This window comes from Sceloporus occidentalis, unplaced genomic scaffold, assembly GCF_023333645.1.
Source record: "Sceloporus occidentalis isolate IW3139 unplaced genomic scaffold, rSceOcc1.0.p SCAF_174, whole genome shotgun sequence".
NCBI lineage: Eukaryota > Metazoa > Chordata > Lepidosauria > Squamata > Phrynosomatidae > Sceloporus > Sceloporus occidentalis.
The window spans coordinates 1,189,141-1,261,229 of NW_028317154.1; the positions used below are offsets into that span (position 1 = coordinate 1,189,141).

Sequence of the window (72,089 nt, forward strand, 5' to 3'; positions counted from 1 at the left end):
TACGGACTTTCCCTTTTAAGTGGCAATCATCTGCCTTTAAGTATCTTGGGATTTGGATTTCTGCTGACCTTTCGTTACTCCGCCAACTTAATTATATGGCTCTGCTCTCCTCGGTGACAGACGACCTCCGTAGATGGGCCGCTCCCCATATCTCCTGGTTTGGACGTCTTGGGGTCATTAAGATGAGTATACTCCCGAAGTTTCTATACCTTTTCCAGTGTCTACCGATTTCTTTGCCCAGATCCTATTTCAGGGCCTGTCATAGGGTCTTTCTGAAATATGTGTGGGGGGGTAGTAGGTCACGGCTATCGTTTGCCCATTTAACTAGACCTAAATCTAAGGGGGGCTTAGGCTTCCCGAATATTGAATGGTATTGGATGGCTGCCCACCTGCGGCGAGTGGTGGAGTGGTCTATAGAGGCGCCCAAGTTGTGGGTTGCGCTGGAGAACTCTTTTCTTCTTCATCGCATCTCTGCTGTACCGTGGCTTACTGTGAGCTCACACCCGACCGTCTCAGCGACTCTAAGGATCCTCAGACGTATTGCTACTACGAGTCTTACCTCCATACCCGGCCCTTTACTTTCACTAACTCACAATCCTGATCTCTCTGGCTCTTCCACCAACAAACTTATTGCTACTCTGACGCCGCTACATGACACGGCGCTTAGGACTTGTCACATCCTCCTGCCGGACGGCTTTCGTTCTCTCCAGGACTTGATTTGCCAGCCTGCGCCGCCTTTCCATTTGCTTTTCCTGTACCACAGCCTTAAACATTATGTTTCTGCCTTCCTCCCGAATCCCCATCTTTCCAGACCCTTAACGGGTTTCGAACAGCTGTGCATTCTCCGCCCTGAACCTTCCCATTTACTGTCTAGGCTCTATGCTCTTTTGCTTGATGGATATGGGACCGCTAAACCTTATTTTATGAGCCTCTGGGAGAGAGACCTCTGCTGTGACTTCACTGACGATGACTGGGACAACATATTGTCTGCCACTCACAAAGGAGCGATCTCGAGCTCGATCCAGGAATGTAATTATAAATTACTATGTAGATGGTATAAAGTCCCTGCGGATCTTCATCGTTACATTCCTCAGGTCTCCCCGCTTTGCTGGCGCTGTGGGCTGGAAGAGGGTTCCTATGTTCACCTCTGGTGGTCTTGCCCAGATATACAGGTCTTTTGGCGTTCGGTGGTTGGGGTAATTGCTGAGATCGCGGATCCGTCCTTTGTGGCGACCCCTGAGTCATTGCTTTTGCACCATTCCCGACGCTCGTTCGGTTCTTATAAGAAGTCATTGATTATACACTTAATCCATGCAGCTAAGTCCATTATACCTCGATACTGGAGGACTCCTGGTCCCCCACCTGTTGACGTATGGTTTGCTAGGGTTAACTTCATATGCCGCATGGAGGATCTGATAGCTGCGGCGCACGGTCGTGAATATGCCAATGACATTAAATGGTTACCTTGGACTACTTTCGTAGCCTCTGAACGGTTACTAGACCTGTTGTCACGCTCTTGCTGACTTCTCCGTTTTTTTTTTTTGTTTTTGTTTTTTTTGGGGGGGGCATACTCACACCTTCACACCGTCCCCTGCGTCCTCTTTACTTTTCATGACACCCTCTGCATGTTACATGTTTTATTTTTTCTTACCTTAGCTGAACACCCACGACACACACTCGGAGCATTGTTTATTATGTTGAATTTAATTATGTTTTTCTTTATGTTACCTTATGGTACCTACTTTGTCACTGGATCTCCCCCCTCCAATGTATTTTCTTTTTCTGGCATGGTCCATGTATTTGGCGTCCTCCCTACACTGGCTCTGGATTGCCGTTCCAAGCGTTCATATTCGCCGTCATTGTGTTACGCATACTTTGTTTATATTTGCATATCTAAGTTTTTTTTTGTGGCGTATGTCTCTTCATGCACACTGTCAGTGTATGCTAATGACTGTGCTGAATGTACTCTGTCATGACTTGCCAATAAACGGAGATTTGAAATAAATACTCTATCCTAACCCTGTGTTTTTAAAATGATACAGTATGTATCAAAAGCCTTTGAAAAGTCCAGGGATCCATATACACTGTATTCCATGGTTCAAATTTTATGGCAAGACAGGAGGCTTCATATTTGCATAACTTCTTTACTACAAAACCTCCAGCAGCAAAGAAACAGTTAAAAAAAACACACAACAAAAGGACCAATCAGAACATAATAGAGTCCATAAATAACAGTCCGAAACCTCCAACTTCCTCTTCTTTGCTGCTGGCCTCCAGGTGAGCACCCTCCATTCTAGTGTGCTACACAGTTTTCATTGTCCTTTTACAATATTAATTATTTTCATTATTTTGCCTTTATTAATTTTCTATAGTAAGTTAGCCTTGCTATACAGTGTGTTCTGTATTTTTTGGTCTACAGGGATTGCCTTTTAGGTTTCTCTCCTTCCCCTGTTTCCTCCTATTTCTTCTACGTCTGGCCTATCTGCTTCTCGGCCTTTTTTCTTTGCTCCTCTACTCGACTTTTCCTTCCATCCTCCGCGCCGCGCCGCCCGCGCCGCGGCCTACCTTGTATTTTTCGACCCCTCTCACCCGCGCTTCTCGCGGCATCAGTGGGCCTCCGCTTTTCCCCGACTTCGGGGGGCCTTTTCTGTTACCGGTGCGGCTATTCTGCTGTTGCCCGGCTCCCCGAGCCCATCCCCAAGCGTAGGACTTACCTTTCCTCCGTTCCCGCGTTTCGGCTACACGTTGCCGTTCCGAACTGGATGAGGGTGACCCCCTCTGCTGGTGAGAAGGCCTAGTCACCACATGCGCTGCGGCCGCCGCGCCGTGCAGCCAGGACCACTTACCGTGCTTACTCATTGTAGACGGTCATTAAAGTTCATAAAAAAAACAAAAACAAAATATTCATTGAATCATACACGTTGGCTCATATATTTGATTGCTGTCTGTTCATGCAGCACCACCCTGTGGCTCACCTTGTTGATGCAGTGCTTTCAAGGGATGCTTTGGTCCTGTGTTCTAGTCCAGGCAGTGACATATGTGTATTGAGGTCTTAAATAAACTATAAATAAAAAAAAAATAAAAAAATAATAAGGCACTGTTACACAGTTTGTGTACCCTTGAGGTTGGATTATACTTATGTGCCGCTGAATCTGTCACTGGCTGACAACATATATAGGAGCTGTTGCTCCAGCCTTGTGCGGTGCCTGGTCACTGCTTGATGTAAGGGAACACCCTTATTATAAGGGACAGGCTCTGCCCTGACTCCCAGCCCTTTGAGTAACCCTCTTTGGTGCCAGCGGATGACCCCCGCCACTGTGTCTGGTCTCACTGATCTATTTTCTATACGATTGCAGATACGGGATAAAACGATCCATCATGTCTGAGGCAGATCTTCCCATGCCATCGGCCCTCCAAGCATGGCTGAAGGCTGCATTACAGGAATCCCTTCCAACAGCCCTGGCTGCCTTGGATCGTACAAACCCTTCCCAGGCAGCGCCGCCTTCCATCAGTCGGCCTTCAAGAGAAGGGATGTCGGACTCTGAGGAGTCGCAGCCTGCAGCTGAGCCAGTTCACCCACGTAAGCGTCAATGGGCCGAGGGTGAGGTGTCCCACAAGGGCAAGGCCCCCCTGAAGAGGTCTAAAGCCTCGCTTCTTGACCACTCACAACCATCTTCACACCCTGTGGAAGCTGAGGATCTGGCGGGGGATTATGAGATTGTGGACGAGTGTCCGGCTGAGACATCCAGACCGTCTTCCCCAACGGCCGGCCCTTCTTACATCAGGGAAACGGTCACAGATCCCCAGCCCTGTACTTCGGTGGAAGCGGATATCCTGGACGCGGCTGGTCTGCCCATGTTTGATCCTCGCATCCTTAGGCACCCGAGGTCTTCTGAGTGGGCTCCCGCATCACACATTGCGGAGTTCCTCCGTTTTTGGCTTCGACGCCCGTTGGAGAAGGAGGCTCGTCAGAAGCTGCACGCGGAATGCCCTAGGCCTACAGTCCCGGACAAGGTGGCGAACACTCCCGAGTTTGACAGCTCGTTTGTCACTTTCATGACCAGGAACGGGAAGGACCCACGTAAAGGTCTCGAACAGGGTCTTCGTGCTGCGCAGGGCAAACTGTTGGACGTGACAGGCCCCCTCACTCAGGTCCTCTCCATGGCGGATGACGCTTTGACTGATGGCGCCCAGTTGGATCCTTACCTGGTTAGGGAGTGGGCGCAACGCGCCGTATGTCTTCTAGGCGACGCTAATGCTGCCATCTCTGCAGAGAGGAGGAAGGCGGCCCTTTACAAGCTGGACAGTAAGCTGGCGGAGCTGGCTACTAAAGAGCTGGGTCCAGAGGCAAAAGGTCTGCTGTTTGGGGACAAGTTCCTGAAGGAACTCAATCAACACGTTACTATATTCACGTCCCTGAATAAGGCTCAGTCTTCACTGCGCAAAGTGTTCAGCGGCGGGGACCGTTTTTTATCCCGGGCTGGTCGACAGAGGGGCCGAGTCACCAGCAGGGCCGCGTTCCACGGCAACAGGCCCCGGTTTCCGGAAAGTTCGGGGGCACAACGCTATCAATATCGAAACCCGGTCTTCAGAGGCTCGTCCAGAGGCAGAGGGACGTCCTCCTTCAGGGCCAGAAATACGTCAGGTAAGGACTTGTATTTCTCTTCCTTATATTCCTGTAGTGGGCAGACTTGTTCACTTCCTTCATTGTTGGGAAAATTTGACTCAGGATCCTTGGATCCTTCAATGTGTCGCAGGGTTTCGCATAGACTTTGTTTCCCATCCTTATCAGGACAGGCCCCCTCCCCCTATCCGTATGTCACGGGACGCCCAAGCTTTGGTTCATGCAGAGCTTTTTTCCCTTCAGGAGAAACGTGCGATCGAGCGGGCCCCGGGTGTGCCGGTCTTCGTCAGCAACATCTTCCTTGTCAAGAAAAAGACTGGGGACTTCCGTCCGGTGATAAACTTACGGGCGCTGAACGCCCACGTAGCTTATCATCACTTCAAGATGGAAGGGATCCATCTTCTGCGGGATCTACTGAGAGACGGGGATTGGTTCACTCGATTGGACCTGAAGGATGCGTACCTTACGGTCCCGATTCACGCAGAAGACAGACGTTTCCTCCAATTCTGGTGGCAGGACGAACTCTGGCAATTCACCTGCCTTCCCTTTGGCCTCAGTTCGGCTCTGTGGTGTTTCACCAAGCTCCTCAAACCGGTTATGGAGTTTCTGCGCGAACGCGGGGTGAGGTCTATCATCTATCTGGACGACGTGCTCCTGATGGCCCAAGATCGGGAAACCCTGATGCAGGACACCCAACTTACCGTTCATCTGTTCCAGTCCCTGGGATTCATTGTCAACGAGGACAAGTCAGAGCTTTCTCCTGCTCAATCGATCCAGTTCCCTGGATTCCTCGTGGACTCGGTGGAGGCAGTTTTGAAACTCCCAACGTCAAAGATTGTGGCTAACAAAAAGAACATCCGTCGCCTCCTACAGTCCAACTTTGTCTCCCTGAGGGACTTGGCGCGCATGCTGGGGTTGCTGTCGGCATCCATTCAGGCGGTGTTTCCGGGTCCGCTGCACTACCGAGCCATGCAACGTCTCAAGACGTCCTACCTGCGAAGGTCCACTTCTTACGACCAACCCATTCGATTGACCGACGAGGTGCGCGTAGAGCTTCATTGGTGGCTTCAGCACATGGAAGCTTGGAATGGCCGTGCCATATTCAGACAGGCCCCAGATTTCTATCTGGAGTCGGATGCCAGCCTTCTTGGCTGGGGGGCAGCTTGCGGAGACTTAGCCACGGGCGGGCTCTGGACGGAAGAGGAACGGGGTTTCCACATAAATTGTTTGGTACTAATCGCCGGATCCTTCGCCATACGAAGCTTTACCAAGGACGTCACCCACTGTTCCCTGGTCCTGAGGATGGACAATGTGTCCGCCGTTCGATACATCAATCGACTAGGGGGCTCAAGATCCAAGCTTCTATTGGATCTCACCAGAGATCTGTATCAATACTGCCTGGACAACCATCTCTCTATCAGGGCAGAGTACATTCCAGGGAAGGAGAACCTCGTGGCAGCTTGCGGAGACTTAGCCACGGGCGGGCTCTGGACGGAAGAGGAACGGGGTTTCCACATAAATTGTTTGGTACTAATCGCCGGATCCTTCGCCATACGAAGCTTTACCAAGGACGTCACCCACTGTTCCCTGGTCCTGAGGATGGACAATGTGTCCGCCGTTCGATACATCAATCGACTAGGGGGCTCAAGATCCAAGCTTCTATTGGATCTCACCAGAGATCTGTATCAATACTGCCTGGACAACCATCTCTCTATCAGGGCAGAGTACATTCCAGGGAAGGAGAACCTCGTGGCAGCTTGCGGAGACTTAGCCACGGGCGGGCTCTGGACGGAAGAGGAACGGGGTTTCCACATAAATTGTTTGGTACTAATCGCTGGATCCTTCGCCATACGAAGCTTTACCAAGGACGTCACCCACTGTTCCCTGGTCCTGAGGATGGACAATGTGTCCGCCGTTCGATACATCAATCGACTAGGGGGCTCAAGATCCAAGCTTCTATCGGATCTCACCAGAGATCTGTATCAATACTGCCTGGACAACCATCTCTCTATCAGGGCAGAGTACATTCCAGGGAAGGAGAACCTCGTGGCGGACTATTTCTCCAGACATTGGAGGGACGCCAGCGATTGGCGTTTCCTGACGACCGTTTTCAAGGTTCTGGATCAAGCTCGGGGTCCGTTCATCTTGGATCTGTTCGCATCCCGGACGAACCGGCAGACACCGGAGTTCTTCAGCTGGCTTCCGGATCCCCTGTCTCTGGCTGTGGATGCCTTCCTTCAGAGGTGGCCTACGTCGGGGGCGTATGCCTTCCCGCCCTTCTCAATGATTCTCCGGGCGCTCCATCTGGTGAACAGGCAACGGGTCACGATCTTGCTGATCGCCCCATACTGGAAGACACAACCCTGGTTTCCCCTCCTATTTGAATTGTCATGCGACGACCCCATGCTCCTCCCCACATCTCAGGATCTCCTTCTGGATGCGGAGGGCAACCCTCACCCGCTGGTGCTTCTCGGCCAGTTGTCATTGGTGGCCTGGATGATTTCAGGGGATCCTGGAATACGGCGGGTTTATCAGATGAAGCTAGAGATCTCCTCTGGGATTCCTGGGCACCGGGCACCAGACGTTCCTATCTTCAGGCGTGGGGATCCTGGTATAGCTGGTGTGTGGAACAACAGGCAGATCCCTTTACAGCGCCTGTGGTGTTAGTTTTGAATTTCCTCGCTCATCTGTTCGCAACGGGGAAGTCTTATCGGTCGATAAATTTGGTTCGGCCGCTCACGTTCCTGTCGCGGGGGTTAGTATCGGGAAGGATCCGACTGTTTGTCGTCTCCTTCGAGGGATTCGTCTTGCTAGACCCCCTCCTTCCAGATATGTTGTCTTTTGGGATGTCTCCATCGCTCTGCGGTTCCTGGAAGCGTGGCCGGATAACGACGGCCTGTCATTGCGTCAGCTTTCGGCGAAATTGGCCCTGCTCCTGTGTTTGGTGTCTTTCCGGAGGGTTTCCGACATTCGGGCGTTTAATACTGACTCTTTTTCTTTTACCCCAGATGGTGTTTCTGTTTCCATTTCTCATAGGACCAAAGGTTTTTCTTCCTCGGTGTCTTACCCTTATTTTCCTGACCGGCCTAGACTGTGTGTGGCTAGGTGTGTTCGCGTTTATCTGTCTTCCACAGCGTCTCTTAGGGCGGTCTCTTCCGGCCCTCTGTTGATCTCTTACGTCTCTCCCTTTAAACCGGTGTCATCTCCTACAGTTGCCAGATGGATTAAGTGGATTCTGCGGTTAGCAGGAGTGGACGGATCCTTTGGGGCGCACTCGGTTAGGGGTGCAGCTGCTTCCGCTGCTTTTGATTTGGGCGGCTCTCCATCTGACATCCTTTGCGCAGCGGATTGGTCTAGGGAGTCTACCTTTCGTACCTTTTATTATCGTCCCCGTGTTTATCCGTCTCTTGCTGTTGTGGGGACGCTTTAAAATTGCAAATATGAAGCCTCCTGTCTTGCCATAAAATTGGGGATTACTCTAGCCTTGGTGTAGAGCTAATCTAAATTTTATTAAAGACAGGAGGCGAATATTTCCCACCCTGTGTTTCCCTCCCTGGGTTACTGTTTTCTTTTATTGTGTTTTTTTATTAATCAGGGTGTTTATATTATGATTATTATGACTTGTTGTTTGATCATACTACCTGTTTGCTTCTTGTATACTGTGTATACTGTGTACTTTCACATGTTTTTTGTTTCCATTTACAGCTTGATTCCGTTGGGGCTGCTGTTCGGTTGAAGTTCCTGATTTATACCTTTGGCGGTCTACGTGTTTTCCTCTGAAGTAGTTCCGGAGACGTTATTTGGTGCTACCTGTGTTTTTTAGCACATCAAAGAAGAGGAAGTTGGAGGTTTCGGACTGTTATTTATGGACTCTATTATGTTCTGATTGGTCCTTTTGTTGTGTGTTTTTTTAACTGTTTCTTTGCTGCTGGAGGTCTTTAATAAAATTTAGATTAGCTCTACACCAAGGCTAGAGTAATCCCCAATTGTGACTTGAAGTTTCATAAAAATCAGGCAAATAGTTTGACATGACCTAGTACCTCTAAAACCATGCTATTAGTGAATGATACCCTTAAATAGGATTAGAACACTATTTGGGTAAATGTTAGAATGCCACGGTAATCATTAGACTTGTGCATAAGATCCAAAATCATTTTTGTTTTTGTTTTTTCCTCATTTGTTTTCAGGTAACAAATTTTGTTTCCTGCCCTTTCATTTCAGATGACATTTGGGGCCAAAAACACATCTCTCTGTCCCCAGTCCTTTTGACACCATCGCAGCAGTGCAGGAGTTAATATTTGTTCCCACAAGCATGTGGGGACTAAATATCAGTCAATGTTGTGCTCCTATGGAGCATCAGCATTGAAAGAGTTAAATAACAATAATGCAAAAATAATAACAAAAAATAAATAAACAGCACTGACCTGAAAGTCAAGGGTGCTTCCAGGTCAGATGCTGTGAGCAGTTAAAAATTGCTGCAGAACCAATCAAAAGTGGGCTGATGATGATCCTGGCCAAAATTAGTGATCTGATCAATATGGCAGGCCTGGATGACCCTGCCCTAGAAAGAGAGAAGGGTCATCCAAGGTAATAATGAAAAAACATTCACAAATTATTAATGACATTTTTAAGTCACTGGTTATCGATGGGTCACCCTGATCAATGTCAGCGGCCTAAACTTGTCACTTACAAGTGATCTGATAAAAAAATATTTTTTTAAAAAAAGCTGAAAATTTGAAACTGTTTTGACTCTACAATATCTGAGAAACATGACTTATCTATGCATGTGGGGTATTGCTGTACTCGGCGGGTGTTACTGAACACAAATCAAGACCTATTTTGTTCTTTCACACAAAATTTTTTTCTTTTTTTGTTAGACTAACTTTGGAAGGCCCTGGTGTGGGACAGGCCAATATGCCCCTAACTAGATTCCCCGGGTTGTCTAGTATTTGGAAATATGTCATTTTAGGGGGTTAAAATGAAATATGGGACCTCTCCTGTGTCTCAAATGAGACCTGGACCCAGCAAACTGATCTGTCAAAATCCCCTGTTTGAAAACTGTAATCCACATGTTCCAATTTTGAAGCCGCAGTGCCAAGGAGACAAACCCTACCCATGCATATGGGGTATTTCTGTACTTAGGGGTTTTTTCTGAATATACAAGTTATACTTTTGTTTAGCAGTTTTTCTTTACCAGGATACCACATTTAAAAAAAATATTGTTTAGAAACAACGATGCTCATCATTCATATTTAACCCTGTAAGTGCTAAAATAAATAAAAATACCATGCATATGTGGTGTTTCCAAAAACAGGACAAACACCTAAATACACTTTTGGAGGCTTTTTTCTATTTGCACTGGTTATATATAGTTTTTTAGGTGAAACTGTGAAAATATTTCCTTTTTTTAAAAAATTTTTCCCCACAAACTTAGATATTTAGATATAAAAACCCTAGGGCAGCAACTAACGATTATTTTAATAATCGATTAGTTGGCCGATTATTTTTTCGATTAATCGGATAAAAAATGCAATTTTTTTTTAATTTAAAATAATGGAATTAAAAACGTACAATTTACACTTTCACCTTCTTATTTTACTGACATAATAATAAAAGCTACAAGAACCCAAACACAGTGTTTCTCAAACTAGGTTTTAATACAAAGTTATTAGTAAATATTAATTCATATGTTAACTATTTTTTCATATTTAATAAAAACTGAGAAAAAAGCCTTGTTTATATTTTCTTTTATTTACCAAACTGCCCCAGTTATGCACATCTGACCCCCAGCTTGCCACTCTGCCCCATATATGCCTTATACCTCTTATATGCCAGAGATTCCACTGTGCCCCTGATATGCCTTATACTCCTTATATGCCAGTGATATCCAACTGAGCCCCCTTATATACCTTATACCCCCTATATGCCTTATAACTTCCAATATGCCACTCGCCCCATTTATGCCTTATACCTCCCTATATGCCACTGTGCACCCTGATATGCCACTCCGCTCCCCATAAATGCCCTGCACCACCCTGAAATTCTCCCTGATTCACCACTCTGCCTCCCTCAGATATGCCACTCTGAAATTCATTATACCCCCCATACACCACTCTAACTCCCCCAGATACGCCATTCTGCCTCCCTAAAATTCATTATACCTCCCATACACCACTCTGCCTCCTCCCCCTCCCATACACCACTCTGCCTCCTCCCCCCTCCCATACACCACTCTGCCTCCTCCCCCCTCCCATACACCACTCTGCCTCCTCCCCCCTCCCATACACCACTCTGCCTCCTCCCCCCCTCCCATACTCCACTCTGCCTCCTCCCCCCTCCCATACACCACTCTGCCTCCTCCCCCTTCCCATACATCACTCTGGCTCCTCCCCCTCCCATACTCCACTCTGCCTCCTCCCCCCTCCCATACTCCACTCTGCCTCCTGTCAGCAACGGAGGTTCACAAGACACAAGGGAGCCGGGTAGAGAGTCAGAGTGGTGTATGGGAGGGGGAGGAGCCAGAGTGGTGTATGGGAGGGCGGCTCCCATACACCCCTGGTGGGTCAGCCGGTGGGGGTCTGCACGATGCGCACAGACAGCCTCCATTACTCACCTTCACTTACGCTGAGGCTTCTATGAAGCTGCAGTGAAAGTGCCTGTCAGCAATGGAGGTTCACAAAACACCAGAGAGTCGGGAGAGAGGCAGAGCAGTGTATGGGAGGGGGGAGGAGTAAGAGGGGTGTATGGGAGGGGGGAGAGAGACGGAAGTGAGAGACCGGCCGACAGTGAGGGGATCTGGATTCTAGTGTTATAATCCGATCTCTGTTTGAGGTCGGATTATATAAGGATAAAATCGATAAAAATCGATTCAACTAATCGATAATGAAAATCGTTGACAGCGATTTTCATTATCGATTATTATCGATTAGTTGTTTCAGCCCTAATTAGTATCATGCATTGTTAACATTAATAGAAAAATATATTAAAAATAAATTGTTCTGAATAAACAACAATAGCTAATGAAACATTGTATTTACATCTTACCTGTGGATTCCTTGTATTTCTTCTTTTGAGTTGTGATTGTCCTCTTTCACTCTAATTGAAAAAACATAAAGACATTGTTGTTGTCATCTTGCCTGTATGTGGTTAGCAATGCCTTATTTTTAATACATTTAATACAGGCATGTCCAAATTGCGGCCCGCGTTCCGGACTGATAAGGCCCCACAGATAAGCTGCCCAAATATAGATCTGTTTTTTTGATATTAAAGGCAGAGTGATTTACCACCTGTTTAGATTTGCCATCCAAGTCACAAAATGAAAAGTATGCTGTTTTCAATAAACTTTGCATAAAATAGTTAATTTGCATTTAATTTTAATGGTTCAAAGAATGTCAGGCAAAATTGTCGGCCCTCGCACATGTTCACTTCATCAAATCTGGCACTCTTCGAAAAAAGTTAGCTGAGTAGCCCCTTTAAAGGCACAGTTTACCTACACCCTCACTAAAGAGAAATGCAAGCATTATTTTACTTTAAAATTCATAATTCAAAAACCAAAAAATGAAATAAAGGACTTAGTTCAGGTAGCTGCCCTTTGCTTCCATGGTTGTCACTTGCCAATAATTGAAGCAGCCAATCAGTGGCAGGAAAGCACTACCATCGAAATGTGCATGGCCACCATGCACAAAGCAGCACGGGAGCTGACTGGAGGTAAGTATATCGAATAAGCATATTCGACTAAACACATCTCCTGTATGGCATGTACCTAGGGGAGGGAAAAGGGCAAACACATATGGGGGTGATTCTGCACATAACAGCTGGACCGTCCCTTTAAATATTGGTGGCGTCTGCCTTCCAAATGCATTTTTATTTTTGCAGAGTTTTTATGCTTTCCCTTTCTGTTAATGTATTATATATATATATATATTTATTTTTAATATATGTTTTTGAAAATCTTGCCAAGATGCTTGAATTTAACCTAAACTAAAAAAAATCAATTGGGGTTTTAGAAGGCCTTTTTGTCAACTGCAACATAGAAGGGTGCGATCAACACGATAGATAGATAGATAGATGATAGGAGATTGGACATTGGTATGCTTATCTCCTTTCACCACTGTTACAAACAGCCTCGCTTGATCTCGCTAGTATTGGCTGTCAATCGCTGGCAGGAAAGAGCTCTCACAGGGTGTAAGGGTGTATATGGTGACACCCTGGCATCCTATGCATTAAGGAGGGACAAAATGGCACTCCTGTATCGTGGGCCGAGCCGGGCTGCGGATGACTAGTCAGGCTTGGCGCTTTATGGCTGGCAGCCACTAGTGCAGCCAACGGCCACGTTACGTTTTTATGCTCACGCAGCGCACGGCCAGGTACATCCCACATGTAACGGAGCCATGTCAGCCAGCGGCTGCCCAGTGACCAACCCGGGCCTGTTAGGAGAACTCCTATGTAATAAAAACCATACACGGCATTTAATTGCACGCAATCTAAGGTATGCATTAAATAAATACAAGTCTCAGTTAAAATACAAATTCCATTTTGTCAGAAACCTTGAAGGTCATAAAGCTTTAATCGCCTTACATGATGGGGACTAATACTACTCTGCGCCACACAACACCAACTGCTGCTTTATTTTAAGGAAAGGCCTCTTAAATGAGCAAAAAAACTTGAGGTGCGTGTATAAAAAATGATGTTTACTAGATATAGCCATGCCTTTTTTACATGACCATCCCTTAAAATCTAAACGAAAATGTAACGAAAATATAAATACAATTAGCCATTTCAGGGGAAATATTCCCACAAATTCACAAATGTTGGTGATAAGTCAGTGGTGCTTACGGGTCATTAATAGAAACGTATTTTGCGGCCTATCTCCTCCACCATGGGGGGGGGGGTGCATTTGCCCCCTCATGGGCAATTCGCAAATGTGATAATATTCCCCAAGACTGGGCAGATTCTCGGTGTCTATAGAAATAACGGACAAAGCCGCCCTCTAACGGCCCAGCTACCAAACAACAGCAGAAAGAAGGCGGGAAAAAACGTCAGAGACGAGAAACGTCTCGCTGCACCCGCCAAAACAGAGCAAGCAACGCCCCTGACGGCCATGTTTATTACTGGCAAAATGTATTATTCGTCACCTTAATTAAACCTGTCTGCAGACAAGCTTGTCAGAAGGGCAATGTGCTGTGGAATAAAATCTGCCGAAAAATGACTGATTGTCAACCGTTCAAAGAGGAGCATATATTTGTTCTCCACGTTTCACTTTTTGACGCGTAGATATGACGTTTGCGTTCCACCTTAGCTTAATCAGCCCATTTCTGTGACAGTCTAGCCTGATTGGTCATTTTACCTGAGCCTGGAGGAGGTGGGCGGTTACTGCAGCGAAGGGGCGTGCTGGAAATACGTGTGTTTGGGGGCTTGTGAGTTCGAGGCTCCGGCGCGCGGGAGACAAACGGAGAGCGGGAAAGCAGGTGTAGAAGCTCGTGTTGAGCGGTACGGGTGGCGGCAGTCAGCAGACGGACCCGAGGGCACAGTAAACGGGAAAAGGCGGAAAACCGAAAGTGAATTGGGGGATACACAAGATCTCTTTATTAGAACGGTAAGATAAAGTCCAACATATCGTCTGACGGCAGATAAGAACCATTCGACCTTAATCAGTCGTTTGTCTCGCCTTCGATTCAGGAGCCATATTCCTATCACATGTATGTTTACATTCCCTCACTGTATTAGCCTCTACCACTTATGCTGGGAAGCTGTTCTGTTTATCTACCACTCTCTTGGTAAGGTAAAATTCTTGGCCTGGTGTATCTGACTGACCTAGGAACAGACTAGGCTTGGTAGCATCCTAAATAATGTATGTGTATACAGAGGCTGAGGTCACTATATATAAACGTGTGTGGTAATCTCACTGATTTGCCTATAAATGCATAATGTATTACGTGTGTGTGTATATTTATACCTGTGTGATCACACCATACTTACCAAGGGTTCCTTACCCAGATTACTTTGTGTCCCTTTTTCCTCCCCTGATGCCTCTCTTCTAGGAGCTCCCCCTGGTTGCCGGGTATGATGGTGTTATAGCGTTCTGCAGCTCAGCGCCACAATAATGTGTATCGAAACACAGGGGAAATGGGTTTATTTACTACATTTCGAATATAAAATGCTTTATTGTCCGTATTCTCTCCCCGGTGTAACGAAGTGTGAAGCGCCGGCCTCGGCCACGCCTTTCACGCCTGTAAGACGAAAATGTCAGTTGGCCGTTTGAATCATCTGGAGGCACGACAGATCTTGTGTGCAGCCCCGGGACCCTTATGGAAGCCAAGCCAGCCCGGACTGGCCTTCCGGCACGCTGGGCAAATGCCGCAGTGTGCGCTGCTTTACTGTAAAAACGTAATGCGCAGCTGCTGCGTGCCCTTGCCTTATTTGGAGGCTGCTGGCCTTAAAGTGACAGGACGTCCTCGTCTCCCCCCAGTCCCGCGCTCATGGAAACGATACCGTGAGGCTGAATTAAACCTGTTCCCAGCCTGCAGCAGCTGCGGCCCAACCGTTGTCGTCTTAGCGTTGGGGTTATATATATTTAAATTGTATAAATGTATATATTGTGCGCCTCCGGGCTCTTAGCATGGTGTTTGAGGCTGTCGCACGCGCTGTGCAAGACAAATACCCATTTACTGTGAATGGAGCAGATGGCAAAAAAGTGACAGCTGCTCCTTTAACACAGTGCTTTGTCATTCCCTGGCTTTCACCCGTAATGATCCCAAGTACCACTTTTTTCCATGTAAAGGGATTTTTCATTTATTTTTTTATTTACAGTGTCTGTTTGCCCAGCTGTTTATCATGGCCAAGGTACAGATTCTCAATATGGTGGTATTGGATAACCCATGTCCGTTCCACAATCCTTTCCAGTTTGAGATCACCTTTGAGTGCATAGAAGACCTACCTGATGGTGCGTAATAGTGCAACACTTCATCATAGTGCTCTAAGATATTTAAGTGTTAGTCTGTGACGCTTTGTCGTTTGTGACTAGTGATCTGCACCACGAGGCATTTATTTATAATGCTAGAACTTATCTCTGTACTGTAAAATTCAAGCGATCTGTTCGTTATTTTCATCTCAACAGACCTAGAATGGAAGATTATTTACGTGGGATCGGCAGAAAGTGAAGAATACGACCAAGTGCTGGATTCGGTGCTCGTCGGGCCGGTACCTGCCGGACGTCACATGTTTGTGTTCCAGGTGAGCTTTGCACTGTTCGGTGCAGCCTCAGGTACCGGGAGTTTTGTTCTGAACCAATTTATCTTGTAAGCCATCAAGCCTTTTTTTCCTCAGTATTGCTGACCAAAAAAAAAATCATAACTTAAATAAAACTTTCCTTTAACATCCATTTTCATTTTTTTTTTTTTTTTGTATATTCATCCAGTTTAATGGAATATTAATAATGGCACCAACAGCGTTATAGAAAGTGTTAATGCCTATGGTGTCAGCTAGCATTTTATGTATAAACGGCATGCAATTCAAGAGTTGTGACGTATGCAATAAAATCAGTGTGTGTTCGTCTGGAAGCAGAGAAATGCAGATTTCGAAACAGCCTCAACTTTTTAACCAGGCAATGAAAAGCAAGGCTGTCTAATAAAATGATTGAACCCCCCAGGTAAATGAGATGGGTTTTGTCAGTCTGATACCTAATTTTATTGAAATTATTCTTTTCTCTTTCCTCCAGGCGGACGCGCCCAATTCAAGCCTAATACCTGAGTCAGATGCTGTAGGGGTCACCGTGGTACTCATCACCTGTACATATCGTGGTCAGGAATTCATCAGAGTTGGCTATTATGTAAATAATGAGTACTCTGACCCAGAACTTCGAGAGAATCCACCCCTTAAACCAAATTTCACCCAGGTATGCAGCTCTATGTACAGAGGGATAAGGTAACGATGTAATGTGCAGGATTGCAGTTACAGTAGTGAAAGTTGATGCTAGAACTCCATGGCAGAAGGTAGATGTATACAGTAGGGCATTTGCTACGGTTGACCATTGAAGGCTTTACAGAGGACCTTTTTTGATTTGCAGGTACTTGAAGTCTTTAGTATGTGTTTTCCAGATCTTGCTCTATTTAGAAAGTTGTTGCTTTGGTCTGTGGTTGAAGTTGGGCATAAAATAGCTTATTGTATGCTGCGATGGAGGCATACTGTTCTCTATGAGTTCTGAAATTCTAATATCTCCCTGTATTTACAGCTCCAGAGAAACATCCTGGCATCAAACCCCCGTGTTACGCGCTTTCATATCAATTGGGACAGTGCAAGTGAATCAAAAATGGAAGATATTGAAAACGTGGACCCTTCCTCTCATGCAATGCTGCCTCCAACCTGTGCCCCCTCAAAGGGTCTAGCAGGCGCATTGAACGCCATCCCAGAAAACTCTATGGACTGTATGTGATCCTGCTGCACGGTCAGGGCATGTGAGCTCACAGCCCCCTACTCACTGCTATGAAGGCAAAACTATGGGCTCTGGTAGTGCCATGCTGCGTGTCTGGCCGCCTGCGATCACTCTCCTTCTCTACAACGTTCTCACATATTTTCGGTTTAAAAAACATGGACACGCTCCTGATGCAAAGTGTTAATTCAACTCTTCTCTTTCTGAGAACTGCCAGACTCATTGTAAATGCTTTTCTTTTGATACTGCAGTTTTTAGAGGGATATCCATAGTGGCTGTGGAGCGTTTTCAGGGGCACTGCGCCTTGACTCCCAGGTCTTTAATACCATAACTATCTTGGCACCAGCATTCGTCTCACGTCGTAGCTGGGTGGACACAGCACTTCTCGGTTACTGCCTCCGCCAAGCAGAGCTCTTCTGTTACAGCAGTTCAGCAGGAGCCCTTTAAATGTGTAAATATATCACTTTGTTCTTACTGAGGGTTCGCAGTCCTCACAGCACCTCTCATCCCCACCAGCACTACCTGTTGGTAATGTTAGCATACACTGTTCTGTTCCTTGTTGTGGTACAGCAAAGAGTATATTTCTAGCATACGTGTGCCCTTTATACGCTGCCTCTATTTCACTGGGGTGACCATGGAATGGACTTTTCCTGCGTAGCTGTCAGTCCTTGCCATGTCTTGCTCTCTTCTGATGAACTAAGTCACCGGTCCTGTGCCGCTAACTGAATGTAAATTTCACCAGACTAGCAACCCACGGCCAAAATATCACAAAAATATTTAAATGCCCAGAGATTGTTGGACTTCAATAATTTTGACACGTCGAGTTTTGACTTGTCCTGTTCAAAGTTGTCAATTCTTTTGTATTTTGTTAGTGTGGCACATTTCTAAACAGATGCCATGATTTATCAATGTGTTTAGTTTTTTTGTTTGGGTTGTTTTTTTATTATTTTTATATATCTGTGAGTAGGAACTTGCTGAAATAAAAGCACTTAGACCTAGCCGTCATCAGCCCGTTAGGTGGTGGAATTAGTCTGATGTCTTTATTAAATAATGTTTCGTAACAAAGCATGTATACGTCTAATCTAGTTGGCTGGGAATTTCTAGAATGTTCTACCTGGTAATAGCGGTTCATTATGTAGCACCATCTTATGTACGAGCAACTGTTACACAATGATTAGTGCTTCCCGTAGCAATTTAGGGCAATCTATAACAATTGCCTATAGACAATATTGGGGAAGACACCAGACGGGAGGAGCATAGGACAGATGGGTGATGGGTAAACCTAGTCTTTCTTGAATAAGTGGTTAAAGGCATATTTTGAAGGAGGGAGGGGGGGGGGCGGCTAATAGATCAGGGTAGATAGGGCAGCTATTCGTATAGGAGCATGTGCGTTGCTGAAGTCAGCTCCCTGGCTCTGCTATGCTGTGACACCTGGGAGCGTTAGGGATCTAAAGCACAGTCTTCTAGGGCGATAAGGCTCAGGAGCACCGACTTGTAGCAAACAGTGCTTTATTTTCAACTTCTCAACTGAAACGCCCCAAAACAAAATCATAAAAGAAACAAACCTAGGAACCGATCGGAGCCTCTCTGGCTATACTACGCCGGCCCCCCAGCCTGAACAACCATTAACTAAGCCAGGCTCTGGAACACCTCCCCCAGACAGCACACAAAGGTCCAGGCAGATATTGTCTCGCTTGGCTCAGGGATGGTCTTCTTCAGGTCCCTGAGCGCTCAGGGGAACTTCCTACAGCAGTCTCCCTGATGTCAGAGTTTTACGGCATGACATGCATTATGGTGGGCAGACCTAAGCTTCTAGGTAATCGGTAAGAAAATTAGGGAAAAAAATTGCCTGGACATGGGAATGTTTGATACAGCTCTGCCAACAATAAGAAAATGCTGTGGGTGAGAAAATAATGGGACTTCTTGTGTATAAGCCCCCCAAGCATTTACAAGGGAAAAAGGTAAAGACGGCGCATTTAGGCACTGCCTTGGGTGTCCCGTTATGCGCTAAGCTGGCCAGTTCAGTATCGGGGGATGCCCGTGTCAGGGGCTGGGGGTAATGTACACGGCCATCATTGAGATTCCGTCTCGAGGCGGTTGTACGTGCACTATGTATGTGAAATGAGCGGTCCTGGGGCAAAGGATCCAAACAATAATCCTGTATAATAATCCATACCGCAGGCAGGGTCACTCATGAAGGGCCAACACAAGCAGGTTCCTTCAGTGAGAAGGGTTGAGCTGGCCCTGCATAATGCATCGTTCAAAGTGTGAGGAGCCATTGAAGAAATCACTGATGTAACTATACATTATACAGGGCCAGACAAGCTGGACCATCATAGTGTACGGTGAAGTCGAGAAGTTGAAAGCCGACTCTCCGTTTAGTGATTAACCCCTTTTGCGTCTCCCTTGGACATTTGTTAAGACTGTTTATCCTCAACCCAGGTGCACACCAACCAGCGTTTAATGGACGTTATTCATAGGGGCGGCAAACACCGGAAGAAACCAACAAAGGGATTTTGGACGACGCTTGACTGTGGCCCTTCACCAACTCTGCCCCAGCCCAGACAGTTAAAAGCCCTCAGGGGCAAACGTGGATTTCCGCGGCAGGCCCACAGGGGGCAGTGCAGGCAATGTGTTACTTTGACCATGGGAAGGGGCGTCAGGTTGCATCTCACATGCCCTTGGAGGGAGGACCGGGCTGTGTATTGCACATCCCTGCAGGGCAGGCATTAAGAGGCTGCGTTTTACCAGACCAGGCTTTATGTTACATGCCCACAGGGGGGCAGACGGTCTCAAGCAGAAGCCCTCACCAGCTGGATACGTGACTCGCCTCGTGTTTATCCAAAACACCATTAATTTAACGACCACAATGCATGCAAAACACCAATTTCTAGGTGGCCCAGGCATCAAACGGTTAAACAGCCCTGACAGCTCCGGTTGCTGCTATAAATAGCGTTCATGGCGTCAGCGCTGGAACTAAGCCAATCAATGACTGAGCTCTAGGTCCCGCCTTTCTGTTGTCAATCAATTGCTTCATGACCAATAGAATCGCGCCATAGGCGTGGTTCCTTGATTCCCACGCCCTCCCATTGGCTTTTCGCCGGCATGACGTCAGGCTCCCGTCTCCTGGGTGACAGAGAGAAGGAGGCGGACCCCACCAAGTGATCTGCCGGAAAGGGGGGTTCTGTCGTGCATCCTGATTGGCTTCCGCGCTCGGGACCCGGTCAATGATTTGTCAACGTGCTTTGAATGACGCCAGGTGAGGCGTGGCCTGCAGGTGAGCGGGGGTCCTAGAGGTATCGCAGAGGAGGAGGGAAAGGGGCTCCGCGGCCTGCGGATCCTAGAGGTGACGGGTAAGACGGAGACGGGGTCCTAAAGGTTTCAAGGGGAGGCACAGCAGGCCCGTGTTGTCGTGTCATAGCGGTATGTGAGCTAATCCAGTGGCGTCGGTCAGCGGGAAAGGCCCGACCTAGCGGTAATGGCAGGGGTGGGATATCGCTAGGGCTTGCTTTCCTGAGGGGTATTAGCGGCGCTGAATTGTGTTTTTTACGGGCTTGTGGCGGATGCGGGACCCGTCCGTTTTGTCCCTAGTGGCGGTAGGGATTGGCCTAGCGGGGTGTTTGCGGCCCTAGAGGTGTCAGATAGCGGCAGGGAGGCCCGAGATGGAGGCAGGGATGGCACCGCTCCTGAAAGATGGAGTGTGTGAATAGCGGGCTGCTCAGGCCTAGCTGGCTGCAGCGAGGCTTGTGTACCTGTTGTGGTTGTCCTACAGATGCTCTGGGCGGGGGAGAGAGATCTGGCTGGCAGGGAGGGGGCAGAAGCTGGAGGACATTAACGGGCCTTGCTTCCATACAGTGACTGTGACCAAAGCGATGAACATGGAGGAATAAGCTACAATATTCTGTTGGTTTCCATAGTGATTGCTCCACAATCTAACACTTTGCACCACAATTGCTCTGTGCAGATCATGCCATTGCTGTGCTCCGGTGGTTGCTGCTGTCACAGTCAGGCTCTGTATTTCTCTTAATTGCATTTGTATGCGTGGGTCATACATGTCCTAGCGGTAGTAGAGGTTGCGCATGTGGTTCTAGGGGCATCATGGAAGGATGGGTGATACGGTAATAGATATGTCATCGGTAGCCAACAGGCAGATCTCTAGCTACAACTCTTACTATGCCCAGCCAGCATCCTAACGAAGCTTCTGTGGCAGGGCGGGCATACTGGATTTTCACGGCGGAAGGAGCTGGTTGTGTTCCTCGGAGACGGCGTAGATGTTTGTTTAATGACGTATAGCGCGCTGTGAGGTGTGATGTTTATATTATGCTGTAATACATATAGAATTCAGACTGACGACCTCTCTCGCTCCAGGTTTTAGGATTATCGGTGGGGGGCGTCTGTCCTGATCCCTTGAGGTCCCGCCCGCCCCCCACCATGGGCAACGCAGCCACAGCAAAGAAGGGCGGCGAAATAGAGAGCGGTGAGTACTGCGTTTCCATTAATGTCAGTCAATTGGAAAGGGGCACCCGGGTGACGACCGTAGGTCGGGTGTTGCTGGAATTACCGCTTCTGATGGCCAGAAAAGGGTTAAAATATTTTTGCATGGTTTGGGAAGATGGGGCCGACTTAAAGTTCAGTAAATGAAGGAATTCTCGGAGGGGATCAGTGGCATAGCTAAAAATAAAACCAAATAACTTGGTGTACAATGAATAGCCTTCTGGCAGAGGTGGTAGAAAGTACTACATACAGAAAATGTAAGGATGCTTGATATAGGCACAAGACAACCCCGAGGGCCGAGCTCCTTTTGTATAAATGTAATCTTAAACTAAATATATTAAAGTATATCAGCTTTATTCATTGAATATATCTTTTTTTTTTTTTTTATTTTTTTTTTTTTACTTTTCTGAGGGGGTGGTAAATAAATGGAACTGCCTCCCATCAGAAGCGGTTAATATTGTGAGGGATATTAAACATCCCTCTGATAGCCGTAGATCCTGAATCTAAGACGGAACAAACGACTGGCAGACGAGGCGGCCGAATGGGTCTGACCTCCCGTCGCGTTCTGTGTTTCTGTGAACCTCTTGCAGGTTTTGGGCAGCCCCTGAATGTGTGTTTTTAATGCTCATCTAACGTGCTCGTTTTCTGTATGTGATGTGAAAACGATGATATCTCTAAACCAACAGGTGTGAATTTTGTTAAACGCTGTAAATTTAGTGATTTTGTGCCGAGTTGAAACAATTTGAAATAATGAGTCGATTTAGGTTTTTGGTATCAAATCCTGATAGTGATTCTGCGCATGGCGCCCATCACCTGGAGGGCCAAGGATATTCCGAGAGAGAAAACATTCATGCAAGCGCTTCAAATCTGCCTGGCGTGTGTCAGGTTAATAGAACGAAGGGGGGGGGGGACGGACACATATACGTACCCACAATGCAAAGGATCCCAGCTGCTAGGCCTTACCGGGCTCGTCCCGAACGTATCCACTTCCTGTTTCTAATCCCGTTTTATAGAAGGAGAAAATCTTCTGGCTCGTCTGTTACTTCCCCTTTTCTACCGGCAGCTTATTCTCTCGCCAAGATATATAATATTACTATATATATCGCAGGGTGATCAGGAAAGAAGGGATTGCAATATGCTTCACTTGGAGGATAGAAGAGAGAGAGAGGAGGGTGTGATATAAAGGTGTTAAAGGAGGTTACAAGAGACCATCATCTAAAACTAGAGGGTCAGAGGCTCCTTCCCTTAGTGAGAGGGAGGTAGATAAATGGAACCGCCTCACCAGAAGAAGTGGTAGAGATGAATACAGCGAGGGAGTATAAACACATGGGACAGGGATATGGATCCTCAATCTAAGACCGAAGGTAACGGTGGAACGGCCGTCCGACGCGGGGAGAGCAGAAAGGGAAATAAAGCCTGGGATCGCACAGTATAATGAAGCTCCAACCCAGGGGAACCTCTCTAGTCTAGATGGTCCCGGGTAATTCCCAGTTAATCTTTAGAGAAACTTCAGCGGTTCTGACTGTACGTTAAACCGGGCTGACCCGGACCTCTCTGCCCAATACACTCCCTGCGGCCGGCCCGTTATAACGTTTAATGGGAAATGAGGGGGGGGCCATTTCACAAGGCGTTCACATTCAGCGGAGGGGTTTTCAGTGGAAGACCACACGGTAGCTGCCATGTTGACGGCGATTTAAACCCCGTGCTCGCTGGCAGACTGGAATATCTAAATCTTCAGGGATAAAGTAGATCATAGAAATCTAGTTCTCCGAGTTTGTGTGCATTTATTTCCCGGGATCTTGGTGCGGATGTGTCTATTTCCTGTGTTGCCGATCTTATGAAATAATATGCTAAAAGGGGGATTACATACAAGATTTAGGGCCAAATACATGGTTTTGGATAATCTGTTACTAGGTGGGACCCCGAGGTAGCCTACATAATTCTCCTGAGGTCCTGCTGGGTCCCGGGTTAGGTTTGCGAGCGTGTAAATAAGGTGTAGGTTTCGTACCCGGTTACGTGTAGCAATAACATTAATGGTTCTGGACCTTTGAGTACATGGCATATAAAATTGGATGGTCACATACCCACAGCCCTCACCCTCTGTTAAGCACGTTTGTTGAAAGGTCATCTATACGTCTGTGCTGGCCGGGGCTCACCATGGATCAGGTGGAGAATTAGATCCGTACATTGTGGGGGGGGGGTAAAAAGGTGGTCTTGAGTATAGTTTTACGCATCAGAATCTATGAGCTCTAGCTTTGTGTCAGCGCATGCCCCTTGACCGCGGCCACGCTTGATGTTGACGTCTGTAGCCAACAGGATCCTGGTATCTTTTAAATCAATGCAATTGATGGTACGATGGATCGCATGCGCAGCTGGAAATGTGGCCATGACTGCTTTGGTCTTTGTTACTTTCATGAAGTTTTGATAACCGTTACATTTGTTGCACATGAAGGAGCCCCGTTATGAGGGCCTGGCCTTGCCTTACTATGGTGGGTCCTCCAAGGTGGAGATGTGGGCCATTGTCCAGAAGCTGCAGGTTGTTTCAGTCCTTGGGAGTCCCTAGCAGACCCAGTTTAATGGGTTTCCCACCCTAAATCGGTCCATACACACGGCCTGTTGGTTCTTGGAGTGAAGTTTCCATTCCGTGGTAATTCTAGGAATGTTTCCTCCATGTCTGGTGTTTACATTTAGCCGCCAAAGCACATTAACTCATGGCCCTTAGCAATGCGCAAGTGTGCGGCTAAACCCTGCAGCCCCTCTCAAGTGGAAACAACTTCAACTGAAGGCTTATTTCGGAGCTCTCCGAATCCAGCCAGACAAGCCAGATTTTCCGGGTAGTGCTTGTTGCTTGGCTATACACAGAAGTCTCTCGGTTAATTACACGTTGGTTAGAGAAATCCAAAATCTCTTGTGGGATTATGACCCTGAGGATTGTTTTGGACACATGTTTAACTGTTTGATTATCAAGCAGGGAACAAATTATTAGTCAGAGGGAAAATTTAAGGCTTAGGGTGACCTTATCAGGTGTGTGTGTGTATATATATATATATTACACATCATACATGCACATGTGTATATTTTGGGAGGGAAACATAAATTTCATACGTTGATGACCGATGCGTGTAAAGTGTATCCCACATACTACATGCATGGAGAGCACAGTACATGTTCCGGTCAGTAACATGTGCAGTGCGTATGTAGATAATGGCTGATGCGGTCAGCCTATAATTGCCGAAACTTTAGCCCTGTGCTTGCCGCATGTAGTTGTTCAGCGTATGAAGAATGCTAGAGCACTTGGTGGCCATCATGCCTGAAAGAGCCACCAGAAACATACCTAGGGACCATGGAGCTCTAATGTGTTCTCAAGGAGCAGTTGGCCCATCCTGCCAGTTTTTGAGAAATGACGATATCTGGTATAGCATGGAATGGGTTAATGAGCGACAGGGGAAGCGTTAACCTGCAAGAGGCTGTTGGCAGGGGACAGGTTAATGAGGCATTGCTACAGGTCACTCCTAATGAGCTTTTACCCAGGGTTAATCCCCATTAGAGGTTATTAATAGCTGGCCCGGCCCCTCAGAACAGGGTCAGCTGTGGGCAGTTGCGTCTCTTCCTGCCCCCCTTGCCCATCTGCGCACACACCTCCTGTCCATTGCTATGCAGCGCATCACACCCACTAGCAGTGGGTGCCCCATCTCTGTGTTCCATGCTCTCCACCGTGGGCATCTTCCGGCGCTGGAAACTGGCAACTTCTCAACTTAGCCCTTCCCCTCCCACTGTGGACCGCGAGGCGTTTGAGCGCTACGGTATAGCATATTTTTTGTTAGGGTGTTTCAAGGGTTCTGGGTGATTTTCAGGGCTTGAGGGTACCAACTGTAGTGTAAGCGTCGGAGAGAGGCATCTGGTAAAGAAGTCGATGTGACTCTGGATGTTTGAAGGTTGTTGGGTGATGGGAATGGAGGGGTTTAGGGCTTTGTACTAAGGAAAGGGGGAAAGACCCTCAGGAGGAATATGTAGAGTCACTGAACCGATAAGTCTGTAAGAACAGACTGACCCCCAGAATTTGGGGACCTGTGTATATTTTCTGTGTCTTGTTATATTTTTTTTTGTCTGAATGTCTGGCGCTACTTTTGAGAGTGTTTGTTCAATAATGTTCTTCTTATGTTCAGCTGGTGGTTGATGGAAAAAGGTATTAACCGTGTAATGCTCTGCGGGGGGTAAGGAAGGGTAATACTTACTTAATGTGGAGAAAAGTGGCGAGTGGTGGACGGCCTGGCTTAGTGGGGGATGGGCTGTGGGGAACGTCAGTTTGTTTGTATGTAGACATAACCTGACCTTATTGCTCCTGGGTGCGGTTAATTTACGGTTGATGCTTGATATAAATCAGAACTTTCCATTCTGACAGCGCTCGCATGTATACACACATACACACATATACGTTTTATACCTAAAGGTGAACATAAAATAGCCAAGGACAGGAAATTTCAACCCGTGCTTCGATGTGAGAGGTAATAATTTACTATAATATACACACATGCCTTTCTGCCTGTCTCAAGCCCGCTGTTGATGTCTGCCTGGCTCTTCAGCTGCAACAATGTCTGTTGTATGACAGCACAATTCACCCTGGTGTATTTCTCTGCACCCCTGTTGTCCCTACCAAGTGGGACATTCCACTGGGTCTCTTTACTTGCCTGGAGTGTCGGCTGTGCGACGCCGGGTCTTTCCTGGCCATCTTGCCGTGTTTCTGTGCACCCTTGTGACCTAAGCCATTTTGATACAACCTACGTGGTCTCTTCAGTTACTGCAGGGTCTGTTTATTACTTATTCTTTTCTGGCCATGTTGCTCGGTTGTTGTGCACCTCTATCCTATTACCAAGTGGAACAGGCCACGGGGAAGCGCTAATTTATGGGAGGGTCATTGACCTCTGTCTCATACCGAAGTATTGTGATGGTGCTAAGACATTTATTGGGGGAGATAGACCAAAACAGAATTTCTACAAGATGTCCATTAGAACCAACTTTTCCTCCATAGTCATACCATTGAAAAACCAAAAACTTCCACCACTGTGGGCTGGGTTTTAAGTGTCACTTGGCTTATACTGTAAATCTTATTTAATGATGGTTTCTCGTGGATGGGAAGCAGCAGATTAAATCGCATTTAAAGTGGACTTGGCAAGAAAAAGCACGGGGAATTTCACAAGTGCTTTGGGCTGCCAAACTTGTAGCAGCTGCGTAGGGGACATTATATCCTTACCTGACGTTCTCCGTGGGTGGGATACGTGGCGAACACAAAACGTAGGGGTCTTCAGGGTGCCACTGGGAACTTTCAAGAACGCAGCTGTTCATTGGCTGATTTGTTGTGGTACCTGCTGTTCATTGGTTATCTTGGATATAAAATAATTTACTGATTTAAATAGCTCCATCATATTCCGTGGTGCTGTACAATGGGTGACGGGACGTAACAAGCACTACATCATCTATTAGGATCTCCAGAAGCAAGGTGACGGTGGCGCTCTGCTCCAAATACTTCTTGCTAGGATTAGGAGTGAGCTTGTTCCTCTTACTTTAGGCTGTTCTCTTGCTAACGTGTAAGGGAGTCCCAATAAATCTTGTAAATTCTACTACATAAAGGTACAGGAGAGACAAAATCCAGCATCCAGAACTGCATTAAACCACTTGGAGAACTTTAGCAGAGTTTGTAGACACACAGTGGGGGGGTGTCCTTTCTGGCACTTCATCCGAGGCTTCTAATATATCAAAAATATATGTATATCTTTTTCTGGGGTATAAGCGTGTGTATGTATGTGTATATATTAGCATGTGTGTGCATAAAATATATACTTTCTAGCAAACAAATAAGGCACGAGTAGCACTCATTAAACCCCTGAAATGCAGGAAACCTAGCCGATGCTCGGTACAGATTGGCAGGTCGTTTCGAGATTATCCCAATCTGAGGGTGGCATAGGGTTCCTCAGGAAACCAATATATTTCATTACTCAGCATAAAGTAATTTAAGCACACAAGGAAATTTTAAGTTGGTGCTCAATGAGTAATTTGATAAGCGTTACTCAGGAAGGAGTGCGCAGAAGAGCTGCAATGTATGAAACACGGGCTGTACATCTCGCCATGACCGGTACACCCAGCTAGGATAAAAAGGACATCAAATAGTCATTAGAATTAAAATTATATGTATTAAAGAGGTCATGTTGTTACAGAAGGTAGTGGATGGGCTGGTTGGGAAGATCAGAGCACACTTGGAATGGTAGTATACCAGACGCACAATGCCTTCTGTTGTACAGCACTACAGAATATGATGGCACTATATAAAACAAATATTTTTAAGATATTTTGTTTCCCCTTAAATCACAATTTCTAGAATTTTTAAATGGAATATGGAAGGGAAGTAAAACACATAATCAAGTATGCGGTAAATGTCACACGCATTACATGTCGTTATAAATCATTGCTTGTCATCATATCAATAATATAGATAAGAGGCATAACGGTCTCTAGCTGAGAAATCAGCAGTTTGCTGGCGTAAATCCATGAGCGCATAGCGTGTGAATAGTAATCACGTGTTAGAACACAAGCCACCTCCAAGTGAGGGTAGGGGGCAAGGAATACAGAACTGGAAAAGGGGAGGAAATAGGGTTGGGAATGTCAAAGCTCCACCATGCACACACAAACAGGGATGGAGCCTGCAAAGGAGTGCTGGAGTGTTACTGATTAGACCTTAAGGCCTTCATCAGAAATAATACATTATAACCAGGAAGGCCACTTGGCCACACTTTTTTTTTTTTTTTATATATTTATCCAACAGAAGTGTGATCCGTTCTGACGTTGGTTCTCTCTATTTGTTTTTTTCATGTTGGAGGAGAAAAATCTATCTAGCTTTATTTATAGAGCATAGAAGAAAGCATCTATTTGTTTTTATTACAAACAGATCTGGGCTTCTTTTGGGTGAAATTGTATATTATTTTGAGGTAATTGCTTCAAAATGAATGCTTTGCAAAGAAAAAGAGGCAGAAGGTGCAAGTAGTCCCAATACTTGAGATTAATGATGGCGGTGCTTGAGTTGGCAACGTCTCCGACGCCTCTCTCTGGGTGGTGTTGTGTATTGCATGGTTGTTATGGAATGTTATTGGTTGAGGGTTTTAGGATTTCTTGACTTGATGTGCAGTTTAATCATTAACACTTACAATCAGTGAGCGCTCTATATTATCTTGAAGTCTGGTTTGTTTGTGGCCACCAGACAGGGAGTTAAAGTTGACCTGTCACCCATTTTACGGCGGGCTTGCAGAGAATGCGGCTTTGGATTTAAATAAAATGATTAGGTTGGTATCGGGGAGCCAACAAAACAAAAATATATATCTTTTTAAAGCTCCAAAGTACTCTCGCCACATTCTGCTCTGTTCACTTTTTTTGGCACCATCGAAGACCTCGGCAGGGAAAGACATCCGATGGAATAAATGTCACAAAGTATTCCTTAAACCTGGTGCCAAGGGAAATGCATCCTGCTTTAGAAATCACGCCAACCTCGTAGCAGAGACATAGTCCAAAAAAAAAAAGTCTAAGATACCAGGAAGAAGAAACAAAGGGTTTATTGCTGTTAATCGATCAGCAACTGATCAGCAGTCTCTCCAAGCATGAAAAAAAAAATGCAAAATTAAAATCTGGTTCTTGCCTTTAGGGATCGGTGCATGGAGCGGGCTGCTTTCTTTCAGGGGACCTCGCGAGAAAAAAAGTAAAAGTTCCAGCAGGAAATAATGTCTGATAACCACAGATACACAGGAATCAATAACTGTGATGTCACAGAACCCCCCCCCCCCCAAAATAAAAAAATGTAAAATAAAAAACAATGTATTTTATAGAATAGAACACTCATCACAATGCACAGAATTTAGGTACTGATGGGGAGTCTATCCCTTCTAATCACCACCTTGGTAAACTTAACCTGCTCTCATGTAGGACTCCATTTTTTAAATGTGGATGTAGACCATTGTCACAACGTGTCCTCCCCAGTTGTCACAGTTGCTCTCTGTACTATGTACGGTAACTTTTTAAGGGTGGGATGCTAGATCCCTATTATTTGGGAATCACAGAATGTATTTCTGGGGGTTTATTGGAAAGTTGAATGTTTCAGAGGCTGAACAGGCCCCGCACAAAGCTGGGAAGGTCGTGTATCTTGGCTAACGTGCATTGTGCAGGTCCAGTGCAACCCAACTGAGGTTGAGCCTCGATGATGCATAGTGATGTTAGCTTGTAGGGTTGATCAGTCCCAGTGCAAACTTCTGTTTAACACATCTGCCATTTTCAGTTAGGAATGGGATCCTAAGCCATATACCCTGCCCCACTTAGGAACCCAAAAAGAAGCAATCCAGTGGGGAGAAGGAACGTACGTCTTCCAGTAGACCAATAAGTTAGAACTGTTGCTCGAGCATTATGGAGCTGGGCCGAGTTTAGAAAAGGCAATTAAAGGCAACCAAACCTCCCAACGACGAGGATTTGCGTCTGTTTGCGTTACAAACCTTGATTAAGAGAGATTACTGGAGTAAAAGCTGCAGTTGGGGAAAAAAACGGAACAGCCTTGTAACTTTCTAATGCATACCGGGGCCCTGAACAGGTATGCAATGGGATGGATTCCCTGCACCATTATCCTGTTCTTACATCCAACCATGATAATTCAGTGATATATAAAAGTTTAATTCTGAAGTCTTGGTGTAATCTTCTGTATTCCCTTTATCACCTGTGTGCTGACGTCGCACCTCTTTGCCGGTGAATTAGGACATCGGCGCATACCTCTGCGGCACTGAAGGGTTAATCCTCAGAGGGTTTTGTGGCTGGAGGTTGACTGGGTTTCCATCCAGACCTTAACTGGTATAATGCTGGATTTTATTTTTTTTTTATGTTTTATAATTATAAAGCAAGAGGCCCCAGCCCCCTCCACACCACTTCAAGGTATATTTGCAAATGGAGGTTCGGCTATTTGTCTTCTTCTTGATCAGACCAAAGGTTGGAGTCTATGGACATCTTTAGTAACTGCCCTTGTGTATTGAGTACTACACAGAGATAAGACCCTAGACATGGTATATCTGTAGACCCCGTAACTTTTAGTTGCGAGTTGCGGTAAACACGTACCTTTTTCAGGGGTACATATAGCTGCTCTACGTGGCCATGTTCGCCCTTTCCTTTGCTCTCTCTGCCGCGGGTTTTTGTGACAACCTGTTGCCTAACGGTGTACAGCAGAGCGTGGAACGGAGAGTGAATGTATCCGTGACTCGGACTACATAAACATCCAGTTTTACACGCTATCGCGTGTTTTATGTGAGGGACGTGCGATGCAGCTGTAAGTGCCAGGCAGCGAAGTAAGATAAGAGTGCAGCCACCTGGCAGGCAAACAGTCGGCTCAGTCTCGAGGGCCTTGCGAGAGCCCTGCCCCGAGCACTCTCCGATTGGCACTCGCTCAGCCTCTGCCTCTCTGCCCTTGCTTTGTCCCTCTCTTTATCAGTCCTCTCCGCCCTCCTCTCGATCTCTGCTCAGTTACCCCAACTACCCATCTTCCTTACACCCGTCTCTTACCTAGCACATAGGTCTTCATATGCCCTTTGTCTCTCTCTATCTTCACCGTCACTGTCTTCTCTTCTCGTTCTGTTTTCTCTTTATTTTTTCCCTGATCTCTCTCATATCCCCGTACTCCTCCCTTTTGTTTTTATCAAGTCCCCCCCCCCCCCCCTGTCAACAAGAGACCTGCAGCCAGCTGATAAGAGGGCAAGCTTACCATGCTTCTCTCCTCGGCAGTCTCTCCATGTTACACCCACCACTCCATCTGTCTCTCCCTGTCCTGTCTTGTCTGGAGTTGCTAATTTGCCTGCAGTCTCTCTCGTTCCGCCCGTCTCTTGCACGCTCACTCGCTCCTGCACGCTCTCTGTCCTCCAGCCTCTTTATCGAGAGTTTACCTTTCCTCGTTCCTCTAACATGACTCTTCTTTCTGTGCTTCCCAATTCCTGTCTCTGATCTGGCATCCCTCCTCCCCTCATTACCCTGTCTACCCCCCATCTCTCCCTTTGACCTACTGTCGCCCTCCCTTGTCTCTTCTGAATGTGGGGCAGCAGGAATTAGTCCCACCTGTATTGCGGCCCGCGTGGCCCCAGGATGTCGGCTCTGCAGAAGTTGGAGAGCTTTGCCTCGCGGGTGTTCAGCCGGGGACCCCGCAGCCCAGCTCCGGGAAGAGAGGCCGTGCTCCCCATCAGCCCTCAGGCGCCCAGCCTACCCAGCAACGTGTTGAGCTGGGACCGGGAGAGTGAGTGTGCGCAAAGCTGTGTTGGGTAGGGAGCGCAATGTTCTGCATGTCGTTTGGGGGGAGGGGGTGAATTTCTCTTACTGGGGTGGGAGTATGGAAGCTTGACATGTAATTCAGGGTTGTTCTGCTGGGATCTTAGTAAATTGCTCTGCGCTGGGGCTGTGGGGGAAAATGTTGTGTATGGGAGCACCGCGCTCTGTTCATGTTTGGGAGTTAAGGTGTAGCGTCGCTGGGTGCGGTTGTCCGTTTCCCAGAAATGCACCCATAGTTTTGTTGAAATGTCCTGTTCAAGTTTCTGGATGCTCCGCGTCGTTCCCCAGCCAGAACAGTTAGGCACTATGCTAAGTTTCTTTGGCTCGAATGCCGTTATGCAATGCTCTGCATGCCTGACTTATCACACACTCTCAAGGCACAGCTGAGAGGCTCTCTAAATAACCGCGCGACGCTCTGCAGAGAGTCGCTGCAAGGTGGGGGTATAATCTGCCGGTGCGGCTTCCGTCTGTTCCCTCGGTTGTATTATCACTACCCTGTGTGACATCTGTCGCTGTTGCCATGCGGGGTGCGTGCTTTCTCAGGGCAGATCTATAAGCTGAGCTGATGGCTGAAGTGCCCCCGGGCAGAGGTGGGGCACGGCTGGCATTACCGGTTTAACTATGTGCCCACATACCCCGGTGGCTGTTGTGTAAACACATTTCTGAGCCGTATCTCGGGTTGGCAGCCCTGCTGTCTCCCGCTAGTCATCCGTAACTGAAAACACAGCTGTCGGCCATTGGTCTGTACACAGTCCCCGTGTACCGGGGCCTCTAACTGCTGAATAGTCCCTTACTAATCCTTGTTTCTTTATTGCCAGCTGGCTCTTGTCCCTGCTCTGCCTGGAAAGGGTTAATATAACTCTTAAAATAAAAGGGTCCAGCGTAAGGGGGGATCTTTGTAACCCAGATTTAATTTGATTCTTATATTTGTTAGATTTAATGTTGTTGTTGTTTTCATATGGCACCATCCTATTCCATAGCGCTGTACAATGGGTAGACGGTATATCAGTATATAACATAACAATTTAACTTACAAAAACAGGGCGCTGCCTCTGGTGGCAGATGTTCATTTCTAATTTCATTTGTATGTTTGAAGGGGGGCCCAAGGACCCCCCCCCCCCCGGCATAAATCTGATATACCGGTTCTGCCATATCGTGCCTCGTGTCTTATAATAATAGAATAAAAAGTCCTTTAAACCCACAACGCGCAAGCGACCGGCAGCATTAATTAATGAGCTTAGTGCCAAAAACGGCAGAGGTGACAGAAAAATGTACCGTGCTGCATGCTGGGATATATAATATTATGATTTCTTTTTAGAAATATCTTAAAATCACCAGTATGTGGTTTTTTTTTTGTTTTTTTCTCTTTCTCAGCACAGCATAAATGTTAATGTTTATTTTAGCTTTATTTTAGCGGACAGGTCCTGTTTTAATGAAATGTAGGGCTGATCTCTGATTACGTAGCATGAAAGGTTTGGCCCAGTATCTCCTATATAACATGATAGACCTTGTCTTGCAAAATGCATATATATATATATATATATATATATATATATATATATATATATATATATATATATATATATATATATATATATATATATATATATATATATATATATATATATATATATATATATATATATATATACAAAAAGGAAGCACTCACCTGAACTAGCATTAATTATAAGGGGGTGCTGCTGAAGACCAAAATCATACACAATCTCTAAATCAGTGCACACACATCAAATAGATTATAAACTCTCATGACTGTAGTTAAAACTACTTAAAAACACCTTTCTAAGATGACAAAAATACTCCAATTTTGTCATCTTAGAAAGGTGTTTTTAAGTAGTTTTAACTACAGTCATGAGAGTTTATAATCTATTTGATGTGTGTGCGCTGATTTAGAGATTGTGTGTGTGTGTGTGTATATATATGTATGTGTATATAATATATATGTATGTATGTATGAAATGTGTTGGATCAATGTAGCAATACACCCTCAGCTCTGTATTAGCTTGTTGGATAATCTCATAACTTCTCCATCCGTTACCCATAAGGCGATGCAGGCTACTTGTCCTTGGAGTAGATGCTCTATGTAGTCTTGTGGGTCCAAGGCCACCCTTCCTACGGGGGGGCTATTTCACACCTCACCGTCTCTTCTAACACGGAGCTGACGGGCACGCTTTTTGTCGATGGGAAGCCTCTGTTCTCTTTAAATAAATCCTCTGGTGTTCAGCTGAATTTCCTGGCAAGAAACCACATTGTCTGTTATCTGTAATGTCCCTGCTCACCATGATCTGGTGCCAGTCTTGGGTTGCGTATGCCCAGTGGATGATCAGCGCTGCAGCTTCCAGGCACAGTATTATAGAGATTGTAAGCTCACAAGATCAGGGCCCTCTTCTCCTTCTATCAACAAGTTGATATTTTTCACCGCTAAGGGCAAAGTCCCCATTACACTCATCTGGTACCTCTAGGACCATACACACTAGCTCTATGGATATAATGCTAGCAAGCTGTAGCACTGGTGGTGAACTGGGCTGGCACAGCGAACCCACAACTGCTGGAGATGAATGGCTGTGGATTGTGGGTCTGGCAGGCACCATTCATTGTGTTTTGATACCAGTGTCCGGCTCCCCTGCATGTTTCCCCAAACGGTTATACACCGCAGTGTATTTTTCTTTGATTGTTTCCTCTTCTCTGTTCTCTTATCCTCTCTCCATCTTTTTGTAGTGAAAGAATTCCTGGCAAAAGCGAAGGAAGATTTTCTGAAGAAATGGGAGAATCCGGCACAGGTAAGAATAAGCTACCCTAATTCTCTGTTCAGTGCGTCAGTACGGGACCCAAATGGAGATGTGCGGATAAGGCCTGGTTGACACCGGCCTGCCGGAAGTACCTAGATGACCTGTTAGGCGGCATTACGTTAGATTGCAGACAGTAGGCTGAATCTTGGATTCTGAACCAAATAAAAAAAAAAAAAAAAAAAAAAAAAAAAATTAGTGTGGCCAGATGTTTTATTCCGAATCATTTGAAACCCCCAAATTGGCTGGAATGTTGCTTGTATTGCGCCTCCTGTTGATGTATTCACATGTATCACCTTGTATTCTGTGTTTTTGTTTTTCCCCTGAACTCTTTCTTTTTTTTTAAATCTTTTTCTCTTTCCAGAACACTGCTCATCTGGACCAGTTTGAGCGTATTAAGACTCTGGGTACAGGCTCCTTTGGTCGAGTGATGCTCGTTAGGCACAAGGAAAATGGTCATCATTATGCCATGAAGATCTTGGATAAGCAGAAGGTCAGGGGCGTGAAGATAAATACCTGTTCTTATAGCAATAATACTTTGAGTATTAAAAGTAGTAAAATCTGTTATGTTTAGACCATGGGGCCTTGTAATCGAATAATTCTGAGATCGGCCATCAAAATGCTTCAAGTCCAATAGAAAGGTTAAGAGCTAGCTGGGACAACATGTTGGCAATGCTGTTTGCCAAAAAGGGAAAACTCCGATAATTTCATTGGTGGACTGAGTTGCTGTAAAAAATATGCTAAAGTCTGACCAAATGACTTTTTTTCCCGCTAGGTGGTAAAGTTGAAGCAGATTGAGCATACGCTGAATGAAAAACGCATCCTGCAGGCTGTAAACTTTCCATTCCTTGTGCGGTTGGAGTATTCATTCAAGGTAAGTTATTCCATGGGGTGGGATTGTAGAGATAAGGAAGCTGTGCCGTTCTACCTACACCTGCGGCGAATGTCGACCAGCTTGGATCATGAGGGTTGTACTTGAGTGACAGCTGGAAAAGCCTATATAAAGCCATGTTTCCTATATGTAGTATGTACAGAGCAGTGGTTCCCAACACACTCCTCTTGGCACAGGGCAAGATTTAGTAATTACCACATTGTATTCCAATGAGGAACCGAAAACCTGGACCATTGATGTGCTTTGAGGACTGGATTGGTACGCAATTCTCAGATTAGTAATAGTCCAATTAGCCTCCTGAGCGGGACTGGCGAATGTAACAAAAGCACCAAATTACAATCTTACCCGTTGCTGTTGTTTCCCCTTTTCTTTTGTATCTTTTGACCCTGGATCTTCTCTCCACGATGTTACTTGACACACTTTCGTCACATCTGTTTACTCCTGTTGCTTTTTATACTCTTGGTTTAATTTTTATTTCTTTTTTTTTTTTTTAATAACCAGGATAACACTAATCTGTACATGGTCATGGAGTATGTGGCTGGAGGCGAGATGTTCTCTCATCTGCGCCGGATCGGGCGCTTCAGGTAATGCTTGAAAGAAGATACTATGGGCATTTATACTGCGTGTGAATGAATGTAACATTCATCTTCTGTGTGAGGAAGATGAGGGTGTCTTGTGTCCATGCAGCCAGCTCTGTGACTCGCCACAATAGCTGCTGCCCCCTACATGCGCTACTAGGGGCAGCTTGTGGGGTCTCCTCACACATCAGTCTAGCAGCTGCTGGGCTTCCTAGACACTGACTAAAAGAAGGGCTATCTGTGTCCTTCCTTCAATGTGTAACAAGACAACAGTCACAACACACCACTTCCCATCAATACAGTTTAGCAGCTGACGGTGCTCCGTGGTTTGTGTTCAGTGTTGGTATCTGTCCTTCTCCCGTTGTGTCATTATGACCGCCTGTAGCCGTTATCTGTGTTTCTGACCGTGAATTCTAGATGTTTTGTTTTTACTTTTCTGATTATGCTTTGTAAGGCGTTGTATGACAATATCATGCAACAAGTTAATGCCGTGAAGATAAAGCAGCAAATGTCCTCATCTCGTCCCACCGGTCAAACTGACAGACATCCTCTTCACATCTCACATAACTGCCATGACCGGGGTATCTTAGCTGTAGCTGTCAGCACCGTGTGTACTATTACCGTCTCTGACCCTGCAGCTGATCTCCCTCACTCTATACCCACTTAAAGCTTCTCTCCATGCACTGTCTGGACTCGCGTTGTCTTTTTCGGTCACCGTTATTCACAAAGCACTGACAGGGGTTACGTTGTGTTTTTGTTAGTCTCTTTCCGCACATCACACGAGAATCGTCTTCTGTCTTGCAGTGAACCTCACGCACGCTTTTACGCGTCTCAGATTGTATTAACATTCGAATATCTGCACTCCTTGGATCTTATATACAGAGACCTGAAGCCAGAGAATCTGCTCATAGACCAGCAGGGCTACATACAGGTAATGTGGACTAGGGCATAAACTCCAGGTGTGAATCCACGTCAGTACTGTCGACGGCTCCATCGTAAGTTATTTGTCGCCGTGAAGTCATTGTGACAGTTCTGTGTTTCTGAAAGCACTCTATATGATACGATATGCAGGGTTTATTTTGGTGGGTTATATACATCTTTAGTAGACCTGTAAATCTGTGCAGTGTGCGCCAAGCATATGCACGGTTAGGGTAAACAACGTTTTAATATTGACTATATTTGCGCCGCGATATAATAATCTATTTGTTCCCAAGCAAAGTCACATCTCATTGTCTCTGCCCAGGTTACGGATTTTGGCTTCGCCAAGAGAGTGAAAGGGCGAACCTGGACTCTTTGTGGGACCCCAGAGTACCTGGCACCTGAAATTATCCTCAGCAAGGTACGGTTAAAAACCTGAGCAAAAAGTTGTCAGGTTTCATACGGCTATGTCGTGTGTTTGCATTACCGACTCGTGGATTATTGTGTAAAACATTCTGGAGAAGAAGTTGTGAATACTCCGATGAATGACGAGGCTTGGTGTCCCTGGGTGGCAGTGTCCACCACATAGATGTTTATCTCTCTAGTCCAGTCTAGGTGATTTACAGCGGTCACAATGGCTTCTCAATGCCATCTGCCCCGGCCTTTACGCAAGTGCCAGCTGTGAAAGATTGCTTAGCAACTGTACATTTTCCTGTTATCACAAAAGTAATAAACATGCCTGTCTGATCTATTGGGTGACGGCACAGTATCTACTTAAGTCTACGATTCTGGATCCTTTTAATATATACCGCTTGACGCAAAGAAAGAGATAATGGGGCATAGCTGTGTTTGACGTCATCCCTTTGCGTAAGAGGAGGATGTTTGTTTAAGTGTCGTTGTCCTAGTCTGACATCTGCTGATCACACAGGGTTTACTACTGGGAAACGTGTCCTTTTTTTAAGATTGTTTGCCTTTGTTAAATTCTTCTGGTGGGATATGAAGCCTACACGGTACCTTATTATTGTTTCATGGCGCAGAGATGTCCATGGGGGGAAGCTCTCCTCTTCGCTCCGTAGTCATGGAAGGCCTTAGAGAAAGGGTAGCCAACAGGTAGCTGCTGCTGTTCTACAAGTCGTTTAATTCTCAGCACGACCTTCGTTTAGGATCATGGGAACCGCAGCAGAGCTTGTAGGCTCCTCCAGCTTCACGCTGATTTCGGGAGCTACACTTCTGCTTGGTTTTGTGGAGTTGGTGGTTTAGATCCTGGCTGCTCCTCATGGCAGAGCCGCGTATGACTTCTGCTTCTGATACCGCTGCGGTCCGTGATATTAAACTGCTTTGAGTGGGACAGCTTTTTATTGGCACATCTCTAACGGATGGTTAATGAATGAACTGTGGGAGTTTTCTGCTTCAGAGGCCTTTATTATCCTAGTTGATTTGTTGCTAAGAGATACTGCTTATCCTTGACACTTCCGGTATCATTTTGTGAGATAACTATGCGTGTTGACTGCTTCCTGTTGTCTGCATGTTTATTTTCTTCTACTTTATGTTGGTTTTTGAGTTTTAAAAAAATAATAGTTTTCTTGGAGAGCCACAGATTAAAAAAAAAAACAAAAAAACTTGCGTCTTTACTCAGGTCAAATACCTTTCATAATAACATAAATGAAGAATTTCACATAATTCACACTTCATACGCAAATCATACTGTGGATGGTTTTTTTTTTTTTTAATTCCAAAACTTTTCGAAGATGTTGGGAGCTGTACTCAGAGCTCCCTGATGTCATTGTTTTCATGACCTAAAATCTTTCTTGTTTATCATCAGAAGTTCTTTGTTCTTGCCGAACTTGTCTCTGATTTTCTCATCTCTCTTCTCTTCTCTGATCTAGGGGTACAATAAAGCCGTGGATTGGTGGGCCCTCGGGGTCCTGATATATGAAATGGCTGCTGGATACCCACCATTTTTTGCTGATCAGCCCATTCAGATCTATGAAAAGATCGTGTCTGGAAAGGTGAGGCCTGTCTTACAGTCTGCTTTGTCGTGTTTCTCTTTTCACGTTTACATTTCTTTTCTCCTCAATCCACATTTGTTTTATTCCCGTTCTGTAGTTTTCCTGGTAGATTTAATTTCCCACACTCTGATTTGCTATAAAAAGAAAAAAATGTAACTGCATTTTTTGCTGCATTTCTTGTTATGACTTCTTTCCCCAATACTATCTTAGAGAAAAGTATGCGTTACATCAGTCCTATAACAGTGTTGGAACAGGTTAGAGCATAGCTCAACATACCCAGGGCAACGTGGCGACTAGAAACCACTTTTGCAGGGCTGGTATAATGGGCCCACCACCCTACACTTTCCTGTGGGTGTGCGTTGTTGCCGACACTTAACACAGGGCAATGTGCTAACCGTTTTTGTGCACTAATAGTTTGTACCGCAGGGAGGAGCAATCATTTAAATAAAATAATCTGACTGTTCCATTAATTACAATCCTGACCCATATTCAACACTTCCAATGGATATTTGGACCTTGTAAAAGAGAAATACTGAAAAGCCCTTGGCTGCTCTTATTCCGAGCGTCAACACCCACAAAGGAAGCTGATGTGACATTAGGAGGCGCCTGTCTTTTTTTCACCGGTCCCTGTAAAAATGTTGGGAATTTACAATTTATGTAAAGGCTTCCTTTGAGACTGGACGCTGCTTTAATTCAGCTCATAAGCATGATCCAGTTTGGTTGACCCTATAGCCTCCGTGACTTTACCTGTAAAATATGGAAACTGTATCTGTTGTATACGTAGGGGCATTTTTCTACATCTATTGGTTTACATAATGCACGTGTATCATACGATGTGTGCCTCTGTCTGCTTTTGACCTCATGGTCTTTGCCTGTCTTATTCTTTCTCTTTACACTCTCATAGTGTAACTTTTTTTTTTTTAACGTCTAACAATTTTACGTTATCTCCAGGTGCGATTCCCTTCTCACTTCAGCTCTGATTTGAAGGATCTCCTTAGAAACCTTCTGCAGGTCGACCTCACCAAACGATTTGGGAACCTGAAGAACGGTGTTTCTGACATTAAGGGCCACAAATGGTTCAGCACCACAGACTGGATTGCAGTCTACCAAAAGAAGGTGTGTGAGGAAGGAAGGGAGTGAGTGGAGTGCTGGGTTCATGTACTATGTCCAGTGCAGGTTAGAGAGGATTGAGGAAGGGAGTGAATAGCTCAAGTATAAAAGGGTATGGCTGCCAGACCCTAGTTGGGTAGACATTGGAGTAGGTTTTGCCAAATTGGTACAGTGTAGTGGCCAGACAGAGCCAGGGGGGGGATGTATGTTTATAGATTTTTACGTAAAACACTCAAATAGGGTATATATATAGTGTGTGTGTGTATATATATATGTATATATGTATATATATATATATATGTATATATGTATGTATGTATATGTGTGTAGAATAGTATCTTTAGGCTCAGAAATTGGCCCATAGCTTAGAAACAGCTCTAACCTGATAGGTGGTTTTACTGAACCTTTTGTGGCCATTTACATGGGTTTATTCTCAGAAGTAAGTCTTTTCAACAGAGTTGCTGCTTCAACTCTCCAACTTCACCATGCATCATGAAGGGCAAATGCTGGCAACTGCCTTGTGAAACCAGGACCTAATGGCCACATGTAACTCATGGTTAAATCGACAAGATGTCTGGAATGTCACATCACTGAACTTTGCCTTATGCAGGGCTAGCTGAGTTGTTGTTGCAGGATAACCTTGCTGGTGATCCTTCTCTATGCATAGTGAAGCATACAAGCCCCCCTTTAGTAGAACAGAGACTGAGAAGTACTCATTGTGAGAACTCTAAAATGTAATAAACATTGCTTGCAAACATTCCAGGCATTTTATTGCAGAGTGAATTCAGTTTCCTCTGTATGTTTATTGCATGCATGAGCATTTGTAGCTGAGAAGAGTAGAATGGTGTCTGGTTTAGCAAGGGGCAGATGAAGTGTTCTTATCTCCATACTCCTTGTAGTAGACATTTATTCACTGAAGCCGGACTTTGCAGGAGAGTTGTGATGTCAACTGGCCTATTTTATTGAGCTTTATAAAGTGCCAGACCTGTCGGGTTTCTCCCACAAGGACAGAACAGGTCCTGCGTGACATGTTTTTATTTATTTTTAATAAACATAATACAAGACCAACAATTCCCTTCATGCGTTAGATACTTTCTGGGATTGGCTCTTCATAATGCGTGGTGAGTTATAACTCCTGGATTAGTGAAAAGGCTTCTCTGTGCTCCCCTGACTCACACATTTCTTTCTTGAATTCCTGCTTTTTTATGTTCAGGTGGAAGCTCCGTTCATCCCCAAGTGTAAGGGCCCCGGTGACACCAGTAATTTCGATGATTACGAGGAGGAAGAGATTAGAGTCTCCATAACAGACAAGTGCGCCAAAGAATTCTCAGAGTTCTGAGCACATCTGGAGGACCCATCGCAGCGAAGACTCCTCTCAATCACGAGAGACCGATGAAGAGAGCGCCGCTGACAGGCACACAAACTTGTCCCTCCCTTTCACACTCCCCCACCTCTTTCTCTCTTGTATTAGTGGTGCAGATTTGACTTGGCCGCCATCTTATTTTATCCTGGATCTGGTGGTGCTGGTTTGGATTGGTCCTGGAGATCCTCCCCCAGTCTCTCTCATCCCCTGCCAATCCCCTTACCCTTTTCTTTATCTCCTTGTCAGATCAGAGGGGCCAAGAGTTATTTAAATGAGTGACTGGTTCTTCTGGGGCTGAGTTAGAACCTTAGGGGCACGGTTACATCCCTCGGGGATGGAGCCTTTATATTTTTTTTTTGTTTGTTTTTTTTTAACCATTTTCTTGTCAGGTTTTTAATCATTGATTTACATAGTATATAAATATTGAACTGTTTTAATCTGAATTCTCACCCTCCTCCATCATTTGCCCCTCTTACCGTCCTTGGGGGACTTTTAAACTTAAAGTGCCAGTTTTTAACCCCCAGCTCACGCCACCATTTTTTTTTTCACGCACCTAACTACATGCCTTTCTATTGATCCCTTCCTCCATCATTGATACCATACCGCCTTCTGGAAGGTCCTCTCCTGCCAGAACAAATATCTGCTTTACTCACTATAAAAAGGCGTTTGTGTATTCCTTGAAAGCTCTTTGGCTTACGTTGTCAGTTTTGGGACATTTCTGGAGAATAACCAATTTCTGTGAGTGTCCTGTGCCTGTGGATGCCCAATTATACTCACAGCCTCTGTGAATATCTTTTATTGTCTAGGTCACCCACTGTGTTTAGGATTGTCTGTAGGCTGCTGTTACAATCCAGAGGGGGGGGGGGTACTCAACCCAAGTACATTTTCTACAGGCACCATAGATGTTGGTCTGTGTACAGTAACTCTGCTCCCTCAGTGTCCTGTTGTTGTGAAAGTATTATAAAGCACATTCAAATTTAAATGTCCTTTGGGCACTTTAAGCAACAAGGAACTCAATTTTGGTACCCTAATAACATGTTGTGAAATCTGTAGTAGTAGTAGTGAAAATTGTAATGATGCACTCTATACAACAGAGGAACTTCAAAGTCGGGGTAACCAAACTGCTGAGTGCCTTATTGCTCCATGTCATAAAAACGAATGAAAACAATAGGGCGTTGACTGTCCAACATTTTAAGGCTTTCTGGGGGAGTTGAGTACTATCCACCATAGCCCTGCCATGTCAGAGGGCAGTTACAAATCACTAAGAACGTGGAACTGGGCAAGCAAAAACAAAACCCAGATCAAAGCCCTCCATCCTTTACCCATAGACCATCCATCCAAATGAATTAATAGTAATATAAACCACTAATAATACGCTAATTGAGGATGTCCCTGTTTCATCAAGTGGAATGCTGTACCGTAAAATGAGAAGTCTCCAAATGTTGCAAGCCCTGTTCTAATCCACTAGGTGTTAGTGGCACTTCATGTCATAGGGTGGAGGCTTGATAGGTTGGGCATACTGTATCATGGACTAACCTAGAAGAATGGTTTGCTTCTTTCTCTTAGAATCACCCCCCCCCCTCCATTCATAGCGAGGACGTCTTATGGAAGAGTTAGACCCGCTATGTTCAAGATTACTATTGTTTTAATGAATCCGAGGCCCTTATTAACCACTAGCATTTTCTGTTACAAAGTTTATGTAGAGGGACATTTCCAACCTCTCCCATTCCTGAGTGGGTGAGAAATGTTGCATGTATGGCTTGTATCGCATAGTATGGTGTAGAGCTGTTGGACCACAGACAGAAGCCTCAATAAAGTCTCTTACTGAATTATGCCCACCAGTGCTTTGTAAGATCTTTTTAATTAGGCAGTAAAAATCAAGAGTGGGATCAAAATGAAGATGGTGGGCTTTTTAGGCCACTTAATTTGTATTTATCAGAATGCTCCCTGTAAGGCACAACCCTTGTTAAAGTGCCCAAAGATCGTGACATTGCATGTTCCCCCAGGTCTGCTCAGATGAAATTTCCCAATGCTGTTGGCTGGTTTTTCAAGCAATGCCCATGTTTTTTTCCCATAATGATCTATAATGTAACGTCATTTACATTTTACGTAGGACTTTTTATTTGCCAACTCTGGCATGTTACCTTGAAAAGTTCATTTTGGCTGGCCTTTCTTAATGTGGCAACTCAACCTTCTTGAGTGGTCAGTTGGTGGGCAGTTTGCTGTACTGGTCATGCCTTTTGTACTTGGTGTTCGCACCAGGTGAGATAAGTAAAATAGGTCACAAAGCTCCAACCTCTTGCGTTAAGACCTTCCATGGAAAAGGGAATGGAGCTTTTTATGGTCAAAGATGGTGGAAGAAGTGGGATCATTGTGGGGCAGATCTGTGAATTTCAGTTATGTTTTCACTTTAAAATAAATTCTATATATAATATTATATATATATATATATATATATTATATATATACACACACACTCACTTCTGACATGTTATACTGTAAACATTTGAGACAATTACCAATAAAGTTTTGTTTAAAAAAAAAAAAAAAAAGATGAAGGGTCCTTTTTTATTTTCTTTTGTGTGCTTGATGTTAACTAGATTAGTGATATGTGTATTTAACAATAAAAGTAGCACTTTGTTTTCAGTTTGTTTTGGATTTAATATATATGTATACATATCTTGGGTATGTTATTGTGGTCCCTATGCAAAGGCATCACTGGGGATATAATTCTTTTGGCATCGATTCTTCAGTCTTTTACCTAGACCTTTATCAGTGAAATGGTCTATGTAAATGTTAACAAAACCAGTGGGACGACAATATCAGGAATATGGCTTTAAGATGAACTTCAGATTTGAAATATCATAATCCTGGTCAAAGGAGGAAGAGAGGGTCCACATCCGTGTCATCAATAAGAATGTTAAATACATTTCCAAACGGGGTCTTCCTGGTCACCGCCTATGGTCTGCCTATCAAGGTTTTTACATAATTTTTGAGACGGCAAGAGCTGGGTCGGAGGCATTGTATCTACGGGGGGTATGTTAGACCCCAGAACTCGCCAGGCGAAAAGTCCCATGAAACAACTCTTGAATGTTCTTTATTTGTTTTTTAATGCCCCTGTATTATGACTTATGAAGCAGAAATATTTGATACAAAAAACTATGGCATATGTGTATCTTTACATGTGCTGTGTTTACAAGTTTTCTCACATTCATACCTTTCTGTTACAATCTACTGATACAGAGCCCACCTTGACTAGGGACTAGGAACAGATCCTGTACGTTAGGTCCATTTTGTTTTTTAATGTGTGAGCCTGAGCCTGTTCACCCTACACGCCTTAATGCGGTGGTCGCTTTTTACTTTAACCTGCCTGCCTCACCTACTTTTACGAGTAGGTGACCACCATTGATCTTTCTACCTAAAGGGACATGTAATGTACACCACCGTGATGTTTACTGGTTTTATGGGGCACAGTCTAGTGGAAGGATCTTCTAGCATAACTCATTTTAGAGGGGTTATAAATTGGACTCTGAATTGAAGATCTATTAAGATCTATTGCTGGTTCTTTTGCAGGCAGTGGTACCAAATCAATCAATTCAATCGGCACTACGGACTTGATAGGAACCTATGTTCACACTGGATTTGTGGCATATTCTTTTCAGAATACGGATTGCATACAATATTATATTATATTTTATATATAAATAAATATTAAAGATCAGGCTTCTGTAAACCACTTACACACCGTTACATTAACCTAAGCATAGATACTATGTACCCTGTTGTAGATCTTGCATTGGGGATCTAATATGGGCCATGTTGTTTTAATGTATATTTAATGATGGTAGAACTCGGCAGGAGATGGACACAATGCATTCTCTTCAGGAAGCGGTCTGCCTGGGGTCAGCTCTTGGCAGTTGGGCTCTGATGGAGCAGCAGGTGCATGCCGGTCTTCCTCGTTGGAGATTCCAGAGTCTTGGCTGCGGTCCCATATTTGTTAGAGTGTCTTCTGTTAAACTTGACATTTATTCCATTATCCTTAATGTTATTCCTAGAATCGTTTGACCTTCCTTCCGCTTATATTCTTTAAAAGCAGTCTGCCGTGTTCTACAATGCGGACTATAAAACAGGCTTGATGATGTGCTGGGTCTACCACGATAAATAAGTCAATTGATGTCTATGGAACTCATTTCCTTGTTAAGTAGCACTGGCATCGTCGCTCTCCCCCACCAACTTCCATCCTGAGAACACAGAAGTTTATTCAGCGAACAAAGTATGTTGAAATATTTTATTGGTGTGATAACCAATTCTGGACCCCTGTTTCTTTGCTTGGTGTATTTCAAAGGAGACTTCAGCCTTTGTATGCCTATGATAGCTGTGTGGCCCTTTTACATTTTTGTAGTGTCCCCCATATTCAAATGCATATGCCTTCTGCATGATATACATTTTCCCCATTCCCAAGTTATATGCTGTTCAGTCCATGTGTACCGCCAGTCAGCTCCAGCACTTGTTTGGCGAGTGTTCCAGGGGGTCTAATGATGCTCCCTTGTGCGGAAAGTGGTCCAATTGATTACAAAAGCGAAGGGGAATAGTTTTATGCAGGGCAGTTAAGATGCGGAATACACAGACAAGTGAAATTTTTTTGTGAATTCACTAAGTACTTGAAATTGGGTTTTGTTTTCTTTTCCTATTTTTCTAAACCTTTTAGCATCTATGTAGCCATGACATCTGAAAATAATATGGGTAACATCCAATTCATTCCAAGTTAAGTTTGGAGTTATTGTTTTGGGATTTTAGGTACTGTGCATCCTTATTATTTTTTAATCAATTACAGTAATAGTTCGCAATTTGTCGCCAACTTCCCTAAGGCTGTGTGGTTTCATTGGAAGTGTGCCCAAAGATGTCAACCCTACTGGAAAGTGAATAGAGTTTTACCATTACGATTTTAGTTTAGTTGCTAGTATTTGGAAATATCTGGAATTAGTCTGAGTTTCACCTAAGCCTGGTGTATCCCCTTGTGTGTTAAAGGCCAGCCCTGAATAAATAGGGCTTTAGTGAGATCTTGCAGAAGAATTGCTATTTCAACACCCTGCCCTCCAATATGAATTATGGAATAATCCCAGTGATCTTCTGAAACAATGGCTCAGCATACTTACTGAGATGACTTCCAAGAAGTCTACCTATATTGACAACTATACATCATACAGGCTATTCCTGTCCAAGTAGCTCACTGGGTTTGGCCCTTCATGATGCATAAAGAATTAGACCATATCTCATCTGCTTTAATGAATAAATCCTAATGCGTCAGTCTTGGCTGTGACCCACTGATGCAGCTCACTATCCATGTTACCAGATTTCTTGGGGGTAAAATGGTCATGAAGCATAAATTAATCAATTCTTTCTTTTAAAAGAGCAAATATTTTTATTAATAAATTACACAACATGTACCGCATACTGCAGTGCTAGGAGCTGACAAAGAGCAAAGCCTAGTTAAAGTAAGCTTGAGGATCTCCTGACCTTGGAAAGCTGCTCACAATCACATAGGTTACTGTCCAGCACACGCTGCTTTGCACACAATGATGCGCTACTTCCACACACACACACACACACACAATGCCATGTCCATCATTCTCACAATGCTATGAGCTCCTCACGGGTGGAGCTTCCACTGGCTCAGTGGAATGTTTCCACTTCAACTACTGTCCAATCCCCTTGTGGGGAGGCATCGCCCTCAGGGGAGAAGCTGGTGACTGATGTGATGCTGGCGCGTGATTCATCCAGAGGGGAGAGCAGATCTGCCCACCTTCCCAGTTCTACTCCTCGCACATTGCCACGGCCCCCTCCCTCTGAAGCTGCAAGCAGCAGTGTCCGGCTGATAATCTGCTCCACCAGCCCCAGTTCTGTCCCTCTGGGGCCACGCTCCTGATGCCCACGCTCTGACTCATAGATAGTGTATAATCCATCAGAAGGTTGGGCTAATTGGTCACCTGTAGAGAGGGTCAGGGAAAACTTGACATCATTATACAGTGTGATGAGCTCAGTTGGAGTTTACATATAGTTTTTATGGGTCAGTGTAGTTGTAATGATATTCCCTGTGAGTGCGCTTCTCTTTTGAACATATATTTATTATTAACTATATACCTGGTAACAGGTTATCTTCAGAGATCAAGGCCGTAGTTAATACGCTATATGGTTCAAGCTTTAGAACCTTCACGCCTAAAGCTGTCATTGTTCCCTAAATGGGTTCCCTTTTGGAAGGACACAAGCTAGGCCTGGGCTCAACCAGATCCCCAGTCTGGCCCTCCAAGCCACGCACAGTCAAAGCCAGACTCGCCCTCAAGCTCCTCCTCAAATTACAAGATTGGCGTTGGGTTCGAGCCCACACCGGCCAAAAAAATTGTAGCTTGTACCATCTTGTTTACTAATCTTCAACTTAAAGTGCATTAGAATCTGAAAGGCCATGTAGTAGGGATTAGTGAAGCTAACTGTTTTCTTCACTGTCCCTGCCTCCCATCAATCCAAGCAGTGATTCAACCAGAAACTCTGCTCAGTAGCTTACATGGAGGCTACCTCTTGATATTGGTCACACAGCAGGGCCAGTATCTCATAGCTGCCAACAATCCCAGATTTGGGTACAACATGGGGGAGAGCAATGTGATAGTCACAACCCAACCCATGTATTGCAGGTAGAGCCCTGTATGGAACGTTGCTGCCCATTTGTCCATTTTGTCGGTTTTTACGTCCTTGTGCCAATCCATAGCTTAACCCAACCTCAACTTTTTAAGACTGGGAAAACATCTATATATATTTTACTGTATGCTCTTTACTAGAAATCTCTTTTCTATATGCCTTCCTTATTCTTTAAAGTCTTTTTCTAAATGCTTTTAGCCAATAGTTCAAATATTTGGCCGCTCGCTCCAATGGTTTTTTTCCGATCTCTGCGCTGTAGCGACTAACATTAGGCACCTGTTAGACCGCAAGCATGTCCTGAATGATTACAAAATTGGTATCCACAATGTGGTAATAAAATCCCTTAGTATAAAAATAGTGGGATCTTTTGATGTTTTAAGTTTGAGGATCAGTTATAAGGGCATTGGAAACCAAAGATCCCTTTCCTTCTCTATCCCATTGACAATAAAAAGCAATACATTTAGTAATAATCAGAATGTTCTTCCTTTACTCATTTCAAGCTGATGCGTATGCTTTTTTGTAAGGCCAAAGGCCCTTCCTCGCACTTCTCTTATCATCAAAATGGGATAGTTCCCAGGGGGGTCTTTGGTACCCCCTTCCATCTTTTTTTTTTCTTTTCTCCATTGTGGATGGCATTATGGTTTTTACACATCTATTGCGCGTTTACACAAAATATTATGATGTTTTAGAACTACACCAGGGGAAGAAATAGGGGCACAGGGATTTTGGTTCCAATAAGGCAATCTGCTTCTAGTATAGCGGCAAAGAGGCTGCCACCATGTCACACCTTTCTCCCTATGGAGAATACACCACTGCCCAGTGCCTCCATGATTCGGGCACTCCAGGTAGCTCTGTATACTTATAGACAGTCCCTATATAAAGTCCTCCACTCAATAATTAATGTATACTTAGCATGGCAGTGTGGTACACTAATGACTTTTATAAATGCCAGCTTCCATATAGCAGGTTATAGGCTTTCTGAGATACAGGTAGGTCTACATGCGCGTAAGCGTACAGTTAAACAAGCCACATGTCCAATTCTTTTTTTAACCAAACACACTCAACGTTTCAGCTTCACCGCCTGTGGCTTAATCTTAGAAAACCTGCTCACACTTTCACGTAAGAAACAGATTTAGCATATATAGCAACCCAACTATCTAGCTGCAATGAAAATAACATGTAAGCATGTGTCACAGGACATAACCGTGGATGCCACCATGCACACACTGACTACATATAGTATAGCATAAAAAAAAAGCACACAGCTAGCACATATGGGTGACATTAAACACCTTCACGAAACTATGGCACACATGTGGCGCATGCATAAATAAAAACAGAGGTCACGAGTTGTAGAAAATAAAAGTTTATTAGAAACACACAAAAAATATAAAATAAAAATAATCTACACACCTCAAAGAGAGAAGGGTGGAGTAGAGAGTGAGAAACAGCCAGAGAACAAGATGGTGATTCGGTGGCCTCAACAAGAATACAGCTAGGGGATGAAGAAGACTGACAAAGTATGGAACACATATGAAGTGGTACTGATGGCCCCCAGTGTATTCTTGTTTAGGCTGAACTGAGTGGTCTGTACCTTGCAGAATGTAAGAGATCGTTTACGCCTCAAGAATTCTGCAAGGTGTACCCCTTTAACCAAGTGATGAGTAACAGTGATGTGATGCACATTCTAGAACACTTATTAAGTCTGCTTTGGCAGAAGATTACGCAGAATCTCTAAGGCCTAACCCACAACCCTCACTTACACTCTTTCCTGAAACTACGGAGGGAGGTTTGTCAACCAAGACATTATTTTACAATATCTTTGGAGCTTAGTCAGTCATTACCTCTCTGGATGTCTCCTTCCCCTGCTTTGTCCTCCTGCTCCTGGCCTCTAGCTTCTGATGAAGCCGGGGAGCAGTTAAAACCAGTCACCTCCCTTTTATATCCTCCTGTGTCACTCTCTGAATGGTCAGGGACCCTAGTGGGTGCTGGCCCTTGCAAAAGTCCCCCGTCATCTGCATTCTGGAGAGGATGGAGTGTCCCTTTGCCCTTGGAAGCAGGAGTTCCAGCTGGAGTCTCCCCTCCCTCCTCTTGCCCCATGTGGATGCCCAAGTCTGGGTCAGGTGTAAGAGTTGTGGGTGGAGAGGTGGCTACGTCATCAGAGTGGGATTCCACTCCAGAGCTACTATCTTCATATGTTTTCAGTTCTTCAGGGGTACTAGTCTCACTGCTGCTCTGTCCTGCAAGCTGGGGATCACTTAGAGTGCTGCAGCATGATGCAACAGCTTCGCCCTCCTCCTCTCCCTTCTTTCTGTCCTCCTCATCTTCTTCACCCTCTTGGCTTAGGCTGATTGGCCTCTGTGGTTTTTCTTCTGCCTCTTCCTCCTTGAAATCAGCTAGCTCTTCCCTTTGTACCAGTACCCATGGCTCTCCCTCCCCCTCCTGTTCTACAAACACTTCAGGACACTTATGGTCATCAGTGAGCTCACCTGATTGTATTCCGTAGGTCTCGGAATGATCTTCTGGAGCCATGATTTGGACTGAGTCCTCTGACTGTGGGACTGAGGATCCCAGGAGAATAGAGGGAATTAATATTGTAGATGTCACTTGTTCTGAGCAAGAAACCTCTTGTTCTACTGGAGATGTTAATAAGTTTGTTGAATATTTCATTAGACTCGTTTCACCATGCAATAATTCTTCAGTATCAGTATGGATTATAGACTTAACAGTGGAATTGTTTACATGTTCTGGCGCACATAATTTCCCTTCAAATGGTAAATTAGCTGGTCCAGAAACGATATCACTATGTACTTCACTAATCATAAGTTGTTCTACATAACATTCCATTGGTTCTTCTAAAGGTTTCACTGTTTCCATTGTAGATTCCGCTAAATCCTCTGCAAAAACAAGTGGGTTGCTAACTGGTTTCACTTCCATGACTGACAGTTCAGGAAAACAAGATAAATCTACTGAGGATATGCCAGGAGTAGTTGGAGATCTTATTGGGTTCATTTCCATCTCTTCTGATCCGCTCTCAGCTGTGGCAAGTTCGTTTTTCTTAGTTGCCTGTTCCGATTCACATGATAAACCAGATAACATATTTGATGGATCTGATGGAGATTTCACTAATTCATTGAGAGGTTGTAGTAAAATGTATGAAGATTTTGTTTCTGCAGAGTCCACTTCTTCTGAATGTTTCACTATGTCAGCTGTTGGTTGCATTATTTCTGTGTTGGGTGTTTCTAAATGAGAATCTGGTTCATCTTGGGAGTCTATCGGCTCCCAACCAGAATTAATTGGCTCTAATAAAGCTGTTACTTCCTCCAATGAATATTCTAGTTTACTTTCAGATTTCCCTGATCCCAACTCCATCCGAGAATCAACTTGTTCATTATGTGATATTATTGGCTTGGTGAAGTCAATTGTTTTGTCTGTTGAAGACTTTACAGGGGTATCTTGATATAGAGGTACTTCATCTAGCACATTCTCTGATTTTTCTTGAGAAACTTGATGCTCCAATGTTGATTCCACTCTTTCCATTGTAGGCTCCAATGTTCTCTCTCTTTCCTCTAAAGCTTCATTTGGATCCACCGGTGAATCTTCCCCTTCATCCAATGCCAATATTTTGTCTTCAAAAGGCTTTACATGTCCATCTGTTGATTTTTCATCTTTTTCCAGCATTTCTGCAGCTGTCATGGGAGATTCTGCTTCTGTCATTAAAGGCTGTAATGGTTCCTCAGGTTTTACTGGAGAAACACTTCCTTCATCTAAAATATTTAGTGGCTCTACATAAGAAAATATTTCTTCGTCAACTGATAAGTGCACCCCTTCCTCTGATTGACTTACAGGTGACATTGGAGATTTTACTACTTCAAGTAAAGACTGTAATGAGTTTACACAGGACTTGTCTTCTGGCTCTATGTGAAATAATGACTCGTCATGAAAAATGACTTCTTCTGCATGGTTTTCTTGTTCCGCTGAAAAATGTGCAACATCCTTTTCTGATTCCGATGAATTATCTATTTCAACTTGCTCTGAAAACCTTACAGAATCCATGAGAGAACATTCTTCATCTAAATGTTCTGTCGTTTCCATTGGGTATGTTACTCCTAGCGCTAAAGGTTTTACTACTTCTGCTGGTAAGTGCTCTTCCTCCTCTAAATAACTTACTGGTTCCAATAATGTTGTTGTTTCTTCATCTGAACAATTTACTGACTCTGAAGGAAATGTTACCACCCTTCCATCCTCTATATGATCTTCTGGTTCTACTGTTATTTTTAACGCCTGCTCCATGGTGTTCTCTGTTTCCAAAGGATATGCTAACACATTGTCCAAAGGTTGTGTTTCCTCTTCTGGCGATGCTGCTGTTTCGGGTAGGGGCTTTACTGGTTCCAGTGGTGACACTGCTGGCATGATCGGAAGGATTCCTTCCTGAACTTCTTGTCCCACTACCGACTCTATAGGTTCTACGTTCAACTGCAATGATTCAGGCTTAGTGTCCATTGTTTCTACAAAACCTGTGCATTCATTTACTGGTTCAGATAGATCATGCATCCTGTCATCCTGTAACATTACTGGTTCAAGTGATTTAATTATTGATTCCTCTGGGGATTTGATTATATCTTTTGGACATCCAGAAGAAATCAATTCAACAGATTCTGTGGAATGTTGTGGAGATGTTCTTGCTACCGGTTCTGCCAATAATACAGTGGACATAGTTAGTTCTTCGCATGACATACTTGATCCCAAGAGGAGTTGTTCTACCTCTAGAGACGGTTTCTCTATATCCGCCGCTGCCTCTATGGATCCACTGTTAGGGATAACTGTTTCGGACAGCTGGTTGGGTGTAGACACTGGCTCCTCTGGATGTTCCTTTGGTAAAGTGACTGGTGCATCAAGTGTACTCGCTGGATCTGTTGGCTCAGTTTCCTCTTTGATGCCTCCTATCTCCGTTGGAGATTTAACCAACTTCAGAGGAGCTTCTAACAGTGGATCCAGAGCAAGTTCTTTTTCTTGTGTTTCTGGTAAAATGCTTAAAGGGTCGTGTACTATTGCCTGATTACCAATGCATTGAATTGGCACAGGATCAATGTTCATGAATTCAGGTGGCACACATTCTGTGTTTACAGATTCAACTGGCACAAGATTAGTGTTTACTGGTTCATCTGGCAAATAGTCAACATTTACTGGTTTGGCTGTCTCGGAATCAGCATTTACTGGTTTCACTGTCTCAGTTTCAGTTTTAACCAGCACGGAATCAGTGTTTACCGGTTTAATGGGAACAGTTGTATTTTTCGCTGGTTTACTTATCTTATGTGAAGTGTGTATCGGTTTACTGGGCAAAGATCCTTTGTTTGCTGATTTGACTGCCGTAGAAGAAGTTTTTTCAGGTTTAGCCAATGCAGATGCGGTCCTCACTGGCTTTACTGGTGCAGGTGAAGTTCCTGCAGTTTTAGCTGGAACAGGTGACGCGGCATTCGTTGGTTTAACTGGTGCACAGGGAGATTTTGGGGGTTTATTTTGCAGCGGTGGGGTCCGTATTGATTTACCTAAACCGGGCACCGTTTTGATTGATCTTGTTGCAAATGATGGTGGGTCAACTTGTTTCACTGCTGCTGCTGACGCTTTAATTGGTTTAACTGGTAATGTGGCAGTGTTAACTGGTTTACTTGATGCAGGGAGAGTTTGAGCTCGTTTAATGGGTGAAGCTTTCACTGGTTTAGTAGGGTCGGAGGCAGTGTTTGATGGTTTAACCGACACCGAAGTTGTTCGCTCTGACCGTTGACGTTGAATCTTGTCCTTTGACCCATTCTGTGTTGGTGTGCTCGCTTCCTTCCTGCCACTTCCATTCCCTCGTATGGGCTTTCCTTCCTGCGCAGAACAAGTTGTGCTTAGCTGTGGCCCATCCGTAGATTTCACAGGGGAGGTTGTCTTCTCCTGATAACCCTTGTCTCGTCCCGAAATGGTAGCGGATTTTTTCAATGGCGGTTTCGCAGGAGATGCCTGACCTAAAAACAAACGATCATTGATCACTATGCAGCCTTTCCCCAACCTCATACATATAAAATCCCATTAAATTCAAGCAGAATAGGACAAAAATCCTGCAATTTCCAACTGAGGCTAAAACAAGGAGAATATATCCTTCCGGACTACAAAATGCAAAATTTGCTATAAAATGGCAAAATTACTATTGCTCCTTTCCTCAGGTCCTAATGGCTCTTTGTACAGGACTGTTAATAAACAGTCCATGAAAGCGGTTTCTATTGTCCCTATATGTTTTTCCTATATGCCCTCTAATATGCCTAATTTTAAAAAAAAAATCTTCATAATTGAGATGTTACATTTCTCTTTTCATTTTTTTTTAATTTCCATAATGTACTTTTCAAGAATAGATACCCAAAATTATGAGGTATATCCGAGGCTGAGGTCATGCCATTTAGTTATTCGGGGGGGGGGGGATACCTTTTTATACATGACAATATCTTACTTGCCCTTGCAGCAGCTGACTGACATTGAACACTGTTTCTAAGTCTACTGTCTACAATTATTCCTATATCCTTTTTGTTTAAAGATTTCCCTACCACAGCCCAATTTAGTGAATAATTTGCAAGTTTACTTTTTCCCCACATCCCATTTAAATCTGTTGAATGTATAATGATCCTGTAATACTGGCAATCATGCGTTGAGTCTTACCTCCATCTGGCACTGAGTTTGTTCTCTTGGGTGATGCGACGGCCCTAAAACATAAGTTTTAAGATATATGTATAAATTAATATTTTTTTGGGGGGAAAATAACACTCTTCCAACACTTGTATTTCAGTGTGTATTAAAAAACATTATGCTACTCCTACACTGAATTACATGCCAATGAGATACCTATTACCCCGCCACAGTAACATTCACTTCGGTAGGGACGGCTTCTTCTCCAATCATACATTTTCCGTTTCACACCAACATTCGACATATAAATGTAACCATACTATTTGTTTTCGAATGTAACTGTATGAGTTTGTTTTTTTAATGTTACAAGGCAATATGCCATGCAGAGAACGGGCTAATGAGACTATTGATCTGTACAGTCTATTCATTTTCCAGGCTTGGATCCACACAAAAACTGTTACGTGTGGACTGTTGGCTAAAGGTTGGAAAACTCGAGGTCAACCTCGTAAAATAAGCTGTCCGAAAGACACGGATCATAAGAGCATAGAAGAATAAGCGGATAAGAAGCATTCGGCCCATATAGTCTGCTTTTTTGTTTTGCTCTAAATAAGATTCTGATTTTTACTCTGAAACCAACATTTGGCTTGATGAAAATAGAACTTTAATGTTTTTTGTCGACCAGCGATACGTCAACTCCTCAGTAGCTTTTTGTAGAATTAAGAACATAATTATGGGGACTGGCGACTGGAGTAGGAGTTTGTCTTGAGATGTTCTAAAATGCACATATTGAGAACGGGATCGATAGTATAATATTAATAATATACTAATATGGCTGGGATACACATAAGCCTATACTTCACGAAAATAAGAATGCTGTTTGGGCTTCTCATAGAAGAACTCGCAGACTGGATGGGACACCAGGTTCGATACTTCTAGCAAACTGAGAACCAGTACATTTTACCCCTTTTCTTCCCAAATTATATGCTATCCTTCCCCATTTCTTACCTGCCCCCAGCAGATTTTGTGAGTGCTGCTTCTTTTACCACCAATGTTGTTTTGATGGCTGAAGGCTTTGATGCAGTACCTAGTAAAACACAGTAAGAATAGATCTGTAGAACATGTAAATAATGCTATTGGTCTCATTTAGGATCTTGATACTAATATATTACAGAGGTAATAAGGTGCCCAGGAGCCAGGTTCGTGTAATAAGAAGTTACATGGCCACTTATGCAAACATGCGCGTTCCCTTCCCCATGCAATAAGATCACTAATTAACAATATTACTTTCATAAGGCCAAAAAGATCACAGCCCAGCACTACAAAGTTATATATCGGGGTTACTGTAATAAGATGCTACAGGGGCAATACGGCAACCAGGAATAGGGGTTACTGTGATAAGATGTTATAGGGGCAATAAGGTACTCAGGAGCCGGGTTACTGTAATACGATGTTGCGGGGGCAATAAGGCACCCAGGAAATGGGTTATTGGAATAAGATGTTACAGGGGTAATAAGGCACCCAAGGGTTATTCTAATAATTCAAAGGCAATAGAGCATTCATGGTGTGTTACTGTAATAATGCATTGTTGGGGTAATAGGGCATCCTGTAGATGGGTTGCTGTAATAAATGTTACAGGGGTAATAAGGTACCCAGGAGCTGGGTTACTGTAATGAGATGTTACAGGGGTAATAAGGTACCCAAGAGCTGGATTACTGTGATGAGATGTTACAGGGGTAATAAGGTACCCAAGAGCTGGATTACTGTGATGAGATGTTACAGGGCTAATAAGGTATCCAGGAGCTGGGTTACTGTAATGAGATGTTACAGGGGTAATAAGGTACCCAAGAGCTGGATTACTGTGATGAGATGTTACAGGGGTAATAAGGTACCCAAGAGCTGGATTACTGTGATGAGATGTTACAGGGGTAATAAGGTATCCAGGAGCTGGATTACTGTGATGAGATGTTACAGGGGTAATAAGATGTTACAGGGGTAATAAGGTATCCAGGAGCCGGGTTACAGGGATAATATGGCAGAAAGGTTACTGTACTGTTACAAGGATAATACTGCAATAAAATGAATATGAAGGCAGAGTATCTGAAGCTTGATAATTGTACTATGAGGTCAGAGTTGTTATTGGTTAATCGGTATTAATCTGTAGAAGACGTGTGGCACTCACCTACAGTCCTTGAGGTCGCAGGCCGGGAGGTATCTTTTGGAGACTGAGACGAGGATCCATTTTTTATCCCCTTGGTGGTTAGTATTTTCTTTGGGGTTGCCCCTTTCGCTTGGTTGGTTGAAGATTTGTCCATGTTGTCTTGCCCTGCAGTTAAGAAAGGCGACAGGTTTCCCTAATGCTTGAGCTGCCAGCGTCCAGCCGCCCTTCCTGGCATTGACAACATGCAGACCCTGTTCCTGGACAGCTTTAGACGATGAACAATGGGTATCTCTGTCCTCCGCTGCATCACTAAAACCCCCAATACCCCAGCCCCCCCCAGCCTTACAGATACTGGAGCTCTTATCTTAACCCAAGCTTGGTGCCCCCAGTACCCTGCAGATGCCAAGCTCTGAATCCCATTCAGTCCCAACGATACGCGGTTTTGTGTTTTGGGCTATTGAGTCCTTGAGGTATTAATTATACGGAAAAAGCCAGATGCTGCCTGCACCTCCCACCAACCACCCCCACACAGATGTTATCATAATATAGGTACAGAAAGAGCCATATGCGGATATACGCGTTGAAAACACATATAGATACAGCTCTGATACATGCAGACTTCCCACACAAACACGTATATATGTGTCTATATGTATGTATATATATATATATATATATATATATATGTGTGTGTGTGTGTGTATTTGCAGCCACATATAGGTATATACCTGTGTTTCTATAAGGTATATCCAAGGAAAATATTTATATTTAAATCTAAATCCATTAAAAAAAAAAAAAAAAAATTATGCAAAGAAGAAAAGAGAAGCAGATGTATGAATACAGCCCAGTACATAACACGCTTCCCACGGTGCCTGAGATTAGAGGCACTTTGCATCTGAATGGGTGTTCCCTTCCCCCAACAGCACACAGAGACACAAGGGCCAGCACATACAATGACACACACACTGAAAACCACAACCGCGGGCGCTAGCATCGCACACACCAACAGATAAGAAAGACCCCAAGGAAACCATCAGCCATTCTGCCACTTATATGCAGGCACACAAACACATGATTCCGTGTACACACGCTAAAACGTATGCTACAATGTGTACAGAGACCGTAGGGTTGCTAGAGCGGCGCCCCCTTTCCTCCTTCAGTATCAGTATGTTTTAATGTGTGTTAATGTTATTAAATTGTCTTTGTTAAATATTCTCACTGCCCCCGTTTGCAGCAGCGCTACGGAATCTGCTGTCGATATATAAATAAATGTGATGTACGCACACACACACACACACAGTGACAGGTACACGGACGAAACTGCACCTCTCTGCTCACCTCTCTGCTGTCGGATGAGTGTCGGTGTCCCTCCCCCGTCACTCCCTTTGCACTGAGCGGTGTGTCACTGGGGATAGACAGGAGATGGATAGGAACTGGGTACCAGGCAGGATAAACTGGCCAATCACAGCACGGCGAGTAATTTAGGAACACACCCCTTGGCTCCTACTAACCCCCCCCTTCACCATTCACATTTACATATTCATACTCTCCCAAGGGAGAACAAACGCTCTCTACGCTCACCAGAGACAGCTTAACAGATCAATTCATCTCCTCCGCAACACAATAACGCTGTTCACTATATTGTAAAGGCGGCAGCTGCAGCGGACGTTCCCTCCATCGCTCTCTGTGTACACTAACACAAGTTCAGAACCCGCACAATTATTGTAACATGGGAACCGAGCCGCTTCACACACACACGCACTACAGCACGACAACGTTCCATGCAACAGAACACACGCCTTACAAGGTTCAACACGGGCATGGAGCTGGGGACTGCAGCTTGGCCTGTGCGGAACACAAAATCCTACCCCCCCTCCTCTGCAAATTGTATTGGAAAGTGTGAAATTAGCATTAATTTACATATTACGGTGGTACGTTAGGAAAATAAATATAAAATATTACAGACGCCGTTAACGGCAGATTAGGACCCGTTTCAAAGGGCCTACATCTGCACCAACAATTCTTGGAGGGCCCCTAAGAACTGGGACCCCCTGGACCAATCGTGCTGCGGGGTATAATATTTAGTGGGGGAATCTGCGCCTTAAAGGTGTGGAAATAGAAAGTGGGGGAGTAGAATAAAAACTTTAGCAGATAAGATTAAAAAGAGTGTTCCCGACGCTTATCGAAAGGCACAAACAAAGCAACAATGGTAACGTTCTGATGTGAGCGCTAGAGTAAGAACAAGGACAGGCTAACAAAGATAATAATAAATCTTAAAAATATAATATTTCTTTATAGACATGAAAACAAAATGATATAAAAGTACTGTTGATAATAAAGAGAGTTAGGTATCATTCTTGGTTCATACAGCGATTAATATTGGAGGTACTGGAACCCCGCTGTAAAGTTTGGTGGAGGAAGGATAATGGTCTGGGGCTGTTTTTCAGGGTTTGGGCCCAAGTGAAAGACAATCTTAATGCTTCAGCATACCAAGACATTTTGGACAATGCTCTGCTTCCTACTTCGTGGGAACAGTTTGGGGAAGACCCTTTTCTATTCCAGCATGACTGCGCTCCAGTGCACAAAGCAAGCTCCATAAAGACATGGTTGGATGAGTTTGATGTGAAAGAACTTGACCAGCAGCACAGAGCCCTGACCTCAACCCCATCAAACACCTTTGGAATGAACTGAATTGGAGATTGTGAGCCGGGCGTCTCGTCCAACATCAGTGTCTGACCTCACAAACGCTCTACTGGATGAATGGGCAAAAATTCCCACAGAAATTCCCCGAAATCTTGTGGAAAGCCTTCCCAGGAGAGTGGAAGCTGCTATAGCTGCAAGGGGGGGGGCAACTCCATATTAATTCCCTCATACAGGTGCGATGGTCTGGTATCCACATACTTTCGGTCATACAGTTGGAATCTACGTAAAAAGGCAACCAGCCAACTTCACAGCCCACATTCAAAAGTTCAAAAGTGTTATAACGCTGTGATAGTACCTAAAGTTAATAAAAACTATACATTCAACCTATGAAGGCCACACTTCTCCCAAGCATGCATTGTCATAGTCTTGCTAAAGAATCAAGCAAATTTCACATAACTTGTACATGTATCACTGGTATAAATTCTACAGTGCGCCAGCCTTCCCTCCCACGCACAGCAGTGTAATATAACTATAATATACATAGCGCAGGGATTATTCATACATCATATGCCACGTACACACAGATCCAGTGCTCTATATGCTCTGATGACATTGCCAGGTAATGCTGATTGGTCAGAGAATCATCATTATAGGTTTTCCTTTAATTGCCCTTTATAATAAAATTACATCACAGGCATGTCACACCTGTCATAAAATGGTCAGATTTTCCAAATAAAAACTATAGGGCTAATTTTTAATGCTTTAGCCATACATACCACCCAACCATCCCAACTTTTAAACCAAATATCTCCACAATATGAATACTGGTAGATAGGTATAAAAAAACACAAACTATAGGAAGGTCTAAGTAATAGATTTAGTAATCCGGAAGCCACAGGTGACAATTGCTTTCTAAGACGGTTCCCGGTTGCCTTCACCTGGATCAGTTCCACTTAGGGAGACCTTGGAAAGGCTGAACATTCTGTTTGGATCATTTGTTGTCGTCGTCGTCGTCGTCGTCGTCATCATCACCCATATGCTGCTGTAGAACTGTACTTGTTAGACTTTTTCGCACTCACACATCTTTACAGGACATTGACAAGAACAAATACAGAAGCCCCAGTTTACACACACACACACACACTGACACCCTGAAGAATACATATTTGGTACAACACAAACACATGGTAAGTTACACCATAACAGTACGTGAAGAAGGAACATACTCCAATCAGGCACCACTCGCACTTTGCATGTATGCAAAAAAATTGTATGTGCACATGGCTCTTGTACAGTGCTGCGGAATCTGTTGGCGCTTTATACATAAAGTATAATAATAATGGCTCGTGTGCAGGACAGCAACTGTCAGAGCCAGCTGCCTCCTCACATTCAGAACCCCAAAATTGGGTCATCTAACAGGAATACCTAGTCTGTCTTGTCACTTAAACGTGACACATACATGAAGAACCCATTCTGTGTCCCTCCCTGTGCTGAGGGACACAAGAACAGAAGAAGCAATGCCTGCCTGCTACCACCAGGTGGCACTGTCCTCAGCAGAATGGGCTTTACCTTCTAACCCTGATGCAGCTTCAGACTTGGGTGTGAGTGCCCTGATGGACACTCACTCCCTCTCTCTTCTTTCTGCCTCTGTCTCTATGGTAATGTGGCTTTTTAAATGGATGGGAGGCAGGAAGGAAAATTCATTAGACTCATGGGAGGAAACTGTGCACTGAGCAAGTTTTCCATCATATGCGCAGGTCTTTAATGAAGGAAACTGATGAAACATTCAGTATAGATTTTAGTGCATTAAATGTGATTTGTGTCCTCTTAAAACCTGTAGCTGCCTGTATACGATAAAAAAAAAGTCCAAGGCAATGCAGTTATGTATCTTTAATACTCATAGAACGTAATCAATTCATGTTACATACATGAATATCCAGTGAAAATGCCCTTTAAAGGACAACTTAGTAGAAAATACATGTTTCTTTAATTTCCTAATAATTAATAACAACAAAATTGTAGTAAAATTATAATGAAGGGAAATATATATATATTTTTTTTTGGTAGCATCCAACCAAAGATGCGTGTCCCCGTCTGTGGAGGTTCACACATGCGTGACGGCCATTTCTGGCACGGGCATTACGATGAATAGCTGTGGTCATTTTAGTGCGTACGTTTTAAATATGTGTATTAAGAGATGTCAAAGTCATGCACAAAATGTCCGCCACAATAAACAAAATGGCTGCCATGATGCAAATGGGGACGTGCATCAGATCCGACTGGGATCTTATGCAATATGATGACCCAGCATGCTATATGAGGAGAGGGGGAGCTGAAGAAAATGATATTTCCTATATCCTATAACATAGCTGGGAAGTCCTTTTAAAGTTCTGTGGTGTGTCCCCCCCCCACACACACACAGCCATGCCAACCCCCCAGGCCTTGAGACCCCCATGCACATGTTTGGAAAGTCCTCCCATTGGTTTTAATGGAGCTGCTCTCCTGTCACCGATTGGCTGCTTCAAGCAGCCAATCAATAGTAAAAATATTTAGATCTCAGCGGAGGAAGGTACTAAGGTAAGTGCTTTCTTTATTTTTCGATTTTAAAGAATGCATACAGTATTGAAGTACCCACAAAGTATGTTTACTATGCATTCTTCTAAATACACTGCCACTTATTTTTGCATTCATATCTCTGGAATACCATGCTTAGCCTCAATAATGTATCTATACAAACTTTAGCACACATGACATCATTGAAAGTGTGTAATGCAATTCTAGAATACTGTCACTCAGACTGGGTAACCTCACTGTTACGGGGAGACACTACCATCTCAACTGTGTACAATGGGTCACATCACGCCAAACGCTGCATTTTGTGGTATCTGCAGGTTTAATTCAGAAATGGACCCTCTGGTGAAGAACGGCAATAAAGAGATGGCGCTCCAAGGACACTGTTGGTCTTGTGAATGTATCTAAAGTACGCCTAGTCTTTATACAGAACAGTCTCTGATATGTGACATATACTATCAAGGGCTAAAATGTCTGCTTACCATACATGGGACATATGTGGGACAGGAACATCACGCTATGAAGTGACTAGGCAGGTATTAAGTGTAAATTGTGAAATGAGTATTGGCAAACATCCCAGAGAGGTGGCCACTAGTGCAACAAAAGGTAATCACTAAGATACTTTATGTGCCGATTGTATCTAATCATCAAATAACATTTAACTAAATAATATTAGTGCCAATACTTCTAGTTGAAATCTCAAGCATCTGAGAAATGTGGGTAAAACGTGAAGACATTGTGTCAGTATGACATTTCGAGGTATTAAGTCATATCACATTAATTTAATCTGGAAGCTGTATGTGTTTTCTCTGCATATGTTATATATGGATATAACAAAGATGGCCGAGGAGAACATGGACTATTTAGTTGAAGCTGATACCTTTTATTGGTCCAACATCGAAAAAGATGTCGTATATGCTTATGGGACCACAGCGATCTGTTCAGAAGGAGATGCAAGTTTTTTGTGGCTTTACTTCTTTTTTCTTTGTTGGCCTGAAAAATGTTACCTACTTTGACTTGGACATGTAAATGGAAAGACATGTAAAAGTGCAGCTCAGCCAAGTCCCAAACTAGACCCACCAACACCGTATACACATATGTATAGAGCAGGACAGGACTGATAAGAAATACCGTGGTGGGGGACGAGTGGTTCCCCCACCACGGTATTTCTTATCAGTCCTGTTCTGCCCCCTGATAACAAGTATGGTGATTTAATGATCAGACCACGAGTAGAAAGGGGCAGAATTTGGTTCCCGAACAGCCACTGTCCACAGGTACAGTATCATTTATGAACAAGTCTTAAAATCAGCAGCATATTCACAGTATTTTGTGGTTTTCTGTAGGCTAGAATTCTTTAATTACAATTAAATTGATAAATAACAACAAGATACACAATAAATAAACATGCATCCATTCTATTAAAAACTCGGAAAAAATAGGACTACAAATTATGACAAATCTGTCAAAATTATTCACTCACCTGTCTTAAGTTCATTCTTCTTCTCATTCCTTCTATGGCTGTCCGGACATATCAGCTTCCAGCAATAAATGAAAAGAAATAGTTATATAGGTCAAGATGGATGACCCAGCAAGGTGAGTCTTCGGGAGGTTTAAACATCCACTTGATAAACAATTTAACAAGTCTAATAACGGTTAGAGCGATCATTGTTTGGTGACCTATGAAATGTTCTAAGCCTTTTAACTGATGTATAATAGATTGCAAGCTTTTGAGACTACTTAGAACTCTTCTTCTGGTATATCATATAAGGTACACAAAATGACTCTCAAGAAACTTAAAGCCTCCTTTGGACACCATTAATGAGGCACCTGTGTGGCAAGAGCAGCTGCTCGACCCTAAGGTTTGGTCAGAACCTGCAAATCTGCACAAAAAATATACAAAAATACAGGAGCGCACAACCTATAGAGGTTTCACTGAGCCTAAAAACCTAATATCGTATAAGGTGTCAACGCTGCTAGTTTTTTTTCTTTGGTACATATATATATATATATATATATTTAACCCATTTAAGAACAATAAAAAAGCCTTAAGTAAAATATTTCAAACTACTGAATGAGATGTTATATGTGAAGTTTAAATGAAACTTCCTACCCAAACAATGTTTAGAAGTGTGAGACATGGAGACATGAAGTGTGAGACAATGTTTAGAAGTGTGAGACTATGAACTGATTCCATTTTGATGATCTGATGAATCTGATGATCTTGGTGGCTTGTAACGTCTGGACAGTTCATGTTCTTACATTAATGGACATATTGGGTGCCACCAGCTCCGGGACAAGAAGACACTGATCCCAAAGCCTCCAGACATTCGGTGGTGGGATTCTAAGGCTCCAGGAATATCCTGATATGTCACTAATATTCATAAAACAACTGGATTTGATGTTTTTTTAAATGTAGATTATGTTCTTTAACAACTTCAAAAGCAAAACCTACTTTATCCCCAAATGTGAGTCTTGACACCATGCGGGACACTACGTTATGGAATAATATCGGTGGAGATAAAATTCTTCGCAGTGCAGTCCTTAATGATGCAAAAAAAACCCAACATTATAGATATTTGATCATTTTAAAGCTGGAAGATGAATTGCAGATGAGTTATTAATGTCTCTGGCCAATTCTCTGGCAGAAATCCATCTCGTTTTAGTAATATTGTGGTAGCTTTTATCAGGGTCAAATAAGGTCTAATAGTATCTGAAAGTAAAATTATCAAAGTCACTGTTTAGAAGGCGACAAGTAGCTACCAGATCAGAGCTGGTCAAAGAAACCCTTTCCTGACACATAAAACGAAGATGTTGGACTCATTCGCTTGCAATCTATTCAATATACACATTCTGCTGAATCGCCCCCCCGTGTATTATATGCAGTAAGGATTCCATAGATACTTCCAGTGATAAAGTTATGGGAAATGGGAGCTTTGCATTAAATAATCGCACACACACATCGACCTACTCCTGAAACAGCTTTCCGTTGCCTGCGCCCGTCTCTCAGGATGCTCGGGGTTATATCGCATTAGGAGACCCAGTGGTTAGCTATAGATCCCATTTTCTATGCCATTACATTGGTGAGATCAGCACAGCATGTGGATATTGTTGTGTCACCCTTGACCACATTCATTAACCTTTATCAGAAAGCTCGACAGTGAGCAACTATACTTAAATATGTAAATGTCTTAATATTCTGTATTTAGAATAAAATATTTCAAGATGATTGTTAAATTTAAATGCTTGGTGAAAAAGTATTTACAATAATATTAATTGTTTTAATTCACGGCAGCTATAGCAAAATACCGGTTTACTTTGGAAAATTATTTATGTTCAGGTTAAAGAGAGTGAAATATTAACCAAGGATCAGAGGTCTTAGGGGACTATCCTATCCAGGCCTGGAATGGCCACCTGGCTCACTGGACTTATGCCCGCTAGGTCATTTGCGGACAGCACCACACACTCACACTGGATATGCCCGGCTGCATGCTATGTGAGAATAAAAACATAGCATGTCCAGCCCTCACCCCCACTTACCTCATCAGGCGGCCACTGGCCTTAAAGTGCCAGGGCCACCTTGTCATCGCTAGTCCAGCCCTGGTCCTATCATCATAACACAAATTACACTACATGTACCATGACTGTTGCACCTTGTGGTCTAGCGTCAGGGTGCAGTATGAAAAATGATTGCCTTCATAAACCTTTATTAAATCCATGCCATGCCAGGCCTTCAGATGATGCCAAGCTACATCTCCATTATCATACGTGGGAACTTCTGGGCTCCGGCTACCCGGAGCCTTCCCTTGTGGGACGAGGCCAGGACTGCGCACTGACATCGGCGAGCGGTTCCACTGACGTGGGTTGTCCCGCTGACATCGGTGGGCGGTCCCGCTGACATCGGTGGGCGGTCCCGCTGACGTGGGTGGGCAGTCTCGCTGATGTCGGGGGTGTTCCCGCTGACGGCAGCGGGAAACACCCCCATTTAAAGGAAAAATGGTTGGGGAGCGGGGCGTGTCAAGACCCCGCTCCCGCGACCCGGAGGATTCGGGTCTTGGGTAGAGGAGCAGCGCTCACCCGGCAATCTCCGGGTCAAACCCGGAGAGTTCCCAGGTATGCCCATTATACCCAGCCTGACAGCATCAGTTTAGGGGGCTCTGTTTCAAAGCTCACGTTCTCCTCGTTTCTTGTGCTATTGCGTCTCATTTCCATTAAGTGACTGCATGAGATTCGCAAAGCTCTCCAATAATCATGCAATTTACAGCTTTGCCCTTGAACCTGTATATAATTTTTATTTGAAACACATTACTTTACATTGATGGTTTAAAATGAGCAGATATTCCCACCGGAGTATTATTTCACTCCACTGCTGTTCTATCCAGTAACTTTATATTCTCATACATTAGCTGGTATAGATTACACATCGTGCCTTGAGCTTTCACAAACTGAGATTTTTCTGCCCCCCCCCCTCCATCTAATTTAACTTGAGGTTTATTGTAATTGCATTATGGAGCCTCCATGCCTGACCATGGTTCTTGGGTTGTAAACACAAACACTAAAAATAAAAAGCTTTATCTGTTGAAAAAAATATCCTAAGACCGACAATCGCTAGTAGGGTTTGTCCAACGTCTCGTATATACGAGAACAGCCGACACCACGTTACGCCTCTACCCAAAAGTGCTCGTAAATGAGATTTCTCTGTGAATTGAAACCATGAGCTAAAATCTTTGTTAAGATTTGTAGAAATAGAGCAAGTTTAATGATACTCAAATATATTTAATTGAATAATAAAGAAGAACTGTCACTTTCTAAACTATACCGCATCCTAGGCTTATGCCTGTATATAACAAATAATAATATTTATTATTATTATTAATATTATAGACAGAGAAGAAATTAGCAAAAATATGAAATACAAAATTGTCATTAACCCATGCTAAGAAGACAGCCCTACTGTTGAGAGCTTGCAATCTATTAGGAGGTTGAGGAACAATGAGACGGACTACTTGGTTGAGGAAGATACGATTGTAGCGAAGGGTGATGTAGAGAAGTCAGTAAGAAGGAAATCTAAAAGATGGGAAGAACACGTGGTTTCTTTCCGGATGAAGACTGCAACGAATAGATTGTATGCTCCTCTGAACAGGAGAGTTTATAGTGAGCGTATGAAAGAATGGGGTAGGGAATTTCAGAGAATAGGCACAGTGCAGTGCGGGGCTGCACCAAAGCAGCAAACTGGGTATTTTGGGTAGATTCAGGAATTCTCAAAAGTGATGGTGAACCAGGAATTGTGGATAGAGGAGGCCGAGAAATAACAAGAAGCTCAGGTCCCTGGAATTTCTCGGTAACTGCATGTATTGATTATTAAATGAACTGCAGTAAGTATTGTATGTTTTCCACTTGTCAGAGGTTAAGGCCTGTGTGTGTGTGTGTATGTGTGTGTGTGTGTGTGTGTATGTGTGTGTGTGTGTGTGTGTGTGTATAGGGATCACAAAGTTTCCATTTTATATTCTGTTATGTTCTGTTACTTTTGTCATTGATTAAGAGACTGGTCTATCTGTACACAACAGCTCATTTAAATCCTTACGGAGACTCCTGAAGACTTAAGTATAAAGTATATAAAAACTTTAATAAAAACACACTCACCAGGTTCTCCACAAACATATATTTCTTGTACATTATGATATGCATGTGTTACCATGGCATGCGATAGCTATCATTCTGTAATAAATATATATACAAATCTAAAACTCAGATTGAATAGTAACCTAGTAATGCCGAGGGCATATAAGGGTTTTAAGCTGAACATAATAAAGGGCGGTTTCTTTCATAAGGGAAAAAATCAACACCATTTTATCTTCCTCAGGATAAGGTTAAAACCAACTTCCTGAACTGCTGGGAAAGGAGCCTGGATCAGCATTAACCAGCGATCCCCAATACTGATAGTGAATGGCACAGGCTCTAGGCCAAAATGTTTGATAGAGGCAGCCTGCCCAGTCTCTGCAAACAGAAAGAAAGAAAGAAAGAGAAAAAAGATAGAAAGAAAGAAATAGAAAGAAAAATAGATGAAAGAAAGAAGGAATTAAAGAAACAAGAGAAAGAAAGAAAGAGAAAAAAGAAAGAAAAATAGAGGAAGGAAAGAAATAGAGAGAAAAAAGAAAGAAAAAATAGAGGAAAGAAAACAGTGGGAGAGAAAGTAAGACAGAACAAGAGATAGAGACAAGGGGAAAAGAAAGAAAGAGCGAGAGCAAGAGAGATAAAGAAAACCGGATGCAGGATGTAGTGGGTTATTGTAGATTTAAGTGCTGCAAAAGGACTACCTTTCCACACAATAGGCTAAAAGCACCGGAGCGTGGCGCTGATTCAGCGAGCGTGACAGTGACGTTTGCCACGTTTGCTAGCCAGTTTTCTTGTTTTGACTCAGCTTTGGCCTAATAACAGGTACCAAGCAAGTAAGTCATAGTTGGGAAGATAATGCAAACCACGCTAAAGGAAACGATTGCTAACCATCTGGATGTAAGTGGGTTTCAAGAACAGAACTACAGGGAGATCCTGTAAAGCCAACAATTTATATTCTGTGACAGGGTAACTAAAATAGTAGCCCATTTAATATCAGATTTCAGTAAGGCATTCAACACTTTCCTGCATAAAAAATTTATAAATAAATTGCGATGGTTGGGTTTGTGAAAATACTGCGATGGCCAAGTGGCAGAAGGTTGTAGTTAATGGCGTATATTCCGTCTTTACCATAAGGTATGTCTTTTTTTGTAGATAATACAAAAATCCGCAACAGGATAGACACTCCTGGGGGAACAAGCCAAATACCAAATTAAGCACCATTGTTTGGTAGTCATTGGCTACCTGGCTCTTAGAAGCCCTGAAATAAAACATCATACATTTCCTCTCGTTTTTTTATCACCTGTGAAAAAAAAATATTAAACAAAATAAAAAAGGTAGAAAAATAACAAATGTTTTTGGAACAAATATTTGGTGGGCTAGTAAAAATTTCTCCAACAAACTGTTACCTTTTTCTGCACATCGGAAAAACTTAATGCTGTTTTCCCAGAGTTGTATATACGGGAAAATGTTCCTTATTTTAGAAGAATGAATGTGTTTTATACATGTATACAAAGTAACAAACATTGATGTAAAGTTTTCCAGCAATTTTAGTCCTAAATTTGGCATTTGTATTATACAAGGGTGCGCATTATTTCCAAAATGTATGTATTTATATTTCCGCTCCGTTTATTGACTAAGGGATAGAAGTGAAAGCAGTAGAAGTTTATTGAATGGCGGTAACTCGATACAGTATAAGGTTAATTTGGGCCTCATCTTTATCTGTACATGTAGTGAAGGAGGAAGTATATATCCCTAACACAGTCACTCAACACAAAAATCAATGAACTCTCTTTAAACAATTAGCTGTCTAAATAATTCATAGACATCTGCTAGAGGCAGCCTTATATATATATATATATATCGCTGCGCACCCCAGGGCAGGACTGCTGGTGCAGCAGAGGGGGTGAGTGTGCAGTGATGTTGGCCAGCAGCCCACCGGGCATTTGCACGATTGTGCCAGATGGCCAGTCCAGGTCTGGTGCACTCTCACTCACCGGAGAGACGTTATTAAATGAACTCTCCCTCACATAGAGGCTAGAAGCAAACCTTAAATCTCAGACACATTGGAAATTCGCCATGTTCAACACAAAGCAGCAGCGCTCATTAGAAGTAGCCGTGCTGGCTTGAGTAACACAGGTTCCCTGGCAGCAAAAGCCTTCCGAGGTCTTCTGAAAGCACTAAGCACTTATGATTTGAAAGCCCTCAAGGCACATTTGAGTCTGAGATGAAATGTTATTGCTACCTAAAAAAATGATATGTTTTTTCAGATCCGTACCTCTCAAGTGGTCTCAAACAATGTCTTTGGGAAAGTTCCATCTTTTGGTCCCTTGATGTTCCTCCTTTCAAGGAGCTCAGAATGTTTGCTGGGTACAGGGTTCTACAGCCATAGAAGGTTCAATAAGGTGCATCAAAAGGTACATTTACCCAATGTAGAGCTAAAAACAATCATTTATGGATCATGTATATCGTGTTAAAAGCAAGAATTACTACTATACCTGAGAACATTCTAAAGGAGCTGACTCTTTAAATATTAACCCTTAATATAATCAATAGTGAAGAGTCTACATAGCAACTCATCAAATGTATCAACCATAATGGAAATATTGTCTTGTTGTTATTTAAAAATGCACTTAACTGAGCAACCTGCATTCAAGCAGGGATATCAGCCATAGCACACTGGTAGCAAAAATCACTAATTAGAAGTCCGAGATAGCATCAGATCAATGTAGTGTATGAAGGAGCTCCAGACTGTGTTACCCTGAGATTTTACCCCTTCACCCTAAGACTCTGGGTCAAACCCTGAGATTTCCGGGGTATTATTACTAGGTACAGTCAAAATTTCAACTTCTTGTGTAATGTTTGCTTGAGCCCCACTAGCTACTGAAGAATGCTACATGTAAGTCGGTGGTTTTGTGTCACAATAAGCCGTTTACCCATTGGAATACAACCTTTATGGTCAGAGGTAGCCCTAATTTTCCACTAAGAAAACTGTTGTTCTCAAAAAGGAATTTACACACGCTGTTTTTCTTAAAACTCTCACCTACTAAATTGGCTGGCCATGAAATGTGTACCCCTCCAGCACTATTGCCATGTGAAACTCATATTGGAGTGGATTTTACGGCATGCAAACCGGAGCATGTATTCTCTAGTTATTGGAGTTAGAACGTGAGACTTTTTTTTCATTTAGCTCCTCCCCCAGCAGCCTCTACCGAAGCAGGAAGTGTTCTTACATACACTTCCTACACATGCTTAGTAGCCTTCCCATTCTAGTGAAAGGGAGCTGAACTCCCATTGAAATGAATGGAAGTAAGAGCAGCCAATCTCATGTATCCTATCTACACATGGATGTTTTGCTAACACACGTGTAATTGGCTGCGAGTCGGATAAAGCCAGACATTGGGCTCTAGTCCTAACTCGCTAATCCAACTACATTGGGTGGTTATGCCCAACACAACCCACGCCAAGACCAGCATTTACAAACAGAGAAACTGGATCACTTCGAGATTCTTATCCTGACCAGCTAAGACTTACATCTTTAAAGTATCTCAAAACCGACAAATTAACAGTAATTTAATCCCAGTATTAGCCACAAGATGATCAAGAGTAGGATTTTAGCGTAATATCGGGGTGGGGGGGACATCTCAGTCTATAAGAAGAATACTATTTACAAGAGAACGTTTAGCATTCAGAGTTGAAGTTGGGTCACTTGTATTTATTTACATTCACTTGTCTGCTTTTCTTATTACCCCCAGGGGTGACAACCATTTACCCCATGGGGCATCACAGACTCAATCTCGATGAGACGAGCGCTCCTGGTTGATGCATCTCCAAGGCGACATATTTGTGTTTTGTTTTACGCACTGTGTCTCTTTTTGCCAACATCCCATCTGTTCCTGATCTACTAGAACTTTTGCTTGATTAGAATTGTCTGTCTGTGCCCATCTTGGATCTATCTACTCAGTCATGGATGCCATTCCTTCTGCGTATATATAGAACAGTGACGTCTATAAAACGCCTTTGTGTCTATTCAGGGGGACTGTATGGGAAAGTTGTCTGAACTGATTTACGTACACACACTGACACGGCACCCTCGTTGTACATACAATACCACGGAGCTTCATGACCGATAAGAACCAAGAGGAACATCTGATAATCACATTACATTTTATTTACAGAGCACCAGCGGATCCAATGCTAAAACGATAG

At 43.8% G+C, this 72,089-nt stretch overlaps 2 protein-coding genes across 2 annotated transcripts; both read left to right on the plus strand.

Moving 5' to 3' along the window:
- Window positions 1-15,457: 15,457 nt before the first annotated feature.
- Window positions 15,458-17,054, plus strand: LOC149279233 (histone chaperone asf1b). Its single transcript, XM_089501453.1, has 4 exons — window positions 15,458-15,566; window positions 15,741-15,856; window positions 16,341-16,517; window positions 16,854-17,054. The coding sequence occupies exons 1-4, from the start codon at window positions 15,458-15,460 to the stop codon at window positions 17,052-17,054; spliced, it is 603 nt and encodes a 200-aa protein (XP_089357579.1).
- A 4,428-nt stretch (window positions 17,055-21,482) lies between these two features.
- On the plus strand, window positions 21,483-41,524 carry LOC149279234 (cAMP-dependent protein kinase catalytic subunit alpha-like). Its single transcript, XM_089501438.1, has 11 exons — window positions 21,483-21,587; window positions 29,164-29,218; window positions 34,611-34,672; window positions 35,043-35,171; window positions 35,454-35,552; window positions 36,072-36,154; window positions 36,953-37,079; window positions 37,392-37,487; window positions 38,953-39,075; window positions 40,027-40,191; window positions 41,399-41,524. The coding sequence occupies exons 1-11, from the start codon at window positions 21,483-21,485 to the stop codon at window positions 41,522-41,524; spliced, it is 1,170 nt and encodes a 389-aa protein (XP_089357564.1).
- The last annotated feature ends 30,565 nt before the right edge of the window (window positions 41,525-72,089 follow it).

What these genes read in the sequence shown, in the direction of transcription:
- LOC149279234 (XM_089501438.1), top strand. Translation starts at nt 21,483, where the DNA reads ATGGGCAACGCAGCCACAGCAAAGAAGGGCGGCGAAATAGAGAGCGGT. An exon ending in CTGAAATTATCCTCAGCAAG is followed by an intron (nt 37,488 to 38,952) that starts GTACGGTTAAAA and finishes TCTCTGATCTAG; the next exon opens with GGGTACAATAAAGCCGTGGA. An exon ending in TTGCAGTCTACCAAAAGAAG is followed by an intron (nt 40,192 to 41,398) that starts GTGTGTGAGGAA and finishes TTTTATGTTCAG; the next exon opens with GTGGAAGCTCCGTTCATCCC.
- LOC149279233 (XM_089501453.1), top strand. Translation starts at nt 15,458, where the DNA reads ATGGCCAAGGTACAGATTCTCAATATGGTGGTATTGGATAACCCATGT. An exon ending in CATAGAAGACCTACCTGATG is followed by an intron (nt 15,567 to 15,740) that starts GTGCGTAATAGT and finishes TCATCTCAACAG; the next exon opens with ACCTAGAATGGAAGATTATT. An exon ending in TTAAACCAAATTTCACCCAG is followed by an intron (nt 16,518 to 16,853) that starts GTATGCAGCTCT and finishes CTGTATTTACAG; the next exon opens with CTCCAGAGAAACATCCTGGC.